At 40.6% G+C, this 66,451-nt stretch overlaps 6 protein-coding genes across 11 annotated transcripts in view; 5 read left to right on the forward strand and 1 right to left on the reverse strand.

Annotated features, from left to right (window-relative positions):
- The window catches only part of gne (glucosamine (UDP-N-acetyl)-2-epimerase/N-acetylmannosamine kinase), a 17,652-nt gene extending 17,321 nt beyond the window's left edge, over positions 1-331 (forward strand). For all 4 annotated transcript variants that reach the window (XM_055041387.1, XM_055041391.1, XM_055041390.1 and 1 more), the window contains one exon: positions 1-331. This exon is cut by the window's left edge and continues 1,589 nt beyond it. The gene's annotated coding sequence lies outside the window, so the exon portion shown is untranslated.
- Positions 332-2,407: 2,076 nt separating this feature from the next.
- Positions 2,408-11,690, forward strand: clta (clathrin, light chain A). 3 transcript variants are annotated; one of them, XM_055041301.1, is made up of 7 exons: positions 2,408-2,700; positions 3,299-3,327; positions 4,229-4,346; positions 5,489-5,600; positions 6,038-6,091; positions 8,953-8,988; positions 10,617-11,690. In XM_055041301.1, the coding sequence occupies exons 1-7, from the start codon at positions 2,523-2,525 to the stop codon at positions 10,786-10,788; spliced, it is 699 nt and encodes a 232-aa protein (XP_054897276.1). In that variant the 5' UTR covers positions 2,408-2,522; the 3' UTR covers positions 10,789-11,690. The 3 variants fall into 3 exon arrangements, with proteins under 3 accessions (XP_054897276.1, XP_054897277.1, XP_054897278.1); XM_055041302.1 differs by lacking the exon at positions 8,953-8,988; XM_055041303.1 differs by lacking the exons at positions 6,038-6,091; positions 8,953-8,988 and having other exon boundaries at positions 2,411-2,700.
- Positions 11,691-14,936: 3,246 nt separating this feature from the next.
- nansa (N-acetylneuraminic acid synthase a) lies at positions 14,937-18,746 on the forward strand. The gene is made up of 6 exons (XM_055041735.1): positions 14,937-15,180; positions 16,060-16,275; positions 16,361-16,460; positions 16,863-17,017; positions 17,520-17,786; positions 17,894-18,746. The coding sequence occupies exons 1-6, from the start codon at positions 15,049-15,051 to the stop codon at positions 18,101-18,103; spliced, it is 1,080 nt and encodes a 359-aa protein (XP_054897710.1). The 5' UTR covers positions 14,937-15,048; the 3' UTR covers positions 18,104-18,746.
- Positions 18,747-22,677: 3,931 nt separating this feature from the next.
- slc24a2 (solute carrier family 24 member 2) lies at positions 22,678-40,404 on the forward strand. Its single transcript, XM_055041555.1, has 10 exons — positions 22,678-22,831; positions 24,449-25,596; positions 35,131-35,166; positions 35,314-35,425; positions 35,523-35,606; positions 35,771-35,850; positions 36,048-36,185; positions 37,174-37,263; positions 38,121-38,287; positions 38,373-40,404. The coding sequence occupies exons 2-10, from the start codon at positions 24,673-24,675 to the stop codon at positions 38,620-38,622; spliced, it is 1,881 nt and encodes a 626-aa protein (XP_054897530.1). The 5' UTR covers positions 22,678-22,831; positions 24,449-24,672; the 3' UTR covers positions 38,623-40,404.
- Positions 40,405-42,549: 2,145 nt separating this feature from the next.
- Positions 42,550-45,170, forward strand: xpa (xeroderma pigmentosum, complementation group A). The gene is made up of 5 exons (XM_055041224.1): positions 42,550-42,903; positions 42,994-43,099; positions 43,679-43,844; positions 44,176-44,293; positions 44,370-45,170. Exons 1-5 carry the CDS (start codon positions 42,642-42,644, stop codon positions 44,522-44,524), a joined length of 807 nt encoding a protein of 268 aa, XP_054897199.1. The 5' UTR covers positions 42,550-42,641; the 3' UTR covers positions 44,525-45,170.
- Positions 45,171-45,873: 703 nt separating this feature from the next.
- On the reverse strand, positions 45,874-49,371 carry kpna7 (karyopherin alpha 7 (importin alpha 8)). The gene is made up of 12 exons (XM_055041240.1): positions 49,291-49,371; positions 49,080-49,217; positions 48,921-49,003; positions 48,031-48,199; positions 47,832-47,931; positions 47,666-47,748; positions 47,436-47,522; positions 47,177-47,353; positions 46,814-47,047; positions 46,302-46,484; positions 46,055-46,201; positions 45,874-45,977 (listed from the first exon to the last, which is right to left on the reverse strand). Exons 1-12 carry the CDS (start codon positions 49,354-49,356, stop codon positions 45,957-45,959), a joined length of 1,488 nt encoding a protein of 495 aa, XP_054897215.1. The 5' UTR covers positions 49,357-49,371; the 3' UTR covers positions 45,874-45,956.
- Between the last annotated feature and the right edge of the window lie 17,080 nt (positions 49,372-66,451).

Below are 66,451 nucleotides of genomic sequence, written 5' to 3' on the forward strand. Positions count from 1 at the left end.
ATTGCCTTGTCTTCCGGTTGTGGGGGGATGCCAGCTATTGTTGTGTTCAATGCTCTGAATTTTATTTAGACTGCACATCACCTGAGGCTGTACTGACGGAAAACCTTCTTACAGCTGCTACAGGATGTATATGGTGTATAGAATGCGTTTTCTACATTACCACTGACCTTATGAAGACTTTCGGAGGATGCCTTTTGAAGATAAATAATGGGGTTTGTATGCACTTCTACATGTTGTGTTGTACATTATGTCCTGTATATACTTTAAAATTATATTTCTAGAAGCTTAATGATTTTGTTGGTCCAATTAATAAAACATTTTGGATACGAAAGAGTCTTTATGTCTTCAATTACGTCTCGCGTTGGAAGGCGGTGTCCCTCAAGAATCACTTTCAGGACCACTTTTGTTCATCCTTCATATCGTTAATATCAAATAAAACCTGCTTTCTGCATTGTTTGTGAAACGTATTTGCATTTGTACACCTACATGATTCTCACTCAGATTAAGCTCATGTTGTAAAACCCAGCCTGGTTTCATCCCAGCTGCATACTTTTAACAGGCAGGTGAATGTTTGCTGGTCATCTGAGCTCTCAAGAGACTGTCGAAGTTAATTATTAAACAGCGGCGCACAATCCGTTAGCAGGACACAACTGTTTTGTTGCAAGGACGACGTTACAATGCCAGCTTGAGAGCTGCGGAAGGAACGGATAGAGCTCAAAATTGATACTTTGTGATTTTGTTGAGGCAAACCTATAATTTGCTGGGGTCAGATTAGAGTAGTGTTGTGTCTCTTATCCAGAAATTAAAAAAAAAAAAAAAAAAAAGCAAAAAAAAAACTCATGTGACAACTGTCTAATGCAAAACATCTAAATTGTACCAAGTAGTGTTGTCTAGTGCAAATATTTTGATACAGTTTAAAATAAGACAAAACTAATTTACAAGTAGCTTTCTAGCAAAATATAGGAACTTGTTTTAAGCAATTTCTTAATATTTATTTAAAAATACTAATTCCCATGGCAGAATATTTCACTAGTAGTAAGACATTTTTTTCCTAAAGGTGAAGTAATTTGCCATTGGAACTAGTACTTTTTTGAATCGAAAAAAAAAAACGTATACAAGGAGCAGAGAAACATACCTCTGACTCTTAATTTGTCACATTTCAACACAAAATCGATGAATTTTACAAGAATTGTATGTGACGATTTTAAAGGGGTAGATAGTTAGATAGTTTAAAGGGATAGATAGGGATAGTTTTTTGTTTTTCCTTACAAAAAACAGTTATTTCCATTTTTCCACCATCACCGTCTCACCCCGATTAGAGCTGCACGTCTGAGATGTAGGGTATGTCTTGTCTTCACCGTCGAGACAAACATTTGCCCATTTCTTTTTAAATCTAAAGCTCAGGTTCTGTTAGATTAAAAAAAAAGTCCACTCCACAGAATGACGCTTCCTCCACTATGTTTCACTTGTTCTCCATAAAGATATTTATGCCAATGTTGTCTTCATGATGGCACTTGCTCATTAATGTTCTCAAATTAAACATCGAGGCCATCACACTCATTCTGAAATTATACTAAACCAAGATGGACTATATTCACGAGCTGGGTAGCTTCTGAATGCAGATGGTTGCATAAGTGTTGAAAGGATATCAGGCTGAAATACTCTTAATTTGTTTATAGTGCTAAGCTTTTCAAATTATTTTGTAAAGACACATAAATGGATAAAAGTATAACTAGATGTTAGATGTTTGAATAGGCCACTTATGCAAGGCAATGTGTTGTATGTAAGCTACTAAATTAAGAGAAGTGGAGTACTCTCCTGATAGTGTTACACAAGTAGAATAAATTAAAAGAAAAGGCTGAAAGCCTGCCAGATTAAATAAGAATCTCTCTCAAACCTATTGCGACAACACACCTGTAATATGTATTGAAATTCTTCTGGACAGGAAGGCCCATACTGGTTCCTATGGGACTGTGAACAAAGAAAGTTTCTCATTAGAATTTACTTCATTTTTCAGAAAAGCAGTGTTCACAAAGACACAGCCACTCTTTAACAGACTCTTTAATTATGTTTCAGAGTAACATTTACGAATGATTTCATGACTTTTGTTACTAACGTGTCTAAAGGTTTTTTTTCTCGATCCCAATTAGCACCTTAAGTGAAATAAAACATGGAAATGTTAAGAACTTAACATTATATCAACAGAGATGCACATTAACGCTGTCTAAAGTCCCTGTGACTGCGGTTTTTTTTAACAGCTTATTCACACGTAGTTGATCATGGGACCCGTAGGCAATGATTAAAGAGATGTAATTGGCCCGATTCTGATGTAATTTGTCACTGATTGGCTACTAATACTGCCAATCTGCAATCCTGCCTTTTGATTGGTTGCCCCTCCTCTTTCCAGCCGTAGATTTGTCACCCCTCCCCTCGCCCTTCTTCCCGTTTAGCTGATAGCTCTTCGTGGATCCCGGCACCTGCTTGTCGTTTCTCCCGTTTATCCTTCCGCAGGCTCTCCCGACATGGATGATTTTGACATGCTGAACGCACCCGCCGCCGGAAACGGCGTGGGCTCGGAGGAGGACCCGGCCGCCGCTTTCCTGGCCCAGCAGGAGAGCGAAATTGCGGGGATCGAGAATGACGAGGGCTTCAGCATCCTGGACGGCGGAGAGGTGCCTTCGTCGCTCAGAGACTCTAACGGTTCGTCCCCGCTGCGCTCCCACGGAGGAACCGTGGCGCCTCCATTCAGGGTCATTTCGCTTGTCTCGTTACCGTTAACACCTGGGCTATTACGAAGATAGAAGACGTTAAATTATAAATGCTCGCGGTAACACAAACGGTAATTTGACACGGCGTTTGGTGCGCCTAGCTAAGAGCTAATGCTAACGGAGCTGTCATTTATTGGCTCTCGGGCTTTTATTTAAGACGTAATTTGAGTTCCTGAAACAGTCAAGAGCTTGTATTATGATGCGCTTTGTTTAATAAATGCAGTATTTGCCATCTTTTCATTCGGGCTAACGGCTTGTGATAACATCAGCTTTTCGTGGTCGTGTCATTCATTGCTGGTGGCCATTCACGCAAACATCACTAGCAGGAGGACATTCATGTCCGACGCAGCAACCTTTGACCTTAATGTTTCATTTTAACTGTTGGTTAGAAATGCTGACATGTCATACGTAAAACTGTGCACATATGAAACTCCTAAAGCGTTAAAAAATATGACTCCAAATGTTTTCCCTTTGTGTTTTTATATGTATGGTTTTATTTACTAACTTTTTGTTTTGCTTTTTTTTAATAGACGGCGCCATCAATGGAGAGTTTCACGGGGTAATACTTCCATTATTTTCTCCTATAAGTTTCTTTTTTTTTTCTCCCCCAGTTTGACTGCATTTGTAGCTACTTGTCTTTTAACCTTTCATTAAATTAATGTGTATTTAGCCTTTACTGGCTTCACAGTTTGGGCTTTGTCTCTTCCTGTGGTCTTGATTTTTTTTTTTTTTTTTTTTTTTTAAGGTGTGGGGGGGGTGGGAATAAAATGTTCTCCCTCAGTTTTTTTGTACCTGGAACCCAAACTTTATTGTGCATACCTTCACAAAATAAACGATGACTTTTGTTTTGAGGCTGACTACAGTCATAAAATCACTTTTGTTTTATTTTTTCAGTAGAACATGAGAAATTTTTATTTTTTTTTTCCAGTTTACATACAAAACTTTCCCAAAATGATTTGGAATGGACACTTGCTTGACATGAAACTTTGCTTAGTGACAAGTTTTGCACATTTCGGGGTGAAAAATCCCCAACCGTTTTCATCCAGTATTTTTTGTTTGTTTTCATGTGAAATGAAAAGGCCAAGTCGGAGATGAACGTAGTAATGCATATGGTAGAAAAAAATTCTCACAGACTTTCAGCTTTTACTACGTTATTACTTCAGTCTAGAGCCGTGTGCGTCGAGGTTCTTATAGTTGATGACTCGGGCTTCCTTTTCCTGTGCTGTCATTGCAACATTTTGTCCTTCTGCACCGTCAGGACTTCTAGCAGAGAGAAAGAGAGAGAAGCCCACTTTTAGGAACGGATGTGGTTCCTGCAAATGAGAAAGGACAAAAGATGCCAGATGCAGTGTTGGGGTTATAGTCAGGAGGAATATTTTAGACTTTCAGAAAGCTATTGAATAACACATATATATGTTTTCATCAGAACTTCATCGAAAAGTTGATGTTTTGTTTTGAAGGAAAGCAACGGCCCATCCGATGCCTATGCAGCCATTTCCAACGCCGACCGGCTGCAGGCTGAACCCGAAAGTCTCCGGAAGTGGAGGGAGGAGCAACGAGAAAGGCTGGAGGTGTTAGGTAGGTTCAGAGAGACGACTCGGTTCTGAAGCTGCTCGTGAACGACTTTCTGTGCTGCGACGAGTCAAAACCAGTAGTTCTTTTCTCGACATGGTGTGATCTGCACAGAGAAACTATCACTTCATTTCTCTGATTTGTTGATTATCTCTTAAAAGGCTGGAGTCATTTGTGTTTCATGTAGCCACATAGCTATGTGTTAATCATATTCACATCACAGTCATATTTACTCATAGTTACATCGACCTCCTACAACCTCCTACACAGAATTTGCAGCATGATTTATATGGCGAACCAGTCGATGTTTTTCGTTTTCCTATGTTGAATAAAAATGACACATCCAGATCAGTTTCTCACTGAAATAAAGTATGTGTTAATGCAACATTTTTGCTTTTTAGTGTCATACTTGTCAAAAGTTAGTCACATAGCAGAAATGCTTGAAAAGGCTTTGCTCAGGGTTCCTGTGCAGTCTGGAAAATACACTTTGGATATTTTATTTCTGTTGCCTAAAAGTTGAACCATTCCTTAATCCTTTTTCTTTCCTTCTATCCTTTTTCTTTTTCTGCACCATCCTTTCTTATGTTTTCTTCTTTCTTTCTGATTTTCCTTGTCTTTGTCCCTCATTCTTTGTGTTCGTCATTCTCTTGGGTTTTCTGTTTTTTCCACCTTCCATCTTTTCCTTCTGCTCTTCCTTATTTCCTTTAATCCATTCTTCCTCCTTTGCTCCTACCATCCCTCATTGGACTTGATCCTTCCTTGTCCTCAAAAAGAAAAACAAACAATGCTGAAGAGAACTAAAGAAAGACAATAAATACAGAAATAAACGACATTCCTTCCTTTCAATTGCAAAAACGCAGCGTGGGTGGAACCATAAGCTGGTTATTCTTTCAGGTTTTTTTTATACATGGAACAAATGATCAGAATCAAAATGGCAACATTCCCTCTTCTGAAACAAATGTCCTCACAGACATCAACTTACAAACTCCGCAAATTTAAGCGAATCCCACATTTGCGTCGAAAATCAATAACTTCCATACACCGACATTTTTTTCCAGCACAAGAGTCTGAGTTCAAAATGTTTTTGTCTCATTCTTCATTCTTCTCCCGTCTGTTCCCTCCCGTGCCTTGCCGCATTCCCTGTCCAGATGCCAACTCTCGCAAGCAGGAGTCCGAGTGGAAGGAGAAGGCCAAGTTGGAGCTGGAGGACTGGCATGCCAGGCAGAACGAGCAGCTGGAGAAAACTAAATCCAACAACAGGTAGCGGCTTCGTGGCGAGATTCCAAAACGGCAACGGGTTTACGGTTGGAAGACCCTCAGCTATCACTGCAACCTAGAAAACCCATAGAATATCTTGCTGTTTAGATTAAACCCAATCAGGCATATTTGGATTAAGATTTGACTCAACGGGATATAGCCTTTTAGTTAGTTTCTCACTCATGTTGCTGAATGTATGCTGCTCTGCTGTGTTCTTGGAAATGACAAACTCAATCACCCGTGAGTCTGAGCCTCTCCTCCTCTCTGAGCTGGTGAAACTCTTCATTTTTAAGGTCAAAAAAAGCTGATGGTTGGACTTTATATCTGAGTGCTAACCGATGATAATGTCTGTTTTTTCTATCCCCTCTTCCCTGTTACTGTTTTTTTTCTCGCCTCTCCTGCCTTCTCGCTGCTCTGTCGTTGGGCGGATGTTTGTCCAGAGTGCTGGACGAAGACTTCTACAAGCAGCCCTTCTCTGACCTCATTGGTTATGTGTATGTTGCTCCAACTAACATCCTCCTTCTTAATACCTTTTTGTTTCCCCCTCATATCGCTCACGTTTTCTCACACATCACATTTATCTTTTAATCAATTAGTCACCCTTTAGTATTGCCATGCTTCTTTTAAATCCAGTTTAGATTTTTTCCTTTGTACCGACTACATCCAGTGATGTTTACAGACCCATTCGTCTGCATGTCCTCTGAGTGGATGTCTTTCACGATGTTTATTAGAGCTATTGATATAAAATATTTCTTAAAATGCTGAACCACTCACTTGCATGTTGTCACACCAGAGGTAGACCGATTCATTTGTGAAAAGAGGATCCTGAAATTGACTCCTAACCAACTTTGTTGTCATTCCCAGAAATCACCAGAAGGTTGATTAAACTGAAATTTTGTTTAAAAAAATATTTTTTCACTTTTCTATTTGAGTTGACCAGAGTGTGAATAAAATTTGAATAAGTACCAGGGCTGCAACCAACAAATATTTTAGCAATCGATTATTCTGACGCTCAATTGATTGGCCTGATTTGAAAAACTGGCACCTTCTGCAGATTTTTTACTCAACAACTTCAGACTTTCTGGACAATATTAGAGATAAATTAAACTATGCAAATCAGTTATGTTTTTGAATATAAAAACAAAATTCAGTTTCCTAAAATGCAATGTGAACACATTTGGATGCTGATGTGTTCATCTGCAGCCAAATATTATTTTTATTTATTTTGATTAATTGAATAACAAAAGATGCTTAATAGGAGATTTTTATTTGTAATATTTTTACAGAATCTGAACCAGGTGAAGCTAAAAATGCTATTGAGAAGTTCTGGGTTCCAAAATGTATTTTATCTTTTGCACAGATTTGGCTTAGTTACTGCCCTGACTGCAAATTCAGCAAATGGCCTCTTTTAGAGTCTGTGTATTCCAGTTAATGGTTAATCCATTACTGAATTAGTTGACGGTTATTTCATTAATCGATTAATCACCATTAATTTGATTAATCATTTCAGCCGTAATAAGAACATGCTCAAAACTGTTCAGAGGTTGGAAAACACAAGTCAAAGTCGGGAGTAAAGTTTTTTGACTATTTAGCCAATTAAAAAGAAAACTGCATCTATTTTTGTTCTTGTTCTTCCTGTAACTTTAATATACTTTAGTTTTGGTCCACTTCAACTTTAAAACATGCTTCACAAGTCGTCGGTCACATTCATCCAGATCGTCTCCACTCTTCCAAAACTGCTTGTTTCCATTCCCTGTTCATCACTCACACCTGTGCCATTTTCTCCTGACGTTGCATCAGGATATAGGAAACCTTACCAACAATAATTTGCTTCTGTTTTTGTTTCAAAATAAAGTGTTTTCCTGTTTTTTTTTTTTTATTTCCACGTTTTCTCTATGATGTAAATTTACTGAGGAGCAGGGTGCCTTAGCATTCGCTTGAAGCAGTTGTGCGTTTGCATTAATCAGGGCTGTGACGTTGTAGATAATCAATTTGTTCACTTTTTGGTGAATTTTTAAACTTTATTGCTCTGTGGTTCAATATAATGTAGCTTTATAATGTTTTAGATGAAACTTCCCTCACATTCTAGATAACTTTGCTTCTGACAAACAGACAACTGCTTCAAACAAGACAATTCTCATGCTTTACTAGAAATGTGTTTAGCAGCTGCCGACATGCTGATAGTTAAAGTTCATAGCAGATAATTGAAGGTGAGATGGGATGGTTGAAGTCGTCTTATTTCGAGATGCACCGAGAAATTGACTGGTGGCTGGATTTGATCGGTTTTCATATCGATAACCCCGAGCTGGAGAAAAGGGGGGTAGTGACTCAAAGATCCAAACTATTTCTGATCAGTGAGTTCACACTGACAACCACACTCCTGGTGTAGAAGTTTAAGAAAGATGTCAGAAAGATTGAAGAATATTTAGGGGGGGGAAACAAAAGCAACTTTTTAAAAACGTGGAGACGTGTCTCGAGGTTGTGAGTGACACTTTGAGAAGAGTGTTGGGTTTAGGGAGCTTATTAAAGAAATATTTTTGAGCTTTTAACCGCCTGTTTATGACTGCAACTAGTGATTTATTTTAGTTATCGGATGTATAGAGGTAAATTGGCACATTCTGCAGATTTTTCATTTGGCTAAAAGGCTTTTTTCCCCCACAACATTAGAAATGTATTAAAAGATGCAAACATTTTTCTTTAAATGAGAAAATAAAAATGATATGGCCTAAAATTCAACAACACGATATTTCTTTGCTTGATTATTTGTTTTGTGAAGAAAAATCAAAATGTACTAAAGTCAGCCTCGGGACGTCAGAGTTTCAGGAAAAAACGATTGAAAATGAGCCGCTCATTTCTGATTGGTGCATCTCCAGTATTATGGGGGCTGATTACCACTTTGTTTGTTTTGCTGAGGTGGGATGCAGCCCACCTTAATACTCCTAACTCAAAGTATCTGCTGTGAAACGGGTTGAGATGCCATCGGCATGTGCAGCCTTTGGTTCAGACTTGACCTCAGAGCTCTGAGATGGATGAGGCTGATTTACAGTCAGAGCTGGATAAAATGCTCCTATTTGTTCTCACACAAATTTCAATTAATTGTCAATTTATTGAAATTTCCAATTTCAGTATAGAGTTTTTTTGCTTACAGAACCAAAAGCTGCACAGAAATGATTTCTGTAGGAAGAATGAAGAGAACTGTCGCTTGGGCATGTGTGGCTTCCACATCTGCAATGAGCTCATTTTTGTTGTCTATTTCACTCGCCCCTCTCCCTCTCTTCCTCTCTCTCTCTCTCTCTTTTGAATTCTGACTGGTGAAACTGTTTCTCCCTGTTTTCTTTTCCTCCGCACCTTAAAGCACACACATTAACCATCCTTGCTACCGCCTAGACCAGTTAAGTAAACAAACGAAACCCCAGAAACTTTTAAGTATTTGATATTTTCGAGGACGGAATCCATCTTGTGACTGTTTCTTTTTTCTTTCTTTCTTTGTTGTTCAGTTTAGTTGCTTCATCTTTTAGCTCCACTGATTGGTGTAATGTCCCTTCTTTGATGTCGTTGTCCTTCTAGTCCCTTGTGTTTGGTAGATGGTTGTGACGGTGAATGTTGGTTCGTTTCCCATCCCCATTTTACTGTTTACTTTTATTATTATTATTTTGAGCTGAATTTTGTTTACGGACAGTGTGGGAACTCCGAGTAAATCAGTGTGAATAAAAATGAACTCAGGGTGGTATTATGTGGGTGGGAGGTAGGACAGTTTTTGCGATCGCCTGTATTGGATCTCAAAAGGTCTTGGTGATCAACTTTATTTTTCTATATATATATACTTTTTAATTCTTACACTTCGGTCCGTTTTCAGATATGTCCATTTAGTTTTTTCACACACAAGATGAAAGGAAACCATACCTGCTCCTTTGTCGCAGCACAGCGCATGGCTAAGTCGCAGTAGCTCAGTTAAAGAAAGAAGCAAAAAAGCTAAAGCTTTCTGCTACTGGTCATATATTTAATGAATGTTCTCTACGTGGGTGAGACTTTTGTCAAATGTGCCACCCACAAGGCGAGCTTTAGCGTATTTGAGTTAGAACTGTTTAACCAGCTAAAACCCTCTTTCAGCCTTTTATTTGTTTTGGCTAAGTTTATTTTCCTTTTTGATGTTTTTCTTTTATGGGTGGTATTGACGTACCTCTGCTTGCTGTTGTGGCTTATCTGACAAGTCGAGTAACTGAGGTGTTATGTGTGAGCAAGGGCGCGGTCGTGTTGCAGGCAATAAAGCTGTGGGTGGAATTAAACTTGCTATTTATGAAGGGACTAACCTGTGCTGAGGCAGACTCTGCAGAGCGAACAGTCCAACCCAGCCAAAAGCTGAGAAATCCTCCTGTCGGATCTAAAAGTTTTGAGCAACATGTCAAAAATGAGGCGCTAAAGTAGAATGAAGCCCGTTGGATGATAAATCGGCCCAATAACTTTGGGTGATTGTTGGTCAGTCGATACTTGACTACCTCTGCAAATGTCTAAAAATCGGCCACTGTTCGCTTTTGAACTGCTACCAGAGACTCTAATCTGCATGTGCCTGGTTAAACAATAATCACAATAATTAGCGACCAGTTGCTACAGTATATTTAGCAACTTTTTAAAGAAGGAAAAAAAAGTATCGGCTAAAATTGGAGTTGGCAACTGAGACTTTTTAAAGATCAATGAGCCGCTCATTTCTGATTGGTGCATCTCCAGTATTATGAGTCAGAAAAAAAGCAGTAGACTGAAAACGTGTCATCTAGTTTTTGGTAGAAAGAAGGAGAAATGATAAATCATACAAGTGGAAATGTTTTTAATTTACCAGCTGATTATTTTAATTATTGGTTAAGACAGGCCGATCGGTGCACTCCTTACGTGAAGGTGACCCAGCATAAACCTGTGTTGGCTCTCTGCAGAGGACTTTCTCACGTTGTTTGTTTTTATGGATTTTTCGCCTCTTCCTCCACTGACCAACCTGTTTTTTCCCCTTCCTCCTCCTCCTCTCAACAGGGCGGCCGAGGAAGCCATGATTTCGGATCTGGACGAGAACAACCCCGGCACAGAGTGGGAGCGGGTGGCTCGGCTCTGCGACTTCAACCCCAAGTCCAGCAAGCAGGCCAAAGACGTGTCCCGCATGCGCTCCGTCCTCATCTCCCTAAAGCAGTCCCCGCTGGTCCGTTAGAGACCAGAGAGATCCGGGGAAGTCCATTCCATGTCATGTTTTTCTTTTCTTTTTGTTAGTTTTTGTTCCACCTCACACACCAACGAACCCACTACTGAATCCACAGCTTTTGTTTTCTGAGGTGAAGGGGGACAGCCCAGGTTTCCCTTTTCACGCAGGCCTGTAGAGATTATTCTTTCTCCGCCCCCCTTTGAAAGCTTTCCGCCTCAGACTAGTCGAGACCTCACGTTTTGTGGCCCCATGTTAAAGTCACGTTGGATTTGACCAAAGTGTTTGGTCTGTGGTCCTTCGTAACACTGTAACGGTGGTGAGTTGGGACACTAAAAGGGAAAGGTTGATGTTTGTATTTTTTAAGGCTTACAGCTACACTACATCCACCGTCGCCTCCAAACTATATCAGAATGCTGTTGCATAACCTCAACATGTCGATCCATCGTTTGCCCTCCAACATATCATTTCCTGTTCTTCTTTTAGTGAAGTATCGGTGTTCGTTTTGTATTTCTTATCTATCTTTTTTTTTGAGGACCAAACTCCAAATCCAGTGTACTTTCCTGTGTGTAGTGCATCATTGTGGCATATCGTGTTAAAATTTCCGATCTATGCATCTTTTTTTTTTTTTGTGAAAACTTCTTTTTCCCCTTTTCCAGTCAGAAGTGAAGGAAGTCCAATCATTACAAAACATGTGACCTGTTTGTATGGGTGTTGAAACCCCAACAGTGTGTGTGTATGTACTTTGAGTGTACCTATGTACATATACAGAAGGCTATGTATACAGTATATAAACATTTATGTCACTGAAATTAGACCGTCGTGGTTTTAAAGACTAGATACTAGCTAGTTGTTCCTTGACCATGTGTATTCATTGTCCATTTGATTTCAGTACAAGTAAAAAAGGATGAGAATTTTGCTGTCCTGTCATTTTTCTGCTTATATGGAGATTAGAACTCAGTTACAAATGTCTCTATCATATGTGTAGGATCCTTAATGTGACAAATGCTGATGGCACCGGACTCATTGCTCAGACTTTTTAGACTCCAAAGCAAAGAGATGAAAGAGGTGACCTAGCTTCTGGATTCATCTTATTTGGGGCATTTTTTGGATTGTTTTTAAATCTATAGAGGAGAGGCAGAAAATCATTTATCAAACCTGATTTGACAACTTGTTTTACTCTGAACATTTTCCAAATGTCTGACTGTTCATGACAGATTTGACAAATCCCACACAGAAGAAAATAATGAAAATCTGCAGTAACTTTGGATCCTATCCAAATGATGCCATCAAGAAAATGACAAACTTTTTTTTTTTTTTAATCAAACTTATCAATACTTGGACATCTTCCCATAGTTGGGTAGGACTGTGTTCACCATTACTTACCTTGGAGGCCAATCATTACACTCGCTTTCTGACCAGTCAACACGTAATCATTGAATCTTGATCATTCTTGAAGCCCAAATGCTCCAAACTCTGATGTAACTAGATGCTTCTTTGAAGTGGAGTTTCTGAAATCTTCAGTCCAGCTCGTTTTCTTGCTCCAGGCAATGATCATGTTATGTTCAAAGTCGCTTTCATTCCCATTGCTCAGCCAATGTGGCTCAACACTGAAACCTCTTATGCCACCTGATGGTGAGAATGAAGCACTACCTGTTGATGACTTTATGATGCGTTCGATTCATTACTGCTAGTATTTTAACACAATACTTGTAAAGGAACACAATTTCTAACTGAAGAAGTCTTTTGTACCATGCGATTGTATGATGCCACCGTTTAATTTTTCCATAACAGACAACATTAAGCATTTGCTTTTGAATCTATCAGTTGCATAACATCTTGTTTCTGGATTTTATTGTATTTTTTCACCTGTTTATTCTGTGTAGCCATTTTTATGTTTTGTAGCCACTTACCTTGTTGCGCTGACAGTGACCATGCTGTTTTATAGTGTGTATTTTGATCTCTCAATCATGTCTGTGTAACTTTTATGTCTCTTTCTTCCGGTTGGGTTGTAAGCATTGCTGAGGTTGTCATTCTGAGTTCTTGCGACCTTCTGGATGACTCTTGGGTCACTCCTTGTTGGCCAAATACTTTGTCAGACAGCTGCGTATCCCGGTCAAATAAAATTAATCCGGTGTGGTTTATGAAATTGCCCTGCAGTCCAGTGAATATAACATAATGTGGCGCCGTTGTTTTGGATTTAATCCATTTACTTCAGCTTATTCCGGTTCTGCTGTGTCTAAAGCAAGATCCGTTTTGCCTGGTTGACTTCCTTTCTTCCATGTTTCACAATCACCAGTTGGCATTTTCCAGCTTGGCTGAATCAAGATAAGATCTCTAATTTTGCAAAATAGTTTTGTCACCACTGACCTGTCTGACTAATGACTTACTATACTCTTTGAGCAAGTGCAAAGAACTGTGTGGCATCTTGCTCATGTTGCAGAGCCATTTTTTTTTACCTTTCTGTCGGTTTCCCACACTATGGCGCTGCTCTGTTGTGCTATTGATACCATCGTAGCCAAAATACAAGGACCTTGAGGGGCAAGAAAACAGAAAAAGTAGACGAGAGACAGAAAATCACACAATTTGATCAAAAAAACATTGTAACTTTTTTTGTTTAGCTTTCTGTGAAAAAAGTAGTATTTCATTTAGATCTGGCATTTGTTGTTTGAAAGACTCGCACAAACTTACATATATGTAACTTATTCAGAATCAGCGAAGATAAACACAATAAGTGTTTGAAATACAAGCAGGTTTCCTATGCAAGCAGTCAAGACCAATTTCATTTTAAATAGCTTAACTTCTTCTTCTCCTTCCCACTGATGTTTCTGTTGCGTTAATGTGTCAAGAACCCGACCAAGTGTTGACGGCTGCTTTAATTATGGCTGACTGGTGCATTCATAGAGTCCTGAAGGAAGTTCTGAATCCTGTGCAGTCCTTTGCTCCTGCGCAGAACTTTGCTAAGACAGTTTGTACTTATTCAATATGTCCAATACAGTGGAGAAGCCATGCATAGTGACAGAAAAGTAATGACACGACATCCTTTGTTTCTTTTTGTTTGCGTTATGTTAAACTGTACATGTTTAGTAGGTGGCTGCAGACTTCTTGGCAAGTAAAACAAATGTGAACAACATGCAAAAGAGACACAAATCTATGATCTAATTTATGAGAAAGCAAACAAAAGAAGTTATTTCTTTGGCACTAGAAGTCTTTATTACATCAGCAGGTACACAGGAATGACAGAGAGAAAAGGGGAAGGCATGGTGTAAAGGAATTAAACCCTGTACTGCTGCAGCTAGGAGTGTAACGTTAGTATGTGATGCAGCTGTTCTTCCTTCGAGCCACGAGACATAAGAAGGACTTTTCATTAGACGCCAATGTTGGGGAGGTGGGGGCAGGGGGAGCAAGACAAAAATCTATGTTTTTTTTGTTTTTGTTTGTTTTTTAAATTTTTATTGTAAAATCAAAACTAGATTTTTTGAAGCACTGAGTTTCTTTAAATCAAGACTACAACCCACCTGTTTTAAGTTCCCTTTGAACCCTAATAAGTCGTAAATCATAAGCAGAATTTTAATTTTGTCATAGTAAAACTACGGTGTAGCCAGCAAACAGCAAAAGACATGCAGATTGAATTTGTGCAGCCATTTTTACCAACATCCCCAGGCCCCACCACCACCCTTTCTCAAATAAATAGTTAGTATTTTAATATACAACTTAAACATTGTTTAGTTTCTGCTAAGAACATTGAAAGGATTAAAACATTAACATTGTGAAGTTTTTTTTATAGGTCAAATGATCTGGAACAAAAAAAGTGGATACAAAAAAAATTACATGTTTTAATTAATTTTTGACAGTAGTATTAACACTCATTTTGCTTTTGACCTAGCAACCATTCATTCGTTCATTCATTCATTCATTCATTCATTTATTCATTCATAGCAACAAAAAAATGAAAATAAAAATTTTCTTCCATTTTTGCTTCTTCTTTTATATTTTCAATTGTTAAACGTTTCAATAATATTAATATTTGAGACAATCAGCTTTAAGGATAACATTTTTTTAAAAATTTAACACGTGTATCCCGAGTGGCCGTGCTTTTACTTTGAAAACACTTCCGGCTGCTACGTGGAACACGTACGCTCAACAAAGGCGGAAGTGGATCCTGAACGCGCAGCACTTCGCTCTGTCCGGCTCCGCTGCGCTACTCGCTGCCTGCACGTCCTGCTCTCCGCGCTCTTCTTTCAGACGCCGCCGCCGTCCAGCGCCACCGAGATGCCGCTGGAGTTTGAGCTGTGTCCCGGGCGGCCCATCGGGGGGAAACATCCGTGTTTCATCATCGCTGAGATCGGGCAGAACCACCAGGGAGACCTGGAGATCGCCAAGAAGATGATCAAAACGGCAAAGGCGAGTGAAGGCTCGCCTGGTTTGGAGCGGTGTGAGCGCAGGCAGTTGGCAGCTCTTCCTCACTTCGGTTTTCGGCTGATCTGATAATAGAATCGATGGGAAACGTGGAGTGAAGCGTTTGACCCACTGATCTTTATGAATGGCAGAGATTCGCTGAACCGATAGAAACGGCGCGTGAACCAGCCGGGTTTCTACTTTTGGCTCCAATAGTGGATTTATCACGCAGAGTAATCCTGCAAGTTTCAAACTGCGCGTGGCCTTCCTGACGCTGCACCTGAAAGGAGGCTGACAGGTTGGTCATGTTCAGGTGTGGCCATCATAAAGAGCCCGTCTGAGTGTCCCGCATCACTGCTGCGACCATTCCGTTCTCTTTGACCGAGCTCCAGGTGGTGAAATGAATTCTGACATTAATTTATGTCAGAATAAATTAATTCAGACAAATTAAAATAAGCGTAATAAGTATTCCTAGTACTTTTAGTAGTGGTCGCAATTAATATGCATTGTTGAGTTGTGGTTTAACGATCGTTTCTTATACTGTACTTGACAAATAAATGACATGTATATATATTTTAATCAACTTCATTGAATGCATAAATTTTCCACTTTTTAAAAAAATATATTGAAGTTAGTATTTGTTGGATCCCCAGTTAAGTATTTTGATTATATATATATATATATATATATATAATATATATATTGTACTATTTTCATACTAGTGTACTGCACTAGTGTATGTTTTACACCTTCCCAACTGCAACTGTCCTCCTATAATCTATGCTCTATAAAAAAAAAAGAAAACTTTTTACATAAAAACATAGAAACGTTTTTTTGGTTCACAGTTAAGATATCTGATGTATTTCCACATCTTCGCCTGCTCAGGACTGCGGTGCTGACTGCGCCAAGTTCCAGAAGAGCGAGCTGGAGTACAAGTTCAACAAACGGGCCCTGCAGCGTCCCTACACCTCCAAGAACTCCTGGGGCCAAACCTACGGCGAACACAAGCGCCACCTGGAGTTCAGTCACGACCAGTACAGGGAGCTGCAGAAGTACGCCGCGGAGGTGGGGATCTTCTTCACGGCTTCGGGGATGGATGAGGTGAGACGGGTTTGAGTTCGGAGCGTCACTTTCTGGTTTGAACAGCCCCGGTGATTTAACCGCCGTTCCGGCCTGCGTCCTGCAGATGGCGGTAGAGTTTCTCCACGAGCTCAACGTGCCTTTCTTCAAAGTCGGATCCGGAGACACCAACAACTTTCCTTATCTGGAGAAAACGGCCAAGAAGGGTGAGACCGTCACCTGCTGGTTCAGGTTGAGGCTGTGGGTGTGATGGGAGAGAAGCGTTGCTCGGGTCTCGAGGGATGTTGAAAGCAGTTGTTTCTTTGCAGAATGTGTTTGTACACACAAACAAAAGCAAGCTGACAAGAAAGCTCACAGAAGAAGTATTGTTTGCTGCATCTTTGAGCTTGTAATGCTGTAACTCTTGTTTTCTTTTTCTTCTTACTTTTAATAAAAAAATAACTGTTTGATATCCTTATTTATATGAAAAGGAAGCAACTGCTTTTAAGATTCTGGTCTTTCTTATTGCTGCATGTTTGTTTCCTGGTGAAATCAAAGTCCTGAACCTAAGCAGCCTTTAGGAGCTACATAAATCATTGACAAGGACGTTCTCCTGCCGTTTGCGTCAGGCCGTCCCATGGTGGTGTCCAGTGGGATGCAGTCAATGGAGACGATGCGTCGCGTCTACAAGACGGTGAAGCAGCACAACCAGAACTTTGCCATCCTGCAGTGCACCAGTGCGTACCCTCTGGAGGCTGAAGATGTCAACCTCAGAGTCATCACGGTAAATTAACATATATATATATATTTCCCCATATGTGTCCACTTGTGACATTTGGGTGGGGGAGATGCAAATAATGTGAAACAAAAAAATTATTGCTTGTTTTTTTTTTTTTTTTTTGGGAAGTAGGAGGTTTTGCTATGCTGCACATGTTGCCGCGTTACAACCACAGACTTCAGTGTGTTTGTGAAGTAACATAAAGTTGTGCATAATTGTCAAGTAGAAGGGAGATGATACTTTGGTTCTAAATGATTAGTTTTTACTGAAAAAACAGCCTGAAAAGTGTGGTGCAAAATCCATGTCATAGGCCTCTTTTGTTGGTTTATCATATCAAAAGTCAGTGAAATGGATGAAAGTTTGCAACCAGGAAAATGTTTTCCATGTGGATACTTTTGCGAGGAGCTGACTAGGAGAGTCTGAAAAAAGCGACAGGCATATCAGAAGAAGGGAAGACACAATAAATGTTATCAGGCGAGAACAACAATGTCTCTGTTCTTCACCGCAGGAATACCAGAAGGAATTTCCCGATATTCCCATCGGGTATTCCGGTCACGAGTCTGGGATCAGCATCTCGGTGGCAGCTGTAGCTCTGGGAGCGAAGGTCATCGAGCGTCACATAACCTTGGACAAGACGTGGAAGGGGAGCGACCACGAGGCGTCGCTGCTCCCCTCTGAGCTGGCGGAGCTGGTCCGCTCCGTCCGTCTGGTGGAGCGGGCGCTGGGAAGCGGCGTCAAGCAGATGTTGCCCTGCGAGAAGGCGTGCCACGACAAAGTCAGCGTGACCTTCTCCTCTACGATGAGACGCGCAAATGTTTGTCAGCGAAGAACGTTTTCGTTATCCGTAGTGACGTTTGCTCCCTGTCGCTTCTCGTCTTCCAGCTGGGCAAATCCGTGGTGGCCAAGGTGAAGATCCCCAAGGGAACGGTGCTGACGCTGGACATGCTGGCGGTGAAAGTGGCCGAGCCCATGGGCGTCCCGGCAGAGGACATCTTCCAGCTGGTTGGGAAGACGGTGACGGAGCAGGTGGAGGAGGACGACAGCGTCCTGCCGGAGGTGGTGGACAGCTACGGCAAGAAGGCCAAGTGTTGATCAGATGGTTGAAGCTTGTTAGAAATAAAAAAAAAATCTTTTTTATTATTTTTAATGGGATAATATGGATGTTCACACATTAAGTATGAGGGTAATTTTACTTCCTAGATAATCAGAAATTTGCCAAATGCTTGGTAAGTGGAGTGAAATGGCTTAAATCTTTTGATGGATGATTAATAAATATATATTTTTCAGAAAGTGGTCTTAACATGAGACGTTTTCTGGCTGTTTTCATTTCTGGTCGGTGCCTTTAGAAGCTGCTCACCACCAGGTGGAGCTGTAAGAAAAAACATTCTTTGCACTGAACCTTAACCCTCGACTGCAGGAAGGAAGTCATGTTGAGCCCATGGAGAAGCTTTGATCATTTCATTCAGATAGCTGAGATCAGAGCCTGTCAGCCCAGCAGGCTCTGATCTGTCCATGCAGCTTTTTAGGGTGGAACCATTAAATAAACACAGAACTGATAATTCTTTTTCTTTTTTTTTTTAAACTGTTATTCTTTTTCCTTGTGTGTCTCTGGTCCTTCTGTTATAAATCTGTCTGAAAGTGTAATTTCCCTTTGCCAAAAACTTCAGCCCAGGTGTTTTTGATGCATTTGTGTCTTAGAGAAGAAAACCTTCTAATAAAATCTTTGCAAATATTAGTGTTGTTTGTTTCTCATATTGAGTATTTAGGTCATAAGTTTGGTAGTAATATAAACGCTCAATTTGGATTTTTAGCATATGCTTAAAATGCTTAAAATATGCTTCATATCTGGATACGCCAGAGTCCCAGAGTAACCCCCACAGCATTCCCTGAGGAACCCAGTTAGACATCTTCTCCAGGACCCTGCTGAGAGTCCAGTGTCCCACGACCAGGACAAAAACCACACTGCTCTTCCTGAATCAGAGGTCCATCTGTCCAACAGACCCTCTTCTCCAAAAATCACTGAGCAAACCTTACCAACTCCAGAGTGTGACCCCTCTGGAGCTGGGATGCACTCTGGATGTCCACGCAACACTGCAGAGTCACCACGGTGCGAGACTCGAAGGCATTGTTTAAGTCACATGTGTTGTCACTGATCAGCCGGTTCATCCTGTGAATTATTTAGGTCATTGCTGTCTGTGAGTCGCTTACTTACCGGAGCAACATGTGAGACGAAGCCTATCAGATGAGAGGTCAAGTCTCCTCAGCAGAGGTCTGGTTGCCTTCTGCTGAGGCGTTTTCTAAGACCTGTTTGCTGGAAGTAGAACCAAGTCAGAGAGAGCTTGGTCGCTGTCTTCCTGTCTACACATTCTGTAGTTCACAAAATTTGTGCAAAGCGAGAACCTTCGATAAAAACCCTTGACATTAAAGAGCTGTGGGTTCTTTGTAATCAGAGTCATAGTAATATCAGTGGGATGAGCTCATTTAACAGTCAGCTCTCATGAGAGGAGATAAAGACCCATTATATTGATCTATCTGATTACCTCAGCTATCCCTCCTCGCAGAAATAAGGTCCCTCCCTTTCTCTATATAACTTAACAGCTATTTAAAGCAGAAGCTTTGCTGGGTAATCTGCTGCTGATCCCAGCTTGTTAAGGAACATCTTTCACTCTGACTTTCTCTTTCTGGGAGTCCAAAAAAAAAAAAAAAAACCTCATCTGGCTCTATTGAGTTGTTTTAACAGAACTAAACCAGAGAGTCTGATGATGGAAAACTGTGAATCTGTGCACAATCACAGATTTACAGTATGATCTTACTTACCTCTTGAAACGTCAATAGTTATGTATTCGTGCAGCAAACTGAGGTCCTCTTAAAACCAGCCACTTGGGTTTGACTAATTGAGTATTTGTTGATGTAACAAACGTATATGAAATGGATAATGGGGCTTTTGTGAAGCGTTCTTCTGCTTGAGTAACTTGAAGTTTGCCTCAGATGTACCTCGGCCATAACCAGTCTGAGGTTTAGGTCAGCTTGTTTGATTGTGTAACTAGTTTAGCCCGTTCAGAACAGTACATGGTGCTTAACATAGCAGATCACAACCTACATTCATCATGGCTGAGGTTAAACTCTACAGTCCCAAGCCAAGCGTGTCCTCAGGTCATGTCTCGTTATTTCACAGTAGCAAAAGTGAAAAATGAACTCCAGAGAGAGGATGGGTATAAGGGTGTTTTGTAGTTTTCCATCGTTGTTGTGAGAAAATCTCTCAGACTCCAGCCAGCATGAAGGAAACTTCCAACATCACACAAATTAGAAGTTAGATAAATTTGTTGGAGAAAGCTAGAGAGAGGTGAAGCTTTCCAGTGTTGCATGACACTGAGGTGCTGTTAGAGTTGGTCCATTGCAGCAAGAAGGCAATGCTTGTGTTCAGGTGACCAAACTATTCTAGAATATGTCTGATAAACCACATTGCCATTTGACGAGTGTTTGCACTCATGGTTATCAGTTCTGCCTGTTTTAGATGCCCTGATTGGTGAACTGCTCTGGGTGCTCCTCTCACACATCGACCACATCGAAGACAGACACTAACACTCAGAAATACAATAGATTGGTGAATTACTTGGTTTTCAGAAACACTTGTGCTCAATTTTTACAGCTCTAGTCCATATTTTTCTCAGTTGATGTCGGAAACCCGTCGTGGACGATTGGCTGTGCTAAAGTGATACGCCATGAAACAAGAGGACTCGATATAAAAAACTTGTTTTCCAAGTTCATACAATCATTTACTAGCTTGTAAATCTTATTTACTAAGGTCACATTCCTAATAGTTTACAGTCTGTATTTGTTGAAGACAGTGACAAGAATGAAGTCAAGAGTGGTCAACCCTGGTAGGGTTTCTAGCGGCAAGTCCAAAGAGTGATTCAGATATTTTGACCCTCTTCCAGAGTCAGGCCTTTGGGGGAGTTTATTAATGCTCTCTGGTAGTCAGACCAGGGCTCCTGGTGCTGGACCTGCCTCTGCCGAACAAAGCCCCCCCTGCAAGTTGGTCCAACAGCTTAAGAAGAAGAAAAGTTTAGGCTTTCTGACACACATGCTGTATGTCACCAGCTTGTGTGACATCCAGCTGCCACAATCAAGTTTTCTATTGCTTTTGGTCAAGGCAATGCTCTGTTTATTGGCACCTTTAGTGAAGAGATGTGAGAAGGAGACAAAATGAGCTATCTGGCATTTTGGGTTCCAAAGAAATTTTCTTCTGCTTTTTGTTATATCAAGTCAGCAGGAGTTGGACACGCCTCATGGAAGCACAGTTCACAACTATTGCCATATTTGCTTGTAGCTGGACATTGATGCTGAAGTTGGTATCTGATTGATTTGAGATTTTGATGTAGTCAAGGGCCACTTTTCTTTTAAAGAATCTGCATTAAGTTAGGCTTGTTCAACATCTTAAACACAATCACTATTATTTGGTGATTTTGTTCTGTCTTAGGAATAACGCAACAGTCTTTACCTTCATCAGATTGCTAAGGATAATCGATGTTAGCTGTCCAGATCACAAGTGTTTTGTGGATTGGACACAAAAGGCTGCCAACCTGAGGGCCTGGGAGAGGAGCATGTCAGGTTGGGAAGCCCTGGGGGTCTCACCTTTGCGTTTCGCCGATTATATAACTCCTTGGCATCTTTCAGTGCCCAAGATGAGAGTCAGCTCCCATAAGTCCTGGACAATGTTTTGTAACCTGGAGATGGTGGAGCAGGAGATTGATTGACAGTCTACTTTCCGCCCTCATCTGGGTTTTAGTCTCGTGAGAATTTTAAAAAGTCAATGCAAAAGCATTGATACTTGCTAAAAACCCAACTCTTCTGCAAAAGAGTGCTGCTCTTTTGCAGAACTGCTTAACCAACATGTTAAGCAATTGGTGAAATAAAAAGAAAGGAAGTCCTGTGCTGGACTGGAGGCCTGCCCAGGGTGTTTCTCCAGCCACCAGCTGCCCTCCAACCCTGAAAGGATGGATGGGTATGGACTATAACTGAAGCTCATAAAACCATTTTCTGACCATATGCAATAAATGAGAGTATTTACTGACGTGCTGCTTATAAATTATATTTGTAATTAGGTTATAATGGGAAATGACCAGGTTACATGGGAGTTTAAAATATTTGCTGGTCAGATCTGAATGTGTCAGAACTGTTGTGCAACACGTCATGTTGGATTGTCTGCAGGGAGCAGGTGTTGTACTCAGAGCCAATTACAGACCAGGAGGATGTAAGAGACAGGAGGGAGGGTGATGTCACTCCCAGGAGCTTGATATTTATAGCCAACATGTAGCACAATGAACACAAGCAAGGCAAAATTTTGATTTGTTGAAGAAAGAAATGTTTGGCTTTTGAAGTTCAGACTCTCCAGACCCATGGCGTGCTTCTCTAAAGGTGTTTGTTGTTGCTTCTCTGTGTTCCTTGCACCAAATCTGAACAAGATGATATGTCACAGTTCCAAAAGAATCAAAGTGTGTTCAGCAAGGCCAGTTGCTTCCCGTGGATCAAGGATATAAAGGAGACTGATGGTTACAGTCAAAGAGGAGGAACGCTGAAGGAGGGTGTGTCCTGCTCTGAGCCTCTGTCTTTGGAGCTCCACCTCTGCGCGCAGATGAAAATCCACGATGGATTAAGGGTTGGGACCTTCAGTTTGAGCACTTGACATTTGGGGTTGATCTGCTTTGGGCGTCAATTTGCAGGAATATCATTTAAAAAATGTTTTTCTAAAAAACACTGCATTTGAGGGAGCAGCGCCTGCTGGAGTCTTTCCTGCAGACCGGGGACAATCCGAGAGTGGTAGGTCAAAGGCAGTTTTTATTCATTTGCAATGCTTCAAATAGTTCATTTGTTGATTTCACAAGAGGTTGCTCCTGCATTAAAGTTATATTATGAGAAAACTCTAAAATATATATATTTTTAAATGGCTCTAGTTCCTAAAAAAGATCATGGCACTGTAGCTTGAAAAAGTGTAGAAGTTCAATCATCCCAGATAAAGTTTGGAGTTTTCCAAACGTTGCTCCCGAAGAACTTCAAAGTGATGCACAAATGAGCTTCAGCTCTTCTTATTCTTGCACGGAGTTGATTTTATTGATGTCTGCTCTTTGACTTTGTGCATCAGCACCAGTGAGCACAGCCTCAGGCTTATCTAAGTATATCTTCTCAGGGATTAAACTGTGTCTTAATGAGCTTTAGCTAATGTGCAATCTACAGTTAAAGGACAGCTCTCCAGTGGAGGTTCTCAAAGCAAGAAAGCTTTGTCACTTCACAAGAATAGTTGCTAATAACACGTGCAACTTGTGGCATTCTTTGATTTGCACAGTCTTAGGTTTGTTTGTATGATTTTCTTTGGTGCACCATGACCACGGCTGCAATCGTTTCCCCCTGCTGCTGGGTAAATCGATGAGCTGTGTCTCTTATGAGGCCTCCGCACCCAAAACAATAACGGTGGCTGTGTAGAAGTTGGTACCGCCGTCACAAGGGTCGGAGGCTCCATGAGAAGAGAAACGTGTCAAGATGCTCATGGAGTTGATGTTGATATTGTCTCATTATGTGCAGGCCGACATCAGCAGCAGTTTGTTTCTCCCCTTAGCTTAGAAAACAGAGGAACTCCTCTAAGCTCCAGCAACCAGCCAGTAACTGTGTAACCTGCACTTTTTTTATTTTACAAGAGTATAAATGTATATAGTTAGAGATTTTCAGATCTTCCACTTAGATTTTGCTTATAAAACCGCAATTCTGACCATTTTTTTTCTGCCGATGTGTTCATTTATCACAACTACCCATAAAAAGGCAGCACGGTTTACTGAAGGCTGAAGGGAAACTATTTTTTTTATTTATCCCTGATGGCATCGTTTCATTTGGGAACCAATAACAGCACAACAACGTTTAGATTTTGTTAGGAATTGAGCAGATTATGCAGTTTAAGGACAGATATAATCTTCCCTGTTGAGCTGCAAAGACTTAAACTGATGCATTTTGCAAATCAGTGGAAATTTTGAGCTGCAAACTGCACTGAAATATCAACGACAAATTGCTGATGACCAGGCGAGTGAAAACAAATTCAGATCAGTCAGTGATCAGGCCTGCAAAGAAACGCAGAAGAAAACAAAAAGAAAACATGTGTTTTATCCATATTTACTGATCCGTTTGATGTTTCCTGAGAGCAGTTTTGAGATATGATTCACTTTAGCCTTTTTTGTGTGGCGTGACTCTATCCACCAGTGCCATTGCTTTTAAGCTGTTTTGTCATTTGTTTTGGACTTGTGTTTTAGTTTGTTTCACGTTTGTGTAACCAGATTGTTGTGTGTTGCAGATTTCTGCTGAGGTCCGCGTTAAGAATGAAATCTTGATCTCAATGGGGGTTTTACCTGGTTAAATAAAGGTAATAATAATGGCAAATGTCTTTTTTTGCAGGTAGTAATATGAGGAAGCCTTTGAATGTGCTCGATCCCGGATTAAGATCAGAGGACCTCCAGGGTGTTTAGACCGGGGAGCAACATGCAAAACAACCGGTGAACCGCTGCTGCCTGCAGAACCCCCTCCCTTGACCTAATCCACCAGCACCACCAGCCCAGCTTTTGCTTTTCTTTTGGTGGCGGGAATTCCAGACACCCCAGCTCTGTCTGCCAGCCTGCACCATGGATTTCATGCTACCCATAAGAAGTCAAGAGATGATAGCTTTCTCCTGCTCCGATCCTTTCCTGGATCCCCACGGTGTCAACACCCGGTTCCACCACCAGGCCGTCAAGAGAAAGCTGCGGCCTGGACGGATTCTCGGCTTCGTCGTCAGCCTGGTGGCAGTCTGCACAGTTTGTTCACTGAGTGCCTTGTCGTTGGCCACAGCCGTGGCCACTGAGCCGAGAGAGTCAGTTGCCGAGTCCCCAGCTGACGCAGCAGTGCCCCAAAGGACTCTTCTGCAGAGCCAGAATGTGTCGAGTGCCCCGGAGGACACGCCAGTGGCCATGAAGTCTTCCCACCTGGACATGAACCAAGGAGACTACCCAACAGACTACTTCAGCGTGGAGGACAGGCGCCAGGGCTACGTGGTTTTTCACATGTTTGGAATGTTGTACATGTTCATAGCCTTAGCCATCGTTTGTGATGAGTTCTTCGTCCCCGCACTCACCGTCATCACAGAGAAGCTGGAGATCTCGGACGACGTGGCCGGGGCCACCTTCATGGCGGCGGGCGGCTCGGCCCCAGAGCTCTTCACCTCCGTCATTGGAGTCTTCGTCTCCCACAGCAACGTGGGCATAGGCACCATCGTGGGCTCGGCCGTGTTCAACATCCTGTTCGTGATAGGAATGTGCGCCCTTTTCTCCAAGGAGGTGCTCAACCTCACCTGGTGGCCTCTGTTCAGAGACGTCTCGTTTTACATCATCGGGCTGCTCCTGCTCATCTACTTTTTTCTGGATAACCAAATCACGGTGTCGGAAAGTATCAGTCTGTTGATGTGTTACACCTGCTACGTGACATTCATGAAGTACAATTCTCAAGTAGAGAACCTCATCAAATCCATCCTGGGGAGCAACCAGGTGGACGAGCTGGAGGCCGCTCCAAAGGTGAGCCCCATCCATCCATCCATCCATCCATCCATCCATCCATCCATCCATCCATCCATCCATCCATCCATCCATCATCCATCCATCGTCCATCCCCATCCATCCATCCATCCATCCATCCATCCATCCATCCATCGTCCATCCATCCATCCATCGTCCGTCCATCCATCATCCATCCATCCATCCATCCATCCATCCATCCATCCATCCATCCATCCATCCATCCATCCATCCATCCATCCATCCATCCATCCATCCATCCATCCATCCTCCATCCATTCATTCATTCATCCATCCATTCATTCATTCATTCATTCATTTATGGTGGCCAAAGCTTCCCGAAAATATTCTTAAGTACCTCTAAATAATTTGGTGTTTTTTTTGTTTTTAACAGAAAAAGAAACTACCAACAATTTCAATATTATGCGTCCAGGATGTGACTTCCACTAAATAATCACATTTTTAACTCAAATATGGTCACTAATTTGACAGTTTATAACATCATGTTATAAATCTGAGTAATCGATACAAAATATGGAGCGAACTGTTCAGAAGGAAATGCAAGCAGGAACGTTTGCACAAATGTCCTTCAAAGAGCACTTAACAATTTTTAGAGCAATTAACTGTAAATACTCATATTTTGTATGATAAATGGTTTTTATAACCCGAAACATAATTTTAAAAGTGGAAAAGCAACATTGCGCTGTACGTTTCTAACGTCCCATGCATCTCCTGGGTGCTAGGCCCCCTTTGTCTTTAAACCTAGTGACACCCCTGCATCTGTACATTCATACATCCATCTATCAAATTCCTGCCAAACAAAAAAACAACAAAAAAAAACATCTGATTAGCAATTTTATTCTTTTTACATTACATTTCTTTTTGATCAACAATTCTAATTTGCCTGAGGTCATGCATGAACCACACTCAGATGTTTGACCCTTGGGTCAAACATCTGATGTTGACCAAAGGGTCGTACGTTGAAGCCAAGGAACTAAACAACAAAATTAAACAATAAATGAAACATGAAACACAATCAATGAAAATACAAGACAGTTATCACATTAATGTGATTCACATGTTCTGTTAAGTAGGACCACCGTGAAAACCCAATGTGACAGAATTGCAACGTCTCTGTTCTGGAAATCTAACGGGGTTTAAGGGAAAAGGAGCAACAGACTGAAATCTGTTTGCATTGATATTTTATTTAGAATCTGCATGGCTGTAAATAGGCATAACAGAACAGAGCTGTGACTTTTTCATGCTGACTAAGCCTGTACATCTAGACCTCCTCTTCAGTCTCTTCTTTTTTTGACCTTGTGCAGACCAGAGTCCAATAAGGCTCTTAAGCAAAGGAGTGATGTAACAGTTCTGGGTCAACGTCTTCAAGTAAATCAGATTAAGATTCTGGGAACTTTTGGGCAGGAATACAAACCATACAATGTAAAAGAGAACATGGTGTATTTTCCTGCGCAATATAAATAAAAGAAACACGATCATCTGCGTTACTTTAACAGCAAAGTCGTGAAGAAAAACGGATTTGATTTTGAGCCAGCCGCCGTCTGTGCCTGCTGTTTTTGGCTTTTTATTTTCTGCAACCATTTTCTGTGTGTAGCTGCTGAAAGAACTATGACGACTATTAATTATATCATATGAAGATTCTGAGGCAATATTTTCAAGAACAAAAAAAAAAGACTGATTTGGAACAACCCTCGCAGTGTTTGAAGCATTGGTTGATGGGAGTTGTTTTTCTAAAGTCCTGCAACAAATACCTGTGCTGCTCTGCTTACGTCGACTTTTACATAAAGCGGCAACAACTAAGAAACAATTAGGTTATGATTTACATGAACAATGTATAATGTACTAATTATTCTTTATTAGAAAATAAACCGTAAACTTTTAAAGCTGAAGCACTCTGGAGTTTTAAAATGTGGTGGCGTGCTACATGATTGCAAAGTTTTGATCGCATAGGAACAACGAGGAGAAATAATTTTTGTTTTTATGTAAAATGAACAATAAGTGGTTTACATATTCACTTAAGGAATGAAAATCAATATCCTACCCATGAATAATCCAGCTTTGCAGCTTTAGCTCAAAGCTGTGAAGAGTTCAGATTACTTTCTAACTTCCGGCATGAGCTAGCTGTGCTGCGCTGCTAATGTCGGTTTACGTAAACAAAATAACAAGAGAAGATTCAGCTTAGGCAGTGTTTTTTTAATGAAAATTAATAATTTATGTGTACATATCAAGAAAAAGAAAGGTAAAAGTTTTTTTTTTTAACAATTCTTTTCCAACTTCCTGTAGTATATAGCTGTACTGCCATGCTAAGAGTAGCTTATACATAAACAGGAATTAATTGTATTTGGTTTCAGAGTTGCCATTTTGATATCTATCCTCCTCTTTTATACAGCTAAAGCAATGAAAAATAAATTGTTTTTGTTATTTTTGTTGAATATGAATATTCATATTTTACTTGAATCAGCCCCAGTTTCTCAGTCCCCAGTGGGGAACTACGGAGCTCTCAGAATTGGAAAAATATGCCCACCTTGACTTTCCAGTATTTTTTATGTCAAAAACATGAGCAAAAACACAAGGATTAATTTTCAACGCATTACCTAAATGTCTTTTTGTGTTTTAAATTAAAAATGAGAGGCCACATTGTTGGGGTTTTACCCAACAAGTTAAACCTTTATTATTGGAATACTCAGTTATTCTGTCTTAACTTTCCTGGATCTGGGTGTGATATTCAGGCTGCATGTATAGAGAGAAAATTCCTATGAAATAAAGTTCACAAGGTCTTCGACTGGCCGCTGACCCCTTCTGGAAAAAAAAAGGTCATTGACCCCCCGCCCAACCTCGACATCACCTCCCTAAACTGACACAGACCTGCCAGAGCACAGAAACAGTTTTTTTTCCTTTTTACAACAAACACTAAAAATAAAATACCTCAGACTTTTCTCCCGTCACATTATTACGCTTTTATTTCAGACCTCAGCACTTTATTTTTTTAAGACGCTCATTTAGGTTTTTCGCAGACGGTGTGTTTGTTGCTTTGTCGGTGTCGTGTGACGAAGAGTTTCTTTTTCTCCGATTTTACTACATTTCATTGTGTGACCACATTACATCACCGTGATACGACAACATTTCCAAAAAAACACAACAATAATTCAAAAATTTAAATATTGCATGAAAATTTCAAAACTTCCACTCCTGCTTGTTTTCTGGATGTTGTGAAATAAGAGAAATTACTACAGAAAACCATGGGAGGCTTGAAGTCCTTAATGAAGAACAGAGCAAATTACTCAGCTTGGGAAGTTTATGATTTACGCATCGCTTATGAGCAAAACCGCAGCATATAATCCCCGGGACCTCCTAGGAGAATGCTCCACGCACATGCACAACTAGTCAATTTATTAATTTTTGTCATATATGCCATCAGTATTTGAATATTACTTGTGTGAGCTTGTTTGTTTACTTATTTTGGTGGTCAAAGTCCAAGTGAAAGTGAACCTCACAGTCACATCAGCCATGTTCTGGTGTGCAGAGAAAGACAAAAATGCAACACTCGGTTTTCTCAGTGCAACGTTGATACGAAACACACTTGAGGTTTTTCTCCAAAAAGAGATTTAACAGCCATGAGGCCTGTGTTTGAGGTAAAATAAGTTGAAGTCAATGAACGGCTTAAAGGATGTAAAATACCGCCTGTGGAAGGCTGATCTTGGGTCCAGCAGGATCTGTCCGTCCCTCGCCGCTTTAGGACATCTGCTTGTGTTCAAACTGAATAAAATCAGATTTCAGGCTGATGATGCACGAGGACGCGTCTGAGCTCAACATGCAACCAGGGAACGCAGCCATTCAAGTCAACAAAACCTCTAAATTACTGATGTGCTTGTGGTCAAACCTCATCAAAGTGCAACATCATTGAAACACAGAGGCAGCGAAGATCAGGACCAGAACATTTCCCCCACTTTCTAGATGTGTGATTCAGAGCCTTTTGGGCAGCAAACTCTTTATTTCTGAACTGATGGGAGGAAGCATGAGAAAAGTCTTCCTCTCTGACATTTCTGTCCTTCTGGTGATCAGCTGTGTCTCTCTTCAGCAGCTTGTCTCCTCCCGTCCCGGCACTTGATGTCCAGATGCCTTGCCCTCATGTGTCAGTAGCGGCTAAATAATCCTCCAGGTTAATTCTTCCCAATCCCATTAGAGCCGCTAATAATAGCCAGACGCTCCCTCGGGGAGCAGGCCTCGTCAGATCCCACCGAGGGGGGAATGTCCGTCCGCAGCTTCCGTCCAAACTCGAAGGTTTCGTCGCTCAGGCCTCTGCTGACGTCCGGCGGGAGGTTGCAGGTGTCAGCCGGGTTTGTTGCTCAAGAGGCCATCGGCAGAGATCTGCGGGTTTTGCTCTCTGAGAGTCAGCAATCCTCTCTGATCCCCCGATCAGGCGCTTACCGGCAGTGACGACAGCAGTCAGTCAGTCCGTCAGTCAGTCACCGTCCGCGGCCGACGAGTCAAAAAACACGAGTCCGTGTCTTTCGATGAACCCAGTTTGGGTTTCAGTCGGAGTCGTTGCCTTCGCGCAAACACTTTTACCTGAGTGATAATGTTCTTTTAGATGTGATTGATAACTGTGCTCGAGTTTGATTGCTACGGAGGCCCCGAGGGGACATGAGGATTTTTTTTTCTTTTGCGTCACCTCGCAAAACACAAATGAAAAAAAAAAAAGAAAAAATCGTGTCCCCTTGGGGCCTCCGTAGATTGCTGCTCCTAGATGAGTAAAATGTCTGGATTTTCTACCAACCGGGTGAAACACACACACGTTTTCAGACACACCTGCAGGTTTTGTTCCAAAATTTTTTCTTCATTAATGTATTTTCTTTTGTTGTTTAAAGAAACCAATCTGAATTAAAAAAATACAGGCTATATATTTTTTCTGATTTTTGTTACTTTTTTCTAAATCATCATCATGATGAAAATGTCTCACTTAACCTCATGTTTTAATCCGTCAAATTATGTCATTTTCAAACATTCAACGATTGGTCATTTTTGATCAGCCGCTCGGCTCTTGAGTAAAACTGTCCGCAAAAACTTTTTCCACTCTTACTTGAGTGAATTCTCTACTGTTTGCTCGAGCGGTGCCTCTCTTATTTCCTGGCTTTAGTATTTGCGGTTGACGCCACTAACTCAAGGGGGGATTTCTTTATTTTGATTTGTATTTTTGTTTTACTGCAAATAATTAAAAGTATCTGATGAGTTGGCGGCGGATGAAGGTGAGTCGTGCCGGAGCCTGATTGGTGGGTTACTGATGGGAGTTCACGCGCAGGCTCGGAAATCAGCGATCTAAAAGTGGCGATCCCTGCGGATTAATCCTGGATCAGTCGCACAGTCAGGTGGACGGCGAAGAAGAGACACATAGCGAGAGAGAGAGAGAAAGTAGATCTGGATTGAGATTTCTGCAAATGCAACGTTGGATCTTTGTTCATTATTAAATTCAGGTTATTTTTTGTTGTTTAGAAAATGTTTCACGTCTTTATTTCCCTCAAATGCTGGACAGATTTGTAATGAAAACCAAACTGTGAATCCAACATGGCTGAAAAAGCAAAAGAGGAAACTTCACTGCGGCTCATCCTCCAATGTATGTCTTGGCAAAAATGTAATTTTTACGATGATCTTTTGAAAACTCTTACGTTTCGTCTTTGCTTCCATCCATCAGCCAAACCGCTCCATCCATCCGCCCCACAAACGGAAACACACAAACTCTTTTCAGTTGAACGAACAAGCTTGGAAATCCTCTGAGCAATTTTTTGATGTTGCCTGGAAGTAAATTGTTACATGCCTTAAACATACAGTAGCTATGGCCTTTGTGAACTTGACCAGTTTTCGTGTTGAATGATGGATTATTTCATGTGAAGGACAGGCACAAAGCCCCACACAACAGCAAAGCCTAAAGGAAATGATCAATGGAGTTGAACTTTTTATTTTTACTTCTCAAACGAAAGTGAACCACGCATTTCTATTAAACCCCTTTACTCTCATACCCTAATAAAAATTATCACAATCAGCTAAAAAAAAAAAAAAACAATCCCCTAAATTTGTCCACTGGTGTTAAATCTGAGTATAAATGGAGCTGCTCTGTCTTCAGCCAGGCATTAAAAACACCAGAGAAACAGATAAGCGTCTTTTCTGTCAGTTGTGCTCTGAGCAGGTTTTCTGTTGCTTTGTTGCTTGTTCAGTCGGCGGGGAGTGGCCGTCCCAGTTTGGTCCTGAAAACAGGGAGACTTGATCCTGTGGTTGGAGCAGGCCGGTACGGTACGTCATCCCTGCCCAGAATCTGAGATCATTTCCAGCATTTTTAGTGTTTGGAGAGGAACTGATGCGATTTTCTGAACAGAATCACATCCGTTCAGAGTTGAGCTGATTGGTCGTATTTTACTCTGATTTGTGAAGAAAAATGGGACCCAATCCAACGCTTAAATGCAAAGAAATGTGACTTTAAAAAAATAAATAAAATACAAAAAAAAAAAAAACAAACTAAATTTCAAAGACTCCTACACATTTCTCTTTTAAATTTGAGCTCCTGACTTATTCTTCTTATTCTTCTGAATTTCTGGCTTCACTGTGTGTTTGGAAAAGACAGACATGAATAAACTATTGTTATTATTATTTACTATCATGTTGCTTGAGCAACATAACATTAAATTGTTTCACAAGCTCTAAGGCCAGTGAAGGACTCCAGTCTGGTTCACACTAAACTTACCTCCTTTCTGCAAATGGATTTGGACTTTTTAAATGTATTGTTAATTAGCATCGCATTTTAGCAGCGACAGTCGATCTTTGGGCACATTTTTAACTCTGTAAATCTGACTAAATTGATTTTACTTCTGATGATATCTGATTTTATTTATCGTTCCTCCTTTACGTATCAAAGAAAAGGTTCCAGGTGACATTCAGGACGTCAGGATGACGTCTCATCCAGCTCAACAGGCCCGCAAGCAGAAAAGTTGTGGAATTTGTAAACGTGACCTCCTCGGTTATCAGGATGGCAATACAAGCCAATCTGTAATTCAGCATTTGCAACACACATCAAAAAACAAAACTTGATCTCAGTTTTACTGTACGATGTGTGACTGATCCAAAGACACAAAACAGCTGGAAGCAGATCGGTGGAGCAGCTACGCCCAGCAATTTACCGCAGTTGTCTCTTTTTTAAAAAAAATTTTCATGTACATGGCAGCCATATTGGATTTTGATGTTTGGTTTGATGGGGGAAAAGCTTAAGAGGTTTGACTTGAGGGATCGCAGCACGGGGACTTTCTGAGTGAGTCTGGAGTCTAACATTAAATGTTGAAATCTTCGTTGCTGAATTCGGTTTTTCCTGAACCGTCATTCGTTGTTAGTTTTGTAAATCATATTAAAGCGAATACCAAGAGACAATTTAATAACGTGACAGGATAAGTATTCTGTTACGTTCAAACAAGAACATCGCAACTTTATAAATTTGTACTTTGAACACAAAGAGATGAGTGTGATGTTTGTTTCCTTCTACATTTAAACAAACCATTGACTTTTATCTAGTTGTTGAATAATTAAATGTGGAAATAGCCAAAATGTTCTTTTCAAAAGAGTTTGAGTTTTATTTTAGGTTTTTTTTTTCAGGTTAAATAGATAATATTTTTTCAACTTTAGTATAGTTAACATACATTTTTCATTAAATGTGTGTATTCTGTGCTGGTGCCAGGGTGTGGTTGCAGGCTAATGCATCATGTGTTTTTTTCAAATTACACTTCCATAATTTTAGAAAGTTTTGTATTGTTTTTGTTGCACATATTTCCCAGGATTGGATTCGATGTTAAATGTTGCACATATTTCTTAAAAATTTCAGTATTTTGCTCACTGTAAGTTAAAAACACAGGAATCTATTACACCGTACCAATTTATTATCAGGTTTAGAATCAGTGAAGCCCTTCAAAGCATTGACCCTCATGCTTATCAGGGCCAACCCAAACTTGTGCAGGGCCCTGGGCATTGTTTGATCTACGGGCCCCTTCAAGCCTATTGGCTGCAACTCACCACAGTGTCTGTGATTTGTTTGTTTTTGTTTTTTTTGTGTGCACGTTTTGATTAGTTGTAACATTTGTGTTACCATTGTTTTGAAATCAAATAGTGAGTCAACAATAAAGAGGTACTTCAGATATTTTAAAATGTGACTCTGCAAGGAGTTAACATGTTGCCTGCGGTACAAATAACATTTAAACAATTTTAATTTTTTATTTAAGTTTTCCAGGAGGCTAAATTTAGTTAGAGTTGAATTTATATCTACCGTCTTAAACTAACTCCACTCCCAAACTCAATTTATGAGCTGTTAATCTTTCATAAGCAGCATATTTTCAACCTCTCTTTTCAATTTTATGCCAAGTGGCGTGTGTCTTCTGACTGGATGTCATATTGAGGCCTTGGACTGAGCCGGCCAGATTCTTGATTTGAATCTGCTAGATCATCTGCAGAGGGAGACAAAGATTAGGGTGATAGTAAGGAGGCCTTCCTACCTCAACACCTACAGCTCATCTTCAAAGACTAATATCCAAAATCTAGAACCAGGCAAAAAGATGGGCAGCAATTATAAAAAGAGGTTTGATTGTCGTGATGACTTTGTAAGTTTTTTGTTTTTGTGAACTATTGAGTAGAAAATAAAGATAAAATAAATTTAAAAAGTTATCCTTAAACTGACACTTTTTTTTTTTTACATTGTTTTATGTTTTAAAAGATTTCTGTAAAGCTCATTTTGTCTTCAACATCCTTCATCTGATGTTTATTCAGGATATATGCTGAAAGTCTGGAATCCATAAACACGGTATCTACAGGGTCTCTACAATATCTGCAATGAAATAAATTAAATATGATGATGCTACATAGGCATTTTCATTTTGTTTTTATGATCATCAAGTTTCCATTTTTATCTAGAGTTGTGAAGAGGGGATGAAGCCTCGGGTTGTTTTTTTTATTTTTTTTATTCCAAGCAAACATTGATGCTTTGTTCAAATCTTTTCTGCTGCAAATGTTGGACTCTTGGTTGCTTCCTGATCATTGCTTTCTTTTCCCTTTGTGTTTTAAAGGTAAAACTTCCACAACAACAAAAGAAAACAAACCAATAAATGAAAAATTGTGTCATAAGCCTACAGTATTACGCAACTCAATCAATAACCTTTTATTTAACCTTTGGCCCCAAAAATTATCAAACTTATTTTAAATGTTTCTACAAATTGTTTCAGGTGATTTTTTTTTTTGCCACGTAAGTTCAGTAGTGGTATAAAATAGATGAGAATTTATAATCTGATGTTTTAGCATTTGTGTTTCATGTATCACATAAATTATCTGTATTTTACTTTCCAACAAGATGAACTCTGTTCACAAAATATACTGGAGTGAAGTAAACACACTGAAGATAGTCTGTTTTTTTAATCCTCCGTAAACGTAATGAGTTACATTTGTGAATTATTTAAATGTATTCATCCATTCCTTTCCCCTTTTGTTCTGAAGGCAAATTCATCAGGAGACGATGAGAACAAGTTGACGGTGAGTTTGTCTGAAGTGTTTTAAAGGAAAACTATTTATTCATATCAAAGTTGCATATTGGTGGGTGTTTTTTGTGTTCTATAAATAATATAAAAGTCTGTACATTAATGACATCCTGCATCTTGCGGCCTCGTTTTGATCTCACAGGCCAAACCCCGGCTGCAGAGGGAAGGCAGCTGCGCATCTCTGCACAACTCCCTGATGAGGAACAGCATCTTCCAGCTCATGATACACACGCTCGACCCCCTCAGTAACGAAGGTGCGACTCGGAGAGAAAACACAAACCTTTTGCCTAGCTTGGTGCGTCGCCCACCTGTCCTGTGTCCTAACGTTCGCAGATCTATGGTTTGTTGCAGGACGGTTCAAAGAGAAGGCTTCCATCCTCCACAAAATGGCCAAACAGAAGTGTAAAGAAGAAGGCGCCATGGCCAACGGTGTCGGTGAGGAACGGCAACGAAATCGTACACCAGCCAACTCGTCACTTTGTCCAGACTTAAGTTGCTGGCAGAAATGATTTAAGACGACGTGGCGGTCTCTTCTTTCCTCTGCGTATTGAACAAACGCTCACCATTTGTCATGTCTTGTTTTGTTTTTGCCCTGAAAGTGGATAAAAATCTCCCAAACAGTTCAAAGGTCGCCGTTGAGGTCACACCGCCCATGAACGGAGTTGCAGGAGGAGATCAGGTATGATTTTCTGTCCGCAACCTTTCAGTTCACGACACTCTTGACTCAAAAATAAACAAAATCCCTGCAAAAAAAAAAATCTACATATTCTTGCTAATTAACTTCAACTTAAAATAGTTTCATGGTTGCAGGTTCGACAATACTGAAATGCTGTTTTGCAGCGATATCAATGTGTGCAATATTTAACTTCTCTTCAGGAGGGTGAGGAAGAGGAAGATGAGGACCAGCCTCTGAGCTTGGCCTGGCCTGACACCCCGAGGAAGCAGATCACCTACCTGCTCATCCTGCCCATCGTCTTCCCCCTTTGGCTCACACTGCCCGACGTCCGGAGAGAGGTGAGGGAAACACACCGCACTGAAACTATCCTCAATGCAAATTAAGCCTGCTGGCAAAATTCTCATTTGTTCGGGTATTTGTGATAAATAAGTTACAGAAGAACAATTAAAAAAAAGTCAAATGTTATATCCGGGCTCCACATTTACAAATCAGGTGTGGTTTCACCAAGTCAGGAGTATTGTCTAAAAACACCAGAGAAGCAAAACAAGGAAGAAAAAAAAACAAACAAACAAAGCACAATAAAAACCAAAAATACTAAATGTGTTTAAAGATACAGCTAGAAACTATCGTAATCCATTTTTTGTGCTATTGGCTGTAAATGTGTTTTTATTTTCTCTTCATTATTTTTTTGTTTGTTGTGTTTTGTTTGGAATATTTGGAATATCTCCCAGTTCCAGCGCTAAGTATTCCTTGCAAAACTGAAGTTTATTGGTCTGTTACTTGAAAATGATCTCAAAACAACATCACTGTTTATCCCAGGAGTGAATATTGGTGACAAGTTAACTTGTGCTTCTGGAATAAATGACAGTTTTCTTAAAGAATTATGTGCTCCTCTTGTCATTATGACAGTAAAAGTGAACTTTGTTGCAACTGGAAACACGTAGCTGTGGAATATTTTCATGTCCAGTGTTGTATGAGCACGCTCTGATTTTGAACAGTTTAAGTCTTCGAAGTGACAACTCTGAGTTTTTGAACATAGTAAAAAAAGATTAATAATAATGATGCTCAGGTGGCTTGACCAAATGTTTACTGTTGTTGCGATTTAAATTGGTCTATTCATAAAATAAGCACATAATAGTTATGGTAGATATATGTCAACATTTGCATCATTTATATTCGGTTATTGGTTAAAAAATGCTGTGTTTTAGCTTTTATTTTTTGAAAGCTCTATCATCAATCATTCAAAGCGTCTCAAGCGAGGCTGTTACTTTGTCTGAATTTGATGAAGAGATTTAGTTGCTGTCGTTTTTTTTTTTTTTTTTCCAGACGTCTGAAAGGTTCTTTCCAATCACGTTCATCGGCTCTATCTGTTGGATTGCGTTCTTCTCCTACCTGATGGTGTGGTGGGCTCACCAGGTACCTGACAAACATCAGCATCAGACTTCATTGATCTCACACATGAATCACATTAGTTCCCTGCGCTGACTTCTTACAATCTGGATAAGTGCAATTATCAGGACTGTGACAACTGATCCTAATCCGTAACGCCTCTGGATCAGTTTGTGAAACTAAACTTTGATGCACAAATAGAAAGACAGAACTGGATATTGTGTCTGTTAAAAGTATTTACTATAGAAAATGTTGCAAAGGTTTGGCATTTATGATATTAGAAGTACAGTACTTATGTATTGTATTGGTTTGTTACACTTGCATGACGCTAAGGAGTCTGAATGAAGCAAAACATTCAGCAGAAACGTCTCAGTTATTGAGCAGGTGGTTTATTGGTTTAAAATGTTAAAACAGCTTCTAGACCAGAAATAAAGATGTTCATAAAATAAATTCTCTCTTCAGGAACCGTCAGTCATCTGAGGAACTGTTTGTTTTTATTGAGTTTATTTAAATCATCTGATAGAAGCCAAAAATATCAATATCGATATCAGTATCACCATTTATTTTTGATTTCTCTTGGTAATGTTTGCCATATCAACATGACATTAAGGTATTTAGCGGACAAATTCTGTCCCTGGGTTTGGGTTAGCGAAGGAAAAACAAATAAAAAGTATCGGTATTGACATTAGTGATCTGGACCCTGTATTTACTCGTTATCAGATCAATATCAAAATATGCCGTATCACACACACCTACTGGTCGAGTCCTCTAGACGTTTTAAAATACCACCAGTGCATTATACCATTACTAAAAAAAGAAAAGCTGTCTAAAACAGAAACCTTGAGGAACACCTTTGAAATAATTAAATTGTTGCTTTATTTAAGGTTGGAGAGACTTTCTGGATCACAGAGGAAATCATGGGTTTGACCATTCTAGCAGCGGGAACGTCCATTCCGGACCTGATCACCAGTGTGATTGTAGCGCGAAAAGGCCTGGGCGACATGGCCGTGTCCAGCTCCGTGGGCTCCAACATCTTTGACATCACCGTCGGGTAATGTATTATGTTGACCGATAACGTCTCCGTAAGACACCTGTGAAAACCTGACCGCCTCTCTTCTTCTTCTCTCCTCCACCAGCCTGCCGTTCCCATGGCTCCTCTACAACATCATCAACGACTTCAAGCCCGTGGAGGTGAGCAGCAACGGCCTGTTCTGTGCCATCGTCCTCCTCTTCCTCATGCTCCTCTTCGTCATCATTTCCATCGCGGCTTGCAAGTGGAGAATGAGCAAGTTTCTCGGCTTCCTCATGTTCCTGCTCTACTTCGTCTTCCTGATCGTTAGCGTCATGTTGGAGGACAAAGTCATCATGTGCCCAGTCACCGTCTAAAGAAATGATGATTACAAAAAAAGAACATAAAGTTGAAATTTGCTCTTTAACAGTGCAATAACAAACTGCCTGTTTTATGTCTCACACTGTTCTGTACAATCACACACACACACACACACACACACACACACACACACACACACACACACACACACACACACACACACACACACACACACACACACACGCGCGCACACACACACACACACTTACAAGCTATTGATGCGGATCAAGCAGGAGTTGAAGGCCTGTTGCTTCGGCCGCCCAATCAGGAGACTCTCTTTGCACCATGTGACCAGACGTCACAGTGAGGACTGTCTGAGAAACGCTGAAACATTGGAGAGGAAACGGAAACCGGAAGACGGGAGGAACTTTTCTTTTTGAACAAAGGACAAAGACTGAACGTCTCAGTGGGGAGATTCAGAGTATGAAGTTGACGTGGACACACAAGGAGACATGATGTTGTTGTTGTTGTTGAGAAGCTTTGGCTTCCAGCTCAAGGGAGCCGTCGTGGAAAAAACTAAACAAAAGAAAAGCCAAGGTAAACTTTTGATTTTGATAGCAGCTTTGTAGGCTTCGAGATGTTAACGATATGCAGCGCTTCAGATTTTACTTTGCAATGTGATAGAAAGAAGAATATTGTCAATGATTTGACAGGAGTTTCAGACAGCTCTGCATGTCCATCTCATTCATAAAATGTGAAACGTTTCATCATAACCGGGTTCTCACGTGTGCTAAAAAGTATGAACGTAATTTTCTGTTCTGGCTGCCTTTGTGTGCACCGCTTTAGAAAGGGGAACATGTTAAAATGCTGATTTTACTGTATGGGAAGCACTTGGTGGCAAAGATGTTTGATTTTTTTCAATATGCTGACTGCCCAGGGCGGCATTCGGTTGGGGGGCAGCTTAACCACAGAACCGATTGCACACCGCTGGAGGGTGAAGATGCTGAATTTGGTATTGGAGTCATAGTTCTCTAATTCGAGCTAAATTAAAGGGATTTTTCACTCTTTTTTTGTCTTAAGAAATGTGGACATCTCTTTTTAAATATATATATATAAATCATTTATCAAAGCTGAGCTATGAAACATGTCATCTATTTGTAAAGAAAAGAAAAAAAAAAGATTTTTGTTGTTTTTGGCATCAGATTGAAATTAGCATGAAAACCTCGGTACATGGACTGGCCAAACCCGGACTGAAATGTTTCACTGTGGCTCCAGTGAATTTCTATAAATTACAGTTTGAATCTGTAAACGAATGGGTACAGAACGAGGGGCAAAACCTGTCAGCGAGTGATGGACAAAAAGATTAGCCCCCTCTGTTGTGTTGTTCTTGTTTATCTTTCTAACACTTTTCTTCAGATTAGGGATTAATTTTTTTAAAAATTAAACATTTCTTGCCAGCAGGTAATGCTGATTTTCACCACTGATTTTCTGATGTACAACAGATTGCACGTACTGTAATTTCACTCAAATGTTGTTGATTTTCTGTAAGACCACGACTCTTAATGCCGTCTGAGAGAGGAAGTAGTGTTCTCGTGTGCACTTTGAGTCGAGGACGTCTCCTCAGTCGGCCGGCTTAGAGCCTGGGTTCATGTGCACGTGTAGAAAACCGCAGTCTTTTTCATCCTTTTCCCCCCCTTTTCTTTTACAATGTATGCAGATTTTTAAAAGTGTTTTTAAAAAAAATTACCAGCAACTACTGCAAATATGTTAACCATGTAATGACGTTCTATAAATGGAAACATTGTTGATGTTCTACAATAAAATAATCCCGTTCTGTATTTGCATGACCCGTCATTTATTGGGATTTGTGAATGTGTTTAGCGGATTTGTGAGGTTCTCTGAAGTGTCAACAAAAGCATGAGAAACTGAACATGACATCACGATAATTGCACAAAAGCACTTGATTCAAAGAATTGTCAAGCAGCGTTTCCACATAAGGCCTTGAGAAGCAAGAGAAGCTGTTTTCTGCTGTTTCTGATAGAAATGGTCACCAAATCTCCACCAGGCCTGTCACAATAACTAATGTCTCCGGACGATTAATCTTCTGAAAAGTTATTGCGATGAACGATAATCTTGTTGTTTTGACACAATTTGCTTGTAATATAATGATAATGATGGCATGATAATCCAGGAACAGATTCTCTGTAAACTTTAAATTCTAACAAACGTTTAACACTGGAACTGGAAAACATTTGAAATATCCAAAATAAATCAACAATTGATATATTGGTTATTGTGTCAGGCCTCCACTATACTAACTTTTTTTTTGTTAATTGGCCAAAAAAAAAACAACAAGAAAAAAACAGGCAACTATGATAATTTGAGTCTAAGAAATTCTGGTCGAATAAGAGTGTTTCTAAAGGCAGATGTCTACTTTTTTTGTTTTGTTCGTTTTTTTTTTTTTTGCAGCATCTCAAACCAATGTATTTTACCCACGTTAAAATGTTCTTTATGTTTTTAAAGCTACATCGCGCGGTACAGACTGTGCTCAAAACCTCTTTCAGTGACGTACGTGTTGGGTTTTCATTTCTCTGGGCTGGAACAGGGGAGAGACTTTTGGTATGCGCTTGCATTTGTCTTGCTTTTTCATTATTGAATATTTCACCATTAACACCAGAATTGTGTTTTTTTTTTCTTTTAAGGTATAAACAATAACACATTTTACCTAAACACTATTTATATTTTCTCATTTTTCAGGTCAATATTAGTCAAGTTGTGTTTAATATGTAAACTGATGTACATGGGCTTAATTTAATAAATGTATTTGTACCCTTGACATCAGGTTCTCATCTAGCTTGCATGTGCAGTATAATTTGTGGGCGTTTTTCCCTCTGTTTTATTACATTTGGCTTTAGATTTCGGAAACCACACATTGAACAAGTGCATTAAAAATATTTCCCAAATCTGCAGTTTTAGCACATTAATGGATTAATGGATAATCTGTTTGAAATTTTTTAAATTTCTGTACGTACTAATCCTGCTGTAAAAATGTATGTATTATTTACATCTGTAAAATAAAAAAAAAATAAAAAAAAACTTGAGACAATTGTTTTTTTTTTGGTTATTGTGTAAAATTGTCTAAAATTCACAGCTGGAACCCGGGAAACCGTTAAAACTGTATTGGTAGCATGATCATCATGCTACCAGTGATGATAGAGGAGCACAAATTAAGCTTCCTCATGTCTCCAGTCAGATCTGCAGTGTCATCTATCAGTTTTGTGCAGAGCTTTACTTTGACACAAGCTCCTTACAGAGTTATATGTGGCTTGCCGCCATAATCAGCGCGATGGGACAGAGATTAACTGGACGTCTGAGGACAGCCAGAGCGCTCACCTGTGTGCCTTTTTGCCCACATGCCTGTTCAGTGACATCTAAGGACTTGTGCCGTCCTTGTCTCCCCATGGACGCAGAGTCTGTGCTGCTGTGCGAGTTATTTGGATGTCAGACTTTATATTGGGCTTTTCTGGAGAACAAGCAGTGAGGTCAGGTCAGAAGAGGTCAGAGGTTTGCCTTCCAAGAAGAAAGCGACCCCTCAGAGCAACATCAGGCTAAGCACATAGAAAACAGCAACAAACAAGAACTTTCACTTTAATTTAAACTGCACCCATTTCTGTATCTCCAGGAAGTTTTTTGGTAAAAATGTTTTTTCCTTCATTCATGAAAGTTACTCAGTGAGCAGAGTATTCAGAAATGTTACTCAAATAAGAGTAGCAAATACATCATGAAAATATTACTCAAGTTCAGTAAAACTACTCGTATTTTTTTTTTCCTAAAAAAAAAAAATTACTCAAGTGAATGTAAGTAAATTCAGTCATTTACTTACATTCACTGGTTTATGTCCCTCCTTTTGGCTCTTCTCCCTCCAATTCGGCAGGTGGCAGCATTGCGCCAATTACTAAAGCGACGAGGGGGGAAACAAAAAACAAAAAACAACGGAAGCCTTCAGCTGTCAGTTTCATAACAACAGTCCGATGCGGCGCTGAAACAAAGCGGAGCCGCTCTCTATAAGAGCATTATGGACCGGACCGAGACCCCGCCAGACCAGAGCCCCCAGCCGGAACTTTCTGCCGCCATGCGGGCGAAGATAGAGAGAAACCGTCAGCGGGCGTTGATGCTCCGCCAAGCGCGGCTGGCGAGCCGCCCGCTGTCCGCCGTGGAGGGGGCGACCTCGGCCAAAGTTTCCAAGACCATCGACTCCGGTGCTGGTTTCTTTATCGAGGAGGAGGAGGGCGGCGGCGGGGAAGAGCGGAAAGCCAAGAAGGTGGTGCATCAGCCAGGTGTGTTTTTGTGCAGACTGTGGCTGTAAACTGTATGCGCGTTCAAGCGCGTTTCCCTGACATCTCGATCTGTGGCGGTTCTGTCCTCAGCTCCGGTGATTGAACCAGACTACCTGCTGTGTGATGACTGTCAGAAACCCTTCATGGACTCTTTCCTCAGCAACAGCTTCGACTTGTCTGTGTGCGACAAATGCAGGTGCTCCACCATATGATCTCTGATCCCATGAGCCTCTGGGCTGCTGCCCTGAGAAATGCTCGGTTCACCTGAATGACCAGGTCTCTGTAGGTTTGCAATTGTGCCTTACTCTACATTTCCAGGTGATGATGTATTGCACAGTAGTAAGCTTAGTTTGGGATGTTATTTTATAATCAGACTTAAATTTCTCAACATCTTCCTGCTGAGTTCCTCCATGCTATATTTTTCATCAATGTCCTGAAACATCTGGATTTATGATTAAATTAAAATATTTGATCTGTAAAGATTTTAGCGTGTCCATGCACCCTTTTAAAAAAAGAAATCTGCAGTCTTGTGTCTGAAATTAAATGAAGTTTTAAAAAGTAAGTTGGCCTTCAATACATCATAGGTCTTAAATTTAATTCATAATTGTTTTAAGAAGTCTTACGTTTGGTGTTGGGGAAGCATGCAGAAACCGTGTATTTAATCAATGCCTGCTGACCGAACTTGCATGATGGTCAGAGCCAAGTGCCTCACAATCTCTTGACTGCTCCGAAGAGTTGATGGTTCAAAATGACTGGAAGTCTTTGTTCTCTTCAGAGACAACGAGGAGAAGCACAAGCTGATCTCCAGAACCGAGGCCAAGCAGCGCTACCTGCTGAAGGACGTCGACCTCGACAAGCGAGAGCCCCCTCTTCGGTTCATACTGAAGAAAAACCCTCATAACCCACGCTGGGGAGACATGAAGCTCTACCTTCTGCTCCAGGTGAGATGCATGCATCGCTTTGCGCTTCCTGTCCTTATGCTTTGCCTACAAGCAACCAAACTTTCTTGAAATCTTCCGAGGCAGTTTTGATCAGTAATTCCAGCTCTGGTCATCAGAGATATATTTAAGACATTTAGCTAATTTCCCACCACTCCCAGACATTTTGCAAATTTAAAGATTTTAAATGTACCAATGCCCAAGAGTCTAAAACTACAGTGTATAATTATGAGAAAACTGAAAGCAAGACAGATTCAACATTTAGTAGCCAAAAACAGTCAGCTGGATGTGTTGGGATGTAGAGATAAATGTCTGAAATAATCATGCATCTCAGGTGGAAAAAAGATGTCTGGAGGTTTGGGGCTCAGAGGAGGCGCTGGAAGAGGCCCGAGAGACGAGGGAGGAGAACAAAGAGGTCCAAAAACAAAAGCGCTTCAACAAGAAAGTCAGAGGTCGGTTTCCTGTCTTGACGCTCAAGTCTTTCACCGGCAGAGCCGGCTCGTGATGTTAAACCGGTTTGTGTGTCAGAACTGCGCAGGGCGGTGAGGAGCAGCACGTGGACCAAAAACACCAGCGCCCACCAGCACGAGTACGGACCAGAGGAGGTGGTGGACCCGGAGGAGGACCTCTACAAGAAAACCTGCGCCACCTGTGGACATGAACTCACCTATGAGAAGATGTAGACGCATCTACATGTGCACAGAGAAAATGTTGCAAACTCAAATGGACCAAGATAAATGGGGCTTCTTCAGGGAACAGTGAAGCTTCTTTCAATGAGCTCTTTAAGCAGAAATATGACAAAATTTGGATAAGAGTCAATTGGAAGAAGCATCTGAAACAAAGCCTGGAAAGGTAGAAATATTGCATCTGAAAATTCAGAATTTTTAAGCATTAAGACATTTAGAACCTTCCAACTTTGGTTTGCTGGTGGCTTTAGAAAATGTCACTGACCTCTGAAGTGCCTTGCAAATGCATTCATAACCCTACAATTTTAACCAAGCTGTCAGGCAGAGAACCTGGCATGCAGTTAACTGCTGTGGGTTGGGAATCAAACATGCGGCAGCTCCTTAGAGCAAGAGCTACAAATGCAGGCTGCAGCCCTCAACCACCGAGACAAATGGTGCTTCAGAAACCACATTAAATGTTAAATCATGCTTAATTTTACATCCACTTAACAATGCACTCCTGTTAGCTCAAATTTGGTTGTATAGCTTAGGATTTATTTGCAATTCCTTGTGACGTCCACATACATTGGACAATGTCCAAGTTTGTTGGAAAGAAAATCTTTTAATCATTTTTTTTGCAATAAAAATATTTTATAAAAAGGTGTTTAATTGCCACAGCTTGATCCAGTGGAACTTTGTGCCTGTATAACTTCTGGATTGTCGTTTGGATAGTTTTCATTCTAGTATTTTTGCAGCAAGAGGAAAAACAAAAACCTCAGATTGCTTCTGCCTTGCAGTGAAGTCACACGTGCTCAATTTTAAAAGTGCTTTTGAAATGAGGTGTTTTAGCCATTTTTTCCCCCTAAGTCTCAGCATCCAGTGACAACACAAAACTTGAGCACAGCCCATCATTAAGTAAAGCAGGTTTTTGGAAATTGACTACAAATTTCTAGAACTAGAAAAGTCAACACATATAAAACTATTTCTCAAGGGAAACATGCAAGTTTCTAGTCAGTTTGAATGAATTGCTTCCCTCTGCCAATTAGCTTTATGGAAATTTGTCTTTAATTTCTAGCAGGTCTTGCACATGGCCACAGTGGCAAAAGTATGAGACTCAGATTGTTTGCTTCATTATAGAAAATGGCCCACACTAACAAAACCATGACCAGAAACTTGTCCTTATGACAGTTTCTCTTTTGCAGTTTTAAGCTGCAGCTGTAACTTGGGTTTTCCTGAACCACTTTGGTTCACAGTACATTCACTGTAATGCAATTCACATCATGTTCAAGTAATCTGGTTGTAACAGGTCATCTTATGGGCATTTACAGAATCAGAGCCACCATCCATGTTGTACACAAGTTTATTTATAATTAGCAAAAATAGTTTCAATTTAAAATTCAAAGTTTTTCTGGACATCAGGAGCCCTAAGTGCAGTCTCAATTGCATCAACCTAGACTTCCTCAACGATGCCCTAAAACAAAAAAAAAAAAATACGTTTTTTAATTGTTAAAGACCAACAGAATTTCCCAGTTTAATATGCAGACTTACATCAGTGAAGCATTTCTCAATGAGGTCATGTGCAGCTTGGTACACCATCTCATTTTCATGGTTCTGCAGCATCTCGAGCCTTTCCAGTCCTCCCAGTTCTTCAATTAACAGACTAAGCTTTTCGGTTTCTCCAAGTTTCTTTGCAGCCTGAAGTTACAGTACAATTAGAACGATAAGACTCATTTCCGGTGAAAAGTTTAAAAACTAAATAAAAAGTTACTTCTGTAATGTAGGCGTTTCTACTTACGATGAACATGTTGTTGACTGCATCCAGTATAATCAGGATGACTTTGGCATCCTTGACCTGCAGCAGGTTGATAATTGCTTCCAGAGCTCCACTTTGCACCAAACACACCACCTGCTCTACAGTGCCCCCATTGGTGAAGTTTGTCACTGCCCAAACTGCTTCCTTCTGAGTCTTGAAGTCTCCCTTCAGTTTAAATTTTAGAGAAATTACAGAAGCAGTCAATCCCATTTGTAAGTTATATGGTTTAGTAAAAGGGTTGGCATAAACCAAGTCTTTGAAACGACAGCCAGCTTAAACAATGGTTCATTTCTACACAGCTTTAATATGGAGTTCTGCTTAAAAATATGAGGTACTGTTCACCACTTACATTGTTTACCAAGTATCAGTAATTTGCCAGCTGGGGTCAGCATTGCTACACAAACAAAACTAAAGTTTTCCAGTTGCCATTTTAAGTGGAACAAATCTGAAATGAATTTTTTCAGACCATTACAGCAATAGTTGTGTAGACTTACATATCTCAGCACTTCAACAAGAGGAGGAAGCAATCCGCAAGTGATGAGCTGCTGGATTTGCTTGGCAGGTCCTGCAGCGATGTTAGACAGAGCCCACGTTGCCTCCTTCTGCACTGTGGGTTTTGGGTGCCTCAGCAACTTCGGTAGAACACCGAGAACGCCAGCATCAATTGTCATCTGGGTATGCAGGTCAGAGCCACTCACTATGTTCCCGACGGCACGCAGAGCTGGAGTCTGCAAGTCAGTCGAGTACCACGGATTGCAGTCAAGTACATTTCCAAAGTTAAGAGTCTGGGGTTAAAGCAGGATCATGTCTTGCGAGTACAAACATTTATAAACATAAAAAAAAAAGTTTCAGTTTACCACAATAAAAAGCTCCTTGTAGTTCATGAGCTCCACCAACCGTGGGACAATGCCAGTTTTCACAACTACATCAATACGATTATTACTGCCGTCTGTGAGGTAAGAGATTGCCCAGCATGCATCAGACAAGATGTTCTTGTCACTGAGATGAAGCAACTGGATCAGACAAGGAAGCATCTGCAGAAAACGCAGGTTGTTAATTCCCTCCCACATTTGGAGAGACTCCACAACTCCAATCCAGACTGGTTTTTAAACACACCTGCTGAACTGCGGACAAAGAGGGACTTGGTTTCTTGTTTCGGCACAAGTTGGACAAGGTCCAAGTTAGATTCCGCAAGTAGCCAACCTGCAGATATGGACAGTTTAAACATTTAGGGTTCTCTCACCAAATATTACAAACCTATGTAATCAATTGTGATTCACACCACGAGTCCAGACAAATTTAACAACAAAAAGTTTCTGTAACCATCCTGCTTAAAAGTGGCTCACTGGTGTGTCTGGGGAAATGCGAGCCAGCAAGGCAGGGATGACGTTGCACTTAATGAGGATATCACGATAAGCTGGACCATCACCTGTAAAGTGTCAAAGTAAAAATAGTTGAACATGTTTTCTGAATTCCTTCAGGAGTCAATGAAGCAAAGCAAAATATTCTGACCTGCAATGTTTCCTAAAGCCCACACAGCCTGCTCACTGATGTGCAACATTGGTGAGGCCAGCAAGTTGATGAAAGCTGGTACAGCACCATGTTGCACCACCTGCAGAACAACATGTTTTGAAGCGGTTTCAGAGGCCCATCATAATCATTGGTTAGCATTTTATTCGTCTTGTGTTGCTTCATGTGGTGGCGTAGACACCTGCTGCGTATGCCAAGAATTTCCAGAGGCGATGTTAGTGAGAGCCCACGCCGCTTCAAATTGCAGAGTCGGCTCGTTGTCCATGGACAAGAAGGACACAAACCGGGATAGCAGACCAGCGTCAACGATCTCCTTGAGCGGAGGATCACTGCCCTTAGAGAGCAGCTTCCTGAGGGAAGAGCAAACAAAGTTCTTGTAACTTTCAAGTTTGACTGCTTAGTCCAACACAGCCCAGCGATTTTCAGATTGAAGCTAGGGGGATGTTTGGTGTATATGATTAATATTGTTCAAGCATGGGATACATGTAGCAGTCACGTGGCTTTAAGACCTAAAGTTTACCAGCAGAATAGTGCATCACATTGACTTCCCCAAAGTCCATCATGGCTCCATGTGTTTGCAAAGGGAAGTGACACATTATACCAACCACGTGCTGAAAATGTGATTCAGCAGACCACACCACTTTCCATTTCTTCATGGTCTAATAATCGCTGGCACCATCAATAGCAAGTCAACAGCACAGGCACGCTATGATCTGTAGCTATCCAATTCCAGATAAATTTAGATGCCATGTACTTCCAACACATGCCAGAACCACAGTTATTTCAAAGCAAGTTTAAAGCTTTAACAGCCCATGTGATCTTTGGTTCACCATTGTTGAGATGTTTGTCTTACAGCTCTAGAGATTCAGGCCTCAAGGGTCAGTGTCCTGCAACTTTTACATGGGTCTATGCTTGAGCACAAAGGAAATGATGCCAAAGAGCACGAGTGGCATACTGAAGAGTCAAGTCAGCCATTTGGCCAGGAACACATCTATAATCTGCAGAACACAAACTATCAAGGTCTGTATTTGAAGACCCACTCCTGGAGGAGTGGGAACACAATCCACCCACCTGGCTGTCTGACATCCTCTGATCTGGGCCTCCCGATCCTCGCTGTTGATGGATCTGACTATCTCCTCGATTCTGAAGCTCAGCTATAGAAACAACGCCGTTAGAAACATTACCGCTGTGGTTTCAGATGTAGTTCAGGCCTCCGTGCAGCCGGCTGACCGTGTCATCGTGTTCAGGTGAGAGGTCCTCCTCGTCGGGGAGAGAAGACAGTTTAATGTTCCTCCTCTTGAGGAAAGTCTCGTCCTTCTGAGCTTTGCGCAGCTCCACGCACTCAGACACCCGTTTCTCTCGGAGTTTCTGCAACAGGTCACACACTTCGATGTATTTAAATTGCCCCCAAAACCCGTGAAGTACATCACTGCTGACTTACTGCCGGGTCTTTCCCCTTGTTTTTAAACTGGGAGACTCGCTTGCTCATGACCTTGGCGGCGGACATGTTGGCGCCAGGAGCGGCGGCCCTCCGTCAGTCCACTGACATCAACGTTTGGAGGCAAGAGGTTATAGCTAGCAGCCCGGCAGGTGAGACCAATTAAGACGGGCTAATTATCATCCACGCGCATCTGGAGGGTATGGTAACCCAAATGTGCCACAATTCAGCGAATATGTCATTAAAATCCAAGTATTAATATGAATAAAACTTAAGTTATGTGCGCTAAATAAATACTATTTCAAATGTATATTAAATACTTAAATACAAATCACACACAAAAAAGTGATTTGATGTTTAGGTTAACTTATCAATCGTTTTCTTTTTGACAAACCATGTGATTCTTTTTATTTTATTTTTTGAATAAAATAGCTTAACAAACTTCGAATTTGAGTTAATGATTCTAAATGTACTATTTACATAATGTACTATTCACATAATGTATTTATTACAGTTGTAGTATTATTACTACATGCAACAACATTTTTCCAAATGTCTATTTAAGCTAATCAATCTAAACACGATGCAATTATTTATTACATTCAATTCACAATATGTAAATGAAAACATGCTTCAGATATTGAAATGACTCCACTAGATATAAAAATGATTCCTGTATTATTCCCCGCTTGTATTATGTGTTGAACTGTAGCATTGTAATATTTTAATTTGTGGTTCAAACTGGATCGTTCAATCATACAAGACTCATTAAGTTGACTGGACAGCCTCAACCCGGAAATGCTTTGGTCCATCCTGACCAACAGATGGCAGCAGAGCATCAGCTTGTGTCTGAAGCTGCTCCACATTTTTGACACCAGAATAAAATATTTAAATCGATCTTGTGAATAAAACTTCAATTATGCTCCACTTAAATCAACAGAAATGTGTTCAAATATAGAAGTGAGTTCAATTCATTCATATCTCTTAAAGAAACAGGTAAGGAAAAAAAACAAACAAACAAACAAACAAAACAATTCACTCTAAGGCAAATGATCCTGAAAACAATGTCCGGTCTTCACATGACCCTGGCAGCATGATGCTGTGGGGATGCTATTCTCCAGCAGGGAAACAGGAAAAAGATTGGAATGTGACCTTCCAACAGGATGGCCTAAACAAGCTGCAAGAGCTTCTGTTTAATAGTTTAAACATGTATTAAAGTGGCCCAGTCAAAGCCCAGATCTAAATCTAACTGAGAATGTGTGGCAAGACCTGAAAATGTATGTTCACATGGCCTCCCTTAAATCTGACTGACATTCAGCTATATTGGAAAAAAGCCCTGGCCAAAAACAAGAAAAAGAAATAAGTCTTATGATCATTTGCTTCCTTCAAGAGATTTAAAACCATCACGAATAATTTGATCAAAATGGCTGAGTCAAAGTCAAGATTTAATGGAAATATGCAAGTTTTACTACATTTCTTGTCCTTTGCCTTGAGGAGACTTTTGTCATGTCAGTGATAATTATTATTATTAGTTCTTTTAATAGCCAAACTGTGTGAATTTTATGAAACGGAAATGAGCCACTAAAGGAAGCAGGTTGATCACATAATCAAATTCATTTTCCCGCTCTGTGGGTTTGCTGTGTGCTGACTCTTCAAGCTGACAGAAAGAAAGCGCTCGCGGTTCCTCTGGGACACACTGAAGGGTGTGAACTGCTTTTGGCTAAAGTGAACAATGTGGATCGGACGGAGGAAATTCCACTGTAGATTCACGGCTTCTCAAAAGTTCCCCACCTACGTGCAACGCCAACACGCAGGGGCTAAAAAGTTATATGAGATCAGGGTTTCCCCCAGAAAACTTGCTAAGCCTGGTGATGATTGGGGTGCCGAGGCGATTGGTCGGCTTTAAATACATAAAGTTTAAACCTCTATTTTAGGAATAAATATGCTCTGCCAATGAAAAGCTCAGAGCAGCAGAGAAGCTTGCAGACCAAAAAAAAAGAAAAATTAAGCATTTATTATTATTATTATTATTATTATTTTGATAAAAACAAAAACAAGCAACACTTAGCCTGGCGGGGTGGGGGCCTAATAAAGCATGATGAGCCACCAGGTTTATAATGCACTGGGGGAAACTCTGATAAAGTGTCTTAATCCAAACATCATTGCCCATTTAATAATAATACATTTTTAAATGCAGTGGATAAACAACAGAGGAAAGCCGTTGTGGTAGATGTAGCAATACCAAGCGACTGCAACATCAGGAAAAAGGAGCACGAGAAACTGGAGAAATACCAGGGCCTCAAGGAAGAACTGGAGAGGGCCTGGAAGGTGAAGACCACAGTGGTGCCTGTGGTCATCGGGGCCCTCGGGGCAGTAACCCCCAAACTGGAGCAGTGGCTACAACAGATCCCAGGAACAACATCAGACATCTCAGTCCAGAAATGTGCAGTCCTTGGCACAGCCAAGATACTGCAGGACCCTCAAGCTCCCAGGCCTCTGGTAGAGGACCCGAGCTCAGAGGATAAGAACCACTCGCGGTGGGTGAGAAGGGAATTTTTTATATGTGTATATATATATATATATATATATATCTTTGTCTCACTCAGGTTATATATGTTATTCATCTCGTAGGAGAACTTGTAGAAGTTCTCCGTATCGTCCACGTTCTCTTCTGTGTTTCCTTGTGGAGCTTTTGCCCTCGTCATCTGCTGGTTTTCTGACCAAAAGGTTAACATCCCCGTCCGGGTTGGTTAATTCTTTCGGAGCATTACTGACACAGTCCCCAACGACTTTGTTCTCGTCTTCAGATGAGAGAGCTACCTCAGCCTGGCGAGGGAGCCAGTAAGACATGGTGGGCCTCCAGGCTTATAATACACTGGGGGAAAACCTGAAGATGTTTGAACTTTTTTTAGTCCACTAAAAATTTCAGTAAATTAAAATGTCGCCTTAAGAGTAAAAATGCTCCTTTTGTTGTCTACTCTACAACTTGTTTCCCCATCCCTATGTTACTAGGACTGAATAAAAAATCTTTGAGTTACTGAAAAATTGGCACCACCAAATATCTTGTGATATGATGGAACTCACAGCAAAATTTGAGGTGTGGGGATATTTGTTTAATCTGGAGAAAAAGGGGGGAGACTGAGAGCATCATCCCAACTAAGGAGCATGAGATTGGCAGCATCATGTGGTGAGGGGTGTTTGGCGGCTAGAGGGACTGGTGCACTTGAAAATGAACTGCATCTTGACGAAGGAACGTTACGCAACATTGATCCTAAATTCCAGCTGACAATTGTCAGAAACCCGCTGGAAGAAAATCCAAAATGCTAAAAACCCAAAATCATACACGGAAATGATGCTAAATGCTAACAATGTGCATTTAAAGAACGTTGAATACATCTTTTATTATTCTGGCATTTAGCAAATAGGTCAGATCATTTTAACTGAGCTTGGAGAATAAAGACACCACAGACAACTGGGAAAATTGTTTTGAATCTTTTTGTGCAATCTCCTTCCAGCTGCATGCGCAGAGGAAACACAGAGCTGTGTGTTAAAGCTCCCACACTTTCTGATTGATTTAGTTTGAAAAACGAACAGTAATATGGACCGGTTGCAGAATTCCTTTAGTATTTGAAACAAATATTGATAAAAAAAACACAATAATCGCATCACATGAAATTGTTTTTTTCCTAAGATTGAATCTTTTCAAAGTACTTACCTTTGAACTGAGTTACATTTATATTTTGAATTTAGAGTCTCTACAAATGATTCATTTGAGCATAGATTTTTTTTTTATTTCTAACCGATCACTAAGGTATTAATAAGTGATTTATAGACAATAAATTATGCACACCTCTCTCTCTTTGATCTTTTCCCTCACCACCACTTCCTCCCCCGCTGTGCTTTTCAGACCAACTTGAGGTGTCCATGGGAAATCATTACTATAGATTATCCTGCAGCACTGCTTCCATAGACACACACACACACACCCCCCACACACACGCACGTGTACAGTGATTCCTTGCCAAGAATTTGTCCTCAGTAATGCACTTTAAACAGATGGGATATTTGAAACATCCCTCTGCTTAGATTAGATGCAGAGAAGTACACTGTGTTTGTGTGTGTGTGTGTGTGTGTGTGTGTGTGTGTGTGTGTGTGTGTGTGTGTGTGTGTGTGTGTGTGTCGACTGAGGAACACGGACAAACTCGCTCTGATTTTACAAGAAGAAACAAAGAAGGACGATGCAGTGTGTGGCAAAGACAAAGGTGGGCCTTGTCTGTCTGCAGGAGTCAGCAGCTCTCAGGTATCAAAGGAGAGAAGCAGAACCACAACAGGATGTGGGCCAGAGTGACAAAAGGAGAACGAGTGAGAGATTTTAATTTGCGCATCGTTTGACTTTTCACGTATCAGAGATGGTGGGAATTTCCACGTGGCATCATCATTGTTGGAAAAAGAAAAATGACATTGATATGAGACATTTTTGGGGATTCTGAGACCAGACATTGTGATTCTTCTCATCCTGACCTCATACATTTCAAACATCTCTTTCTCTCTGACCTTCTGGCTACTTGTTACGGCACCATTTAGCTCTGGCTGGTTAATATTTCATGACGCCGCTCCAATACCGGCCCATCGATAAGCGGGACGACGCTCGCCGCGGGTCCAATCCATCATGCTCAGCGCCGACGAGGCTTCACAGTTGGGTTACGTCTGTGTGTGCTGATAGATCATTTGTTTGTGCTGACAAAGCCGTAGTGGCTTTAGACAAATGGTCTCAACAGCTGGGAGGTCGAAACGAGCCATTCTGCTCGTGCAGTCGGATGGTCAAGAGCAGGAAAATGCACAAAAAGTAATTTACAGCGACGTGGGAAAGTGAAAAAAAAAAGTTCAGCACCTCACAAGGAAATGTTCACTTGTTTCTTTTTGTCAACTGCTTTAAAAGAAAATGATTTCATTACAGTAAAAAAAAACAACATAAAACTGCTTTTTTAGACAAAAAAAAACACATTTTGTTTTATTCATTGGATAAAATCTATGAGCAAAAGATGGGAAAACTTAAGTGCTAAATGTTTTCATAGGTAACTAAAATAAAGGCATGAGAACATGAGCCTGTGTGAATCTAATAATTACTGAGACAAATTAACTTTTCAACAATCTTCTAAATTCATAAATAGGTCTGCAGCACACACACATGAACACGCAGGAGGGATTTGTTGATGGTTGTTTATCCCAGCTAAAAAGAAGAATAAATTGATGATTCTCTCTTAATCTGCAGCCTCAAATTGTCAGGGAGAGATTGTTACTAGTTAGTGCTAAAACACAATATTTGGGTTTAAGGCTTTTAGACTCGGAATGTCACGGCTTTTAGAGAAATAAAAAAAAAATAATTAAAACACGATTCCGTGGACGTTTAGGCAACTCCGTTCTTGGTGACTGGACCGAAAATGTCTGTCCGGCAAGCGCATCAGCAGAAAGTAGATATCTGACTGCGAAACAATCAGGCATGTGTCAGCATTAAACTCTGGGCCAAGAGCAAAAAAAATCTCCTGTTAAATACGTTTTCCAGACTCTGATGACTCCTGATGGCGAGGGCGCCGATGTGTGGCCGTGACCTGGAGCCAAACTGCAGCTGTGAAGGCTATAAAAGAGAACGCCAGGTTTCCCGTGCATTGTCCTTGAGCTTGTCCGGCTCATCAGCATGCAAACGTGAAGCCTCTTTTCATCTACCTGTGTCCCTGCAAAGCAGCGGTGCTACTTCAGCACGTGGGTGGCGCGCAGTAAAACGCTGGAGCAGTTTATAGACAAACCGTGGCTCCGGAGTGAGAAACTCAATTTTTTTTTCTTTCTTTTCACTCTCACACGCCTGGCTTTAATGGCATTTTCAACACGTGTTGCAAAAGTATTAATGCTCATCCAACCTTTTTCACATTGTGTCAAATGTCAGAGGTTTTTATGTGAGAGATTGTCGAACGTACTTTATTCTAAACGCAGCTTGGGAGCCATTTGTGGTTCTTCATTGTGGTTTTCAACAAAATATTCTCAAAATACAGTTTAAATAACAAAAAGCCCATCAAATATTTCCCTTTTATTAACCATGTTTTTGTTTTAATTTAAATGATGCAGTGAGTAAACCCCCAATTCCATATTTTTGTTCAAAAGCTTATAGCAAAAATTAAATGAATCAACATTATTATGTTTTGAGTCAAAAGTGACATACAGATTACTTTCTAAACACTATTAGTCTATGTCATCATTTTATTAAAATTTCACTTAAGCAGATAAAAATATAAAAAAAATGCCACACATAAAAAACGTATCTGTTCTGGCTTGATGGAGCTAGCTTAGCATGATGCGTCATCTACCCAGAATGCATTGCAGCATAAACTATATGGTGTGTGACAATATTTTATTTCCATTTATGAAAACTAGAAAAACTTACAGTATTTTTGCAACAGAAATAAATCTGTTTCACAAACCTCTAAGGACTTCATTCACACTGACGTTATATTACACACCAATCAAATCTGTTGTAATGATTAAGAAACTTCTTGACTCAGAAGTCTCCTGTGGGTTGCAGAACGTTAGAAAGTTTAAGGGCTATGAATACTTTTGCAAGACATCAGAATGCAGAGAATTCAACGTCAAAAAGCAAAACGTAAATTCCTGCTCGGCTTGGTTGACGTCTGAACCTTCGGCAACATTCAGGCCTCGAAGCGGCTGAGCGTATTTATCTGACTGTGAATCAGCCAGATTCTCGAAACAAGAAAGGGAATCAAAGTGGTGGGAGAACCGGGCGAGGGAGAGAGGGGCTGCAAAGATGCAGGGCTGGGAATTTCAAAGGTGTTCAGACAAATCTGAAGCTCGGACAACAGCCAAGAGCCCACATGGGCTCTACAAAAGAGGCGGAGAGAGGGTAAGAGCGGAGGACACAGTCGACAAAAACATCCTTCATTCTTGACCGTGTGCACAAAAAAAAAAAAGAAAGAAAAAACGCGCCAGCTGGCAGGCAGACAAGCAGAGCGGGGGGTTTCTCGGGGGTCCAGACAGAACACTAGAGGGCGAGTTGATGCTGGTGTGGGGGAGCGTGAGGCAGGTATCAGGTGTATCTGAGCAGAGAGGCCCCCAACACGGGCTTCTTCTGTTCAGCCGGCTCCCTGGCCTGGACAAAGGCTGGATCTCTGGAGCTTCGCCGGCCCACAGACAGACCAGGTAATATTAGAAGGACTTAATGGCTCCAAGACAAAGGAAAGATGATTAAAAGAAGATTGCAACATGGGAAAATGTTGGCCTAAAACCACAGTTTTCTAACGTCCTGAGCTGTTGTCGTCAACTGGGACATTTTTCCCACCAGGAGTCCTTATTCCCCCAAAAACATATGAGCCAGCAGGAATGTAGCCAGGTAATAAATAAATAATAAATAAAACTGATTATTCCCCAATATACTAAAGTAAAAAAGTGACTATAAGCTCCAAGCAAGTCACATTTTTAACACTTTTATTTCTCATGCAAAATATTGCAATGGGGGTTTTTTTGTACAAAAATGTTTATGTTGGCGACAAACCATTCCCCAAAAATGAGTCGTTGGCTTAATAAACCTATGGCGTTGAGCGTTACCCCATTTAATGTGACGTCAGCTCAACCTTTGCAGGCTTAACAGCTTCAGCTCTGCTGGAAAAACAAGTTGTTGACGTGAATCAGTCTGAAAAGGATTGTAAAGGTTTCCCCCAAAACTTTTATCACTCAGAGCCTGATATTGTGTGTGAAAGATTCAAATGTGATCAAAAAGCAAAAACAGACTAAATGTGTGGAGTCAAATATTTTTTTTCTAAATTTGGTAAAATTTTAACAAAGTAAAAAAAAGAAAATGTGCTATGCCAAATTGAAAAAAGTGAATTCTGTAAAAATCAGTTATTATTATTATTATTATTATTATTAGTCAAACAATCAGCCTGCAGAATATGCTACGTTTTAAAATGCATTTCAAACACATTAGATATCCAGAGAAATTTCAAGTGCTACAGTAAAAAAAGAAAAAGAAAAAAGAGAAAAGAAATAATATGCAGATCAGGGTTTCAGCCAATATAGCTGGCATATTTATCTCCACCTCACTCAGCCTTGTGCAAATACTTTAAATACTCACTGATCTCAAAATATTTGGGGTGGAGAAAGGTTGAACACAGTTCAGTCAGCTACTTTTCTGAGCGCGTGTCCCTGACAGAGACGAGAGTTTGTTCATGAAACCGATCCGTGCTGCAGAGCCGCCGCGTCTGTGCGCAACAACACAACAACATCATTAACATCTGGGGAAGAAAAGACAATTTAGGGAGACGCAGCCACAGAAACATGAAGCCGAATCCAAACAAGAATTATCATACTTAAGTGACACGAGGATATGTTTGTGACGGCGTTTGCTCGCAAACTGCTGCCATTTGCTTTACATTGTTGATTTGGCGTTTTACCACAGATGGAACATTCTAAAGATTAACAGCAAAACCTTTTCGTAACTTTTTTATGCAAAACAAATTTACAGTTTTGTTTAAGTTTGGACTTGGACTGGGCCATTCTACCACATGAATGTTTAAAGTTGTCCACAACCATCTTTTGCAGATTCTGAACATGTTTGTTGTTTTTTTTTTTTTTCTAGAACTGTCTTGCTTTCAAATTCATTCACCTTTTCATTAACTTTTTAGTACTTTGTTTATTTAGAAATAATGCACACAAACGTGTTTTGCTTTTGTTTGTCATGCTAATTAAGGTCCAAACAAGGACTGAGTTTGCAAATTAGCATGTGGCTAATAAACCTTCATACAAAACAACAGCTGGTTGTTTTTTTTTTTTTTTTTTTTTTTACCATGTAACACAATTCACAGTGCTGTCCTTGATTAAATACACTTAAACTGAAAATTTTCAAATATGTTGTAAAAGTATTGTGAACACACCTATAAATTTTGTCCAAATCTTGTCCTAAGTTTTAAGAAATTCAAACTACAAAGTACCTAAAGGCCAGAGGATTCATGACCTATCAAGTATCGGTATTGGCATTGCAGATACTCTGCATTACTCTTTATACCAGATCGATGCTGAAATATGAAATATCGCACACCAAATACAAATGCACACCATACTGTTTATATTTTTGCGAATAAGAAATCTGTAAACCAAGTATTTATTATCACCTTTCCATTTTGCAGTGATGTACCATTTCATATTTGTGGGGTCACATGAAATCCCGATATAAAAGATTGAAGGCCAACAGTTGCAGAGTCAGTCAACATGTTAGCAATGGGCTGCAGTCCACACCACTGAAATCTGGTTTCGCATCTCCGTCTTTCCCAGGATTTCAGAATATGCTCTACTTTTGCAGAGAAGAGCTTCGACACTCATACGTGTTAAAGCTATGTGGTGCATATAGGCGTTTGCAGTAAAATTCTTCCAAGGTTTTTGAAAAATCTTGCTGTGGTGGCTGGTCAGCAAAATGAGCAACAAATCGGCTGTTATTTCAGAAGTAACGTATATATTATATTTGGGAACGGGGATGTGAGGAGCCAGAGTAGCAGGTGAGGACACAGAGCGACTCAAAAAGTCGAGACATCAAAGCGCGGTGCAAGAGAGAAACAGCTGGTCAGTGTGTCTGTCTGTCTGTGTACATGAACACACCTTCAAAGGGGACCCTGGATGTGCTGGACCATCTGACTTTAAGCACCAATATGGGAGACACACACACAAACACACACTCTCTCCCTCTCTCTCTCTCTCTCTTTCTTGCACAAGCCCACCTGTCATTGAGTCTCGACGTGTGCCTGCATGAGTTCCTTCTGAGTGATTAAAACGCACAAAGTCGCTCAGAGATAAATCACGAACGCGCTGTGGATGCTCAGAGGGCCGAGCGTGTGCTGACTCGCCCAGGGCTCAGTGCGGCAGATCAGCCGGGATTCCTGTCGTTCTGCAGGAGAAATGGGATCTTAAAAGAGGAGACCAATTATTGCCTTTCAGATACATGTTTACGCCAACTTTCAACAACTTGAAAATTGCCGTGCAACTCCCGTAGTGCGTCACATTGTTGCGGAGAACATCATTCAAATTCTACTACTACTGCTGCTTTATCTCGTTGAGGTGTGTTGGCCTTCACCTGAACCAGGTTGAGGGCTGCAGTTTGATTACACCAAGGCAACGCCTTCTCTTTTCATCTTCAGCCATTCGGTTGAAGAGTTTCAAATCATTTTCCTACCGACCCGTCCTCTCCTGAGTGAAATTAAAGCTGCAGTGTATAACTTTTATAAATATATTTATTTTACATATTTGCTAAAACTGTCATTATGTTGTGACAATACTGTATAGAGATAATCTGTAGAAAATATATTTCCTCTGCCTTCTCCCAGTGCTATCTAGTGCTAATCAGGACATTTGGAGCTGACTCTAATAATTATGACAGTAGGTCAAAGTGGAACACCATTAACAATAAGTCCCTGTTGTATTTGCTGAATGAGAGACGCCTGTAGGCGTTTACAAATGTGATCTTGATTATCAGCAAATTGCTTTGAGTCCTAATATCTCCGTAATTCTGATATTCTTGGACTGTTTTCTGAAATACACACAATGCATGCGAGTGAGCGGAAGAGGAAGGATTTTGTCTCCTGTGGTCGTTCCTCGTACTACTTCCCTTCTTTTAAGGCCTAACATTAGCACTTGAAGTTCATTCAATTTGTTTGCTAAAAATGTCCTTCTACCCATTATGAATGATAAAAGGAATAGTTTAAATTCCCTCTTTCTCTGTGCTTCTTCTCCACATTCATGACGCCTCCCTGTCAGCTTATCTGGAGATTCAAGGTTTAGAGGTATTTGAAATTTTGTGGATTTTAGAAATGTAGGACGATTTTAAAAACTTGAGAGACCGCACGCGCGCCGATGAAAAATTACAAGTGTAAAAGGTTCGATCGGTTTGTGTGTGGTGTCCAGCCGCACGGCAGGAGCAACACACACCCCACACGAACCGATTTCACTCAGGAGCATTCAGATGTCAGCAAAATTTACACCAGATGGCAAAAATAACCAAATAAATAACCAAACAAAGCAAAATATATATATTTTTTTTGTTTAAAATATGACAACTCTTGTATGGGAAATTAAGCATGAAGCGATACAAACACAACCCTAAGTTCTCTTCAAACGACTTCTCCGTTTCAAACTGTATGGACATTTTTAGCCCTTTTGAAATTAAAACTTTGATTTCTTTTCAGATGTACAATTTCTTAAAAAGGGCATTGTTTGGATACTTCCGGGTGTGCAGCAAGATGCTGCAGATCTTCTATAAGTCTGTTGTAGAGAGTGTCATCTGTTGGAGCAGCAGCATCAGATCCAGGGACCTAAAAAGGCTCAACAACTCGATTCAAAAGGCTGGTTCTGTTCTGGGGACGACTGTGGATCCCCTGGAGATGATGATGCCAAGAAGAATCCAAAATAAAGCCAAGAAGATTATGGACAACCCTGACCATCCTGTTCATGAAACTGTCTTTGGTTGGTGAGACGGCCACACACGTGGTAGCCGCACGACTACGTAGGAAGGGCATCAGCCAATGAAACACGGCCCCCTGTGGTAAGGTCCATTCAAGCACACTGACACTTCTCCACGTACTGTGTCATCTCTCCGTGCCGCAATTCCTCAGGTATGTATACTGTCATCACTAGAAGCACCTTGTGATCCTCCTTCAAATCTCTCTATTTAAACAGAAACACTTGGTGACACAATAAGACACCATCAAGCACGTGAAACGTGTGCGTGTTTATGTGTGTTTCATGTTTTTCCTGTGAGGTAGCTGGATTCTTGAGAACAAAGATCACCGTCAGATGAAAATATGTTTGCTCGATTTAAAAATAAAAAGGCTGAAGTCAGTGTCCTGAACAGGAACATTTTAGAACCGGGTTTTATTGCCAGGTTAGTTATTCCGGGGATGGCGAGCTGATTAGGCTAATAGGAGCATGAGTGAGACATCAAACATGTCTAACGACAGACATTTAACAGGTTTTTACCAACCACATTGACAAATATACAAACTTGATGTCTTCCACAAAGAAGTCCTAAAAAAATCCCAGATGACAGTTTCTGACTAAGGTCAACTTCTAATTCCTGTTTTAGGAATTTAATATGTAACTTTGGGCAAAAATGTTGGCTAGCAGGGAGTAGAGAGACTTTTTGTGCAGCAAGTTTCAAAAATGTAAAACTATTTTTGTGTGCAAAATCCTTTGTATGAAGTTACACACTCATCTTTTAGCTAGCGAATGTTTTTCACCCTCTTTTTTTTTTTTTTTTTTACAAATATGCATTGCAAATTCGAACGCTGAAAAACAAGAATGTTAGAATGTAAGAGAAAGATAATTAGCTACGCATAGACATGCTTGGAAAATAATAGTTCCTTATCTACTAATTCATAGGAGGGATTAAATGGGTCATTTGTTTTGTTGATGCCATTGAGTGAACATGTACATATGTTTACGTTTCCACTGGCATTTTTGATGATTTATGCTTGCAGATTAACTCCAAGGCCTCCTTGTAATCTGGAGTTTCTTCCACAGACTCTTATCAGATTTAAGTTGGAGCTCAAAAATATTATTACTTCCAGGGCAAAAATATATATCCTATACATATTGTAGAAGAGGTTTGCTTTAAACCATAACTCTGTTGGTTTGAATTATGTAGCACTTAATTAGATACATTGCAATAATTTTACCAACGCAAATGTAAGGAGGGCAACACAGAATCTGCTAAATCCTAAATAGTTCACATTAGTATCAGGGGGAGAACAGTTGTGAATGATGGGAATAAATATTGAAAAACATAAGAACATAAGAAATAAACATAAGAAAAACAAAAACCATGACGGATTATAACGAGAATTGAGTTAATATGCTGTTCCGGTCGGACAACTACTGCCAATGTGTAAGCTGTGCTCCACCACTATCCTCCATGTTTACTTCTGTTAGCACTGAGCACTTCTTCTTTTAGTTGGCAAAACACTGAGAAGGCTGACGTTATTGCGCCCTCTACTGCGCATGCGGGGCACTTTCAGGTTGTTTGCCCGTTCACACTGGAGAACAAATACGTTTGGAAGTGTGAATGACCATGGAAATAAAATTTTTTTAAAAAATCAGAATTGGGTCAGTTCGAGCTGCAGTGTGAATGTAGCCTTTAAGACATAATTTTTGAATTAATCATGTGCAGCGTTGTGTTTATGTCCATAGTGTACCAGCCTATAAGAAAACACACAGTCTGAACTCCTATGATTGTCTAAAAGTGTGTGAGAAGCAATCCCTTTTCGTTTTTGTGTTAGCACAGCGCAGCAGGCTGATGCCCGGAGGACATCCCGGGTCGCTGTTGTTTGTGAAGTCATGTTTGCTTTCGGAAACCTGGCAGGTTCTCAGCCTGACCGCTGTCTACACCTCTCTGAAAAGAACAGTCACACACACATCCTCATAAACACCGCCACACACATGCATTCCCACAGTTGCTTTGAGGTGAGGTTTGGTTGAAAAAAAAAAAAAAACTTCCCTACCTGTCTTTCATGTGTGAAGCTTAAGAGCTGTCACACTAACAGCAGGAAACCGCGTTGCTTTGATAGGACCTCTGCAGAGGGCAGAAGCCTGTCAGCGGCAGGCCTGGACCTGCGGGTGCGAAGCGTTTGTTGATGCATCTGGGTACGGGTCAGGTGCTGCTTTTAAAGACAGATGGATATTTGGGAGATGTACAACACGGTGATCAAATGACAACTGAAATGTGAGTGTGAAGTTAAAGTAAAGTAAATAGCACTTGTTAGCTAATTATGTTGATAGCTACAGGTGGGTTTTTTGCGTGCCAGCAGCTACTGAAGTGGTCGAAGCGTCGGTATAACCCAAACAGAGATACAACACCTGCCTTCACAAGCTGCGTTTCCATTCACTACAGAATTACGCAAATTGAAATTATAAAAAAATAATAATTCACACAATGGAACCTGATTCTTTTTTTTAAATAAAATGTTGAGAAGTATTTCGCAGAACTGCAACCATTTTTGTTGCCCGGCCATTGCCTTCCTGTCCTATTCCCATCGGAAAAATTCTCACTTACCACATCCTGGGCTTTCTCCCCTTCACTCGGATTGTCTCCAGCAAAATTTCTACTGGCCAAATCAGCAGATACAAAGGAGAAATTATGAACATTGACATCGATTTCCTGTGCTGTTTCAGTATTGCAGTCTGCCTGCAGCTTTAGCAGTGACAGTGGAAGAAGTGAACGAAGCCGTTCGGACCATGTTGGCCTACCCTGAATTAGCATTAACAGCTGCCTCGTTCGGTTCAGCACTTCTCTCTTCGCGGTGGAGGTCGGTTGGCAATTTCCGGTAAGCTTCATAGCGTCGCGGCCAAGTGTTAGCAATTGAGTAAAATTTTAAACTTCAACAGAGTCCATGAAGCCAGAACATAATAGTTTGTCAACAGCACGACAATTTGCACGAAGCGACTAGCATAGGACAAGAATATATTGAACATAAACACAACGGTGCGTAGGAGTTAATATTTGGCAGGGTTAAACTTGTGCGTCATTTAAAAACACTGAAATCCCCTTCTAAAGTACTAGAAGGCTGACATGTGAGCATGCAAACAGCTTCACAGCACACTCACACAGCTGCAGGCAAACACGTCGACCCACTTAGAATTGATTACGCATTTGAGATAATCAATTAATCTTCAACTGAATTCACATCAAGCAGTTGGGACTGAAGACACAGGGGAAATGCATTTCAAAGGAGCAGCGGAGGCATTCTTCTCCTGCGCCATCAATGATGCGTTTGACACACATTTGTCATGTCAAGACCTTGAGGAAAATCCACACCAATTATTCAGTGCAGAGAAAAAGAAAATCCATGACTTTCTATTCCCTTTTGCCATTTGGAGAAAATCTCTGCTGTCACTTTTTCCTCCTGTCCCTGTAGTGGGAACACCTGCGTTATTGGGCTTTTATGATGACTGTACACTCTGAACATGTGGAAGCATCTCTCCTTCAGTGAGCACACAAATGCAGTTGCATTGATCCACTAATCTACTGGGGCGGAGAAGTGCAAGACTTTCATTTGGCAAAAATCATTATCCACCGCGGCAAAGAAGGAGAGAAGATAAAGGGATTTGGAAACGACGAGCTGGTAGCAAAACGTGAAAAAATCAGGTTAATAGCACACAGGAAATCATGCAATTAACATAAATAAATAAATAAAATAACAAATCAGTGATTTAGTAGCTTAAAACATCTTGTGTATCTCCCATACCTGTCCTATCATCTGACAGGGAGCACAGAGGGCTTTACAGTGGGAGGCAGTCAATAGCGCTTGGCCAGTGATCTATCGACAGAGCGGGAAGCGCGTGAGAGATGAGTTCAATATACTTCAATTTAGCTCCACTTGCTTTAATTACTTCCACCATGTGTGTGTTTATATGTGTGTTTCCCCAGAGACCGGTTGGCTTACCACAGATAAGGAAAGTGCTGCTCTTGCTGTTATTTCGGGGACTGCAGACTATTTCTGGAAGGAAGAGAGTTGGTATTTCATAATCACATGAAGTTTTTTGACATCCTCTAGGGAGTTAAAAATGGGAAGAAAAAAAAGTGAGTCAATTATTACAAGTTAGAAAAAATAATTAGGTCAGCCAATTAAAATTTCAGTTGAAACAATCAAAAGTAGCTACTGCTGTCTAACGTTGCTTTCTTTAACCTCCGGCTAAATATGAGATTCATTTGCACTTAATTAACAAAAATATTAAGCTTGCTCTGCTCATTTAACAGAACAAAACAACCAACGAAGCAAGAAAAGTAAGGACACCATCAGTGTCTGACATCATTCTGTAGAACGTTTGCCTCGCTTCTCACTATTGGTCCTGTTGCACGGTCCAATTCTAATTTAACTTAATTTTATTAACGATATCCAGAGTTCTTCTGAATTTTATTTTATTTGTTTCAAATAAATGTCTCCTTCTCTGCCAGACAGTGTGGACATAAAATAAAAACAAATTAATGAAGTATTAATGTGCGCATATGTTTGAGGACATGCTTTGCTAGCAACATTTCCAGGTGCGAGCTTTGCTCTGACCGTCCAATCAGAGGCCAGTAAACCTCTGACGACACTGCGGACGTTCTAACTTGAAACCTGATTGGTTAAAACAAAAAAGCGTCGCTGTACTGCTGACAGCACAATTCTGTCATCTGAGTTAATTAAAGTGTAAACTGTTTCCGATCGTAAACAAACTTTGATTTTAAGATTCCGTACACGCTGCAAATTACAGCGCTTCGGATGTGTTCAGAAAATGACTATTTCTAATGCGCAGAGCTCATTTTGCAGTTTGGGAGCTAGTAAAATGTTCCTTAAACGAACAGAAATGTTCACGACGATGAGAGACGGGACTTTTGATGTGAAGGTTTTAATGTGGCTTGTGTGGATCGTCCTCCTTTATGCCCAAACCGTCTTGTTTTATGTAATTTGTGGTCTTGAGTTGAAGGTGGTGGTTAGAGTATCTGACCTGGGATGTGCCTTCTGCTCAACCTCATGTTCCCTATGGCTGCTGAGCTGTTGGTGATCACAGGGCTGAAAATATGCACAGCAGTGGGAATCTTCCATCTGCAGCGTGTCAGAAATGTCAAGTAACACTCTTTCATTGAAGCGTAGAGAAAAGAACAGCAGGGCGTGGAGCAGACATTTGGTTTATTTACTCATTTGTGATGTGGTTTGACTCAGTTGTTTGCTCCGAAACAATCTTGACAGGTGCTTTCGTCACGTTCTTTTCCTCGCGAGAGCAGAATTAAAGCGCACCCTCTTTTAAAAGCTTTCGCAAAAATGTCTGATCTTCGTCAACTCTTTTCCTCCACTTCTGGAGCGATCTCCGGTCTGTTTGGCATTTACATTGAAACCGCATCAAGCGTTCACTTCAAACAAACGGAGACCCATGATTTCAGGCAGGCCAGAGTTTGCAGTTTGGATCCGCATCAGAATTTGATTGCACATTCAAAAGGCAGATGCATATTTTGTGTGTTAAAGAAGTTGAGTCTAAATCGGGCCTTTAACTGAACCGAGAATCTTTGTCAGGATGCGAGAACTGATTCACACTTTCCATCCAATCTGACCGACCTCCAGCTACTTTACTAAGAAGAATGTGA

Source organism: Poeciliopsis prolifica, unplaced genomic scaffold (genome assembly GCF_027474105.1).
Source record: "Poeciliopsis prolifica strain line A6 unplaced genomic scaffold, Auburn_PproV2 SCAFFOLD016, whole genome shotgun sequence".
Taxonomy (NCBI): Eukaryota; Metazoa; Chordata; class Actinopteri; order Cyprinodontiformes; family Poeciliidae; genus Poeciliopsis; species Poeciliopsis prolifica.

Bases quoted from the DNA above. Each gene is read 5' to 3' on its own strand.
- clta (XM_055041301.1), top strand. From the start codon at position 2,523: ATGGATGATTTTGACATGCTGAACGCACCCGCCGCCGGAAACGGCGTG. The intron at 2,701-3,298 runs GTTCGTCCCCGC...TTTTTTTAATAG, and splicing joins GTCGCTCAGAGACTCTAACG to ACGGCGCCATCAATGGAGAG. The intron at 4,347-5,488 runs GTAGGTTCAGAG...TTCCCTGTCCAG, and splicing joins AGAAAGGCTGGAGGTGTTAG to ATGCCAACTCTCGCAAGCAG.
- xpa (XM_055041224.1), top strand. From the start codon at position 42,642: ATGGACCGGACCGAGACCCCGCCAGACCAGAGCCCCCAGCCGGAACTT. The intron at 42,904-42,993 runs GTGTGTTTTTGT...TTCTGTCCTCAG, and splicing joins GAAGGTGGTGCATCAGCCAG to CTCCGGTGATTGAACCAGAC. The intron at 44,294-44,369 runs GTCGGTTTCCTG...TTTGTGTGTCAG, and splicing joins CTTCAACAAGAAAGTCAGAG to AACTGCGCAGGGCGGTGAGG.
- slc24a2 (XM_055041555.1), top strand. From the start codon at position 24,673: ATGGATTTCATGCTACCCATAAGAAGTCAAGAGATGATAGCTTTCTCC. The intron at 35,426-35,522 runs GTGCGACTCGGA...GGTTTGTTGCAG, and splicing joins CGACCCCCTCAGTAACGAAG to GACGGTTCAAAGAGAAGGCT. The intron at 35,851-36,047 runs GTATGATTTTCT...ACTTCTCTTCAG, and splicing joins GAGTTGCAGGAGGAGATCAG to GAGGGTGAGGAAGAGGAAGA.
- kpna7 (XM_055041240.1), bottom strand. From the start codon at position 49,356: ATGTCCGCCGCCAAGGTCATGAGCAAGCGAGTCTCCCAGTTTAAAAAC. The intron at 49,218-49,290 runs GTAAGTCAGCAG...GACCTGTTGCAG, and splicing joins ACAAGGGGAAAGACCCGGCA to AAACTCCGAGAGAAACGGGT. The intron at 47,932-48,030 runs GTGTCTACGCCA...GTTGTTCTGCAG, and splicing joins ATTCTTGGCATACGCAGCAG to GTGGTGCAACATGGTGCTGT.
- nansa (XM_055041735.1), top strand. From the start codon at position 15,049: ATGCCGCTGGAGTTTGAGCTGTGTCCCGGGCGGCCCATCGGGGGGAAA. The intron at 16,276-16,360 runs GTGAGACGGGTT...TGCGTCCTGCAG, and splicing joins CGGCTTCGGGGATGGATGAG to ATGGCGGTAGAGTTTCTCCA. The intron at 17,018-17,519 runs GTAAATTAACAT...TCTTCACCGCAG, and splicing joins TCAACCTCAGAGTCATCACG to GAATACCAGAAGGAATTTCC.